Source organism: Sorex araneus, chromosome 2 (genome assembly GCF_027595985.1).
Source record: "Sorex araneus isolate mSorAra2 chromosome 2, mSorAra2.pri, whole genome shotgun sequence".
NCBI lineage: Eukaryota > Metazoa > Chordata > Mammalia > Eulipotyphla > Soricidae > Sorex > Sorex araneus.
Genome location: NC_073303.1, coordinates 68,709,792 through 68,781,880, shown reverse-complemented (window position 1 = coordinate 68,781,880; position 72,089 = coordinate 68,709,792). Strand labels below are relative to the sequence as shown.

The 72,089-nt window shown below is 42.3% G+C and overlaps 1 protein-coding gene across 1 annotated transcript; it reads left to right on the top strand.

Annotated features, from left to right (window-relative positions):
- Positions 1-28,480: 28,480 nt before the first annotated feature.
- On the top strand, positions 28,481-67,782 carry ZBTB10 (zinc finger and BTB domain containing 10). The gene is made up of 6 exons (XM_055129114.1): positions 28,481-29,442; positions 39,703-40,591; positions 53,985-54,083; positions 58,410-58,586; positions 59,161-59,333; positions 59,582-67,782. Exons 1-6 carry the CDS (start codon positions 28,492-28,494, stop codon positions 59,885-59,887), a joined length of 2,595 nt encoding a protein of 864 aa, XP_054985089.1. The 5' UTR covers positions 28,481-28,491; the 3' UTR covers positions 59,888-67,782.
- Positions 67,783-72,089: the final 4,307 nt, after the last annotated feature.

The window sequence follows — 72,089 nt, the reverse complement described above, 5'->3', positions numbered from 1 at the left end:
AAAATCAGCTTGAATGCAGAAAAGACTGCTTAGGAGAAGTAATTACAGAAGTATAGGAGAGACTTGATTGATAATGGAGTTTGACAGCGTCCACGTGGTACCAATAATCACACTCAATCTGACCGTCCCATTTAAGCTCTCTCCCCATCATTTCTCTTTTTCATGCTTCCAATGATTTGTTGAAGAAACTGGTTCTGGTTGCATATACCACATGCATTTTTGTTGATTTTAGCTCTGTGATCCTCAATTTTCTCTATTTCCTGTTAGAGCAGAAATCTACCCTAGAGGATTGATCTTGTTCAGATTTGGTCCTTGGAAATGATTTGTAGCTGGTATGATCTACTGCCACCAAAAAGGTTAAATGTGTGACAACACTGGCAGTTAGTGCTGACTATTGTCTAGATGACCATGCTCTGCGGTTTGAACACCTGGGTTGGATCCCTAGTTCCACATGGCCCCCCAAGCTCTGCTGGGAGCAATCCTCAAGCACAGAGCCAGGAGGAGGCCTCAGTTCCACGAGGCATAGCCCCAAAGGAAATGAATTAGTGATGAGATATTTTCTACTCTTATTTTTAAAACTTGGACCCCGCGCCAGGCAGTCTTCACTTGGGGCGCCCCAGAGGGGGGTGGGTGAGAGCCCTCCCTGCCCCAAGGAACCCAGCCCCAGCAGCCAACCTCCAATACCCAACAGCCGCCATGCTCCAGGCCACTTTCCTGACCGAGTGGCCATGATATAAGACACTTCTTACCCATTTTCCATAATTACCACACCATATTTGATGGAGTTCAGACAGTAGGCAACAAATCATAGAGAGTAATATACCTCTCGGAGAGCCCGGCAAGCTACCAAGAGTATCCCACCCTCACGGGCAGGGCCTGTCAAGCCACCTGTGGTGTATTTGATATGCCAAAAACAATAACAATAGGTCTCATTCCCCTGAGCCTGGAAGAGCCTCTAATCGCTGGGAAAGACGAGTAAGGAGAGGCTGCTAAAATCTCAGGGCTGGGAGGAATAGAGACATTACTGGTGCCTTCTCAATTAAATCGACGAACAAATGGATGACAGTGACAGTGATTTTTAAACCAAGTCCTCAAAATCCTGTGTATATTTTTTTTCATTTGTGGTTAGTTGGTAAGGGAGTTATCTTGCTCTGGATCGTAAGAACTATCCCAGCTATAAATTCATGACATTGAATTGTTAGCTCAAAAATTGGCTATGGTGTTGGTGTTTACACCACAGCAAACACCACAAATCAGGGTATTTTTTTTTTCTATCTCAGAGAGCCAGTTACTAAACTTTCATTGCACTGATTATAACATGGCTCAGTTCAGACCAGTCACATTACAAGTGCTCAATAACTGTGCGTAGTTCATAGATATTGTACAGACCAGGGTGAGAAGTTATTGTTCTGTTCCATTTACTAGAATTTCAGCAATCAGCTCTTTCTGTGGGATCTGGAAGATAATTGGGGTGGGGGTGCGGGGAGGGAATAAAATATTTATAATCTATATTGAAAGGCTTTTTTGGATTTTGTTTCTATTTTTATCAGGGCAATATCTGCTGATGCTCAGACTAGTCTTGGCTTATACTTGGTGAGGGTCTCTCCTGGCAGTGTGCAAAGGACCATGAGGTGTTAGGGATCAAATCCAGGCCTCCTGTATACAAGGCACACATTCCAGCATATTGAGTTATCAATATCAATAGCCTATTACTTACAGGTTTTTTTTTAAATTAAAAATGGAAATGGTGGGGCTGGAGAGATAGCACAGTGGGTAGGGCGTTTGCCTTGCATGTGGCCGATCCGGGTTCAAATCCCAGCATCCCATATGGTCCCCTGGGCACGGCCAGGGGTGATTCCTGAGTGCAGAGCCAGGAGTGGCCCCTGTGCATCGCCAGGTGTGACCCAAAAAGCAAAAGGAAAAAAATGGAAATGGTTAGAGCACTATAGGAAGAAAAATGTAAACTTTTAGAACTCAGATGATTTGCTACTCTGAAGACTGCAAGGAAGGGAATAAAGGAACACTGCTGTCAGTCTTTCGATTCTTGTAATGCTGAGATTCTAATAGTCCTGTGCTTTGGAGAACAGTAGAACATTTTAAAGAATTTTCCTTTTTAAGAGGGCTTGTACTTATTCAGGGAAATACCTTTTTATCACTTTTTCATTTAGAAATATGTCACCTGGGGCTGGAGCGATAGCACAGTGGGTAGGGCTTTTGCCTTGCATGCGGCTGACCGGAGCTCGATTCCCAGCATCCCTATGGTCCCCCGAGCACCGCCAGAGGTAATTCCTGAGTGCACGAGCCAGGAGTAACCCCTGTGCATCGCCAGGTGTGACCCAAAAAGCGAAAAATAAAAAAAAAGAAAAGAAAAGAAATATGTCACTTAATATTCCTGATTTGGTTAGCAACCTTTAAAAGTACATTATAATATAGTATTACTGTATAATACAGTGTTACTTATAAATTTGGTGCTACAATAAGTAATTGGATTAGAGTGATTGATAGCACAGCAGGTAGCATGTTTGCCTTGCACTTGGCTGACCTGGTTCTATTCCTCTGTCCTTTTCAAAGAGTCCAGCAAGCTACCCAGAGTATTCCTCCCTCACAGTAGAGCCTGGCAAGCTACCTGTGTCGTATTTGATATGCCAAAAACAGTAACAACAAGTCTCATAATGGAGACATTACTGGTGCCCGCTCGAGCAAATCGATGAACAATTTGCTTGAGATTGTTCAAAGTGGGAGATTGAGAGGCGGGATACTCTCAGTAGCTTGCCGGGCTCTCCGAGAGGGGATGATAAGTACAGATTAAAATAGTTAGATGGGCTAGATTACTCCTGAACCCAGCAAGTGCTCGAAACCATGTCCCCAGACCGTGAACTAAGCTTTTGCTTTATGCTGCCCCAGGAAGGGAAATGATGAAATTTCCCACTTAAATCTCCATGTACTTAATTACTAAAACACAGAAATCCTAAACCTCGAGGCCGAGGTACTTTTACCTCCTTATTCTCGTTCGTGGAGAACTAATTATCAAATGTTTCCTTGTCAATAGGGCCGTATTTTAGGGGGATAAACTCCAAGAAGAATAGTGAGTTCAGTGTTGAAACCCCAACAACAATAGTGAGTTGGGGGTTGAAATATGGAATGTAATCAAGGTAAAGAGAAAATGAAGTGAATTTTATCAGTTCTGCGGGGGGGGAGGGGGTTGGGGGGTGGGAGGTGTACTGTTTTTTTTTTGGTGGTGGAATATGGGCACTGGTGAAGGGATGGGTGTTTGAACATTGTATAACTGAGACATAAGCCTGAGAACTTAGTAACTTTCCACATGGTGATTCAATAAAATAAATTTAAAAAATTTAAAAATAAAAATAAAATAGTTAGATGGGAGCCAATGATAGAGTTATTGACGGGGTAAGGGGTAGGTGAGCGACACAGAGCAGTGCTCAGGGATTACGCCCGGCTCACTTCAATTTAACCTGGGATCAGCATGCAAGGCAAGAGCCTTAAAGCCTGTCCTATCTCTCTTGACTTTATGCTAAGAAGTTCGAACTTTATCTTATAACTAATGAAGAGTCATAACAGGGAGACGACGTAGTAAGTTATGGATAGGGCCAGAGAAGAGACTGGAATATCTGTTAGGAGGATATTGCATCGTTCAAGATGTGAGAGGATAAAAGGCTGAAAAGAAAGGTAGAAGAGAGCTGTCAGAGGTGAAAAGTGGGAGATGGTCAAAAAACTAATTTAAAACGGAGAACTGACAAGAAGTAGCGAATGAATGTGGATAATGTAAAAAATGGAAAGCTTTACAGGAGCCACAGAGATGACTTAGCAAGAGAACATTGCCTTGCATATAGGAGACCAGGCTTTGCCTCACAATGCCAGAAACAGAGAGACAGAGAGCGAGAGACAGACAAATAGACAGACAGACAGAGACAGAGACAGAGACAGAGAGAAAAATGGTAGTTAAACCATGCCAATGAGTAAAGTAGTTCAGAATTTAGAATGAGAATTTTCTCTCCAGTCATCAAAACGCTATCTTTTTAGTGCTCATATGTATCATTAATTCTTAACTTCATAGCAACACATGAATAAATCTTTCTGGTTTATCATTAATTTACGTAACTTTAATGGTGATTTTCAAAGTCCACACAGGAAGGCCCATAGCCAAAGAAGCAGCATAGAGGGGCTGGGAGTGATAGCACAGAGGATAAGGCGTTTGCCTTGCAAGCAGCCGACTCGGGTTCAAATCCCAGCATCCCATATGGTCCCCTGAGCACCACCAGGGGTGATTTCTGAGTGCATGAGCCAGGAGTACCCCTGTGCATTGCTGGGTGTGACCCAAAAAGCAAAAAAAAGAAGCAGCATAGAAACATAAAAACTGAAACAACCAAAAGTATCTAGGGTGGACTATATTGACAGTTTTTTAGAACTTTTTTCAAGATTCTTGAGCCTTGAGAATAAGCCAACATACTAATTCTTTGGTTTCTTCCGACTCTTGGACACAGAGAGAGAGCTCGGTGGCTGAGACTATGCCTTGCAGGCAGGGGCCCAAGTTCTGGCACCTCACGGTTCCCTGAGCACCACTAAAGGGACCCCCAAACACAGAACCAGGAGTAGTCACCAACCTCTGAGTATGCCCTCTTCCCCCAAATTTCTTAACTTCTTCGTTTATCTTTTCTACCAACTTACACCAATAATTACATTTGCAATGATTTGTCTCCTAGACAATAAACAATCAAACACCGACAATAGGCAGGCAAAGCAACAATTAGCAAAAGACCCCTAAGGCCTCTTGTGGGATTTTTAAAGTGACAGCTATATTATATTTTATTTCTAAGCACAAAAAAAGCTATTATTTTGCTGTCTTTTAAGTTAAGTGCAGCTATTTTAATCATTTTGTAATACACACAAATATCAAATCATTCTGCTGTATGCCTGAAGCTAAGGCTATATGTCAAGTATATCTTAAAAAAAAAAAAAAAAGACAGAACAGCAAAAAAATGTTTTCTCAAGAGCTTCAAAGAAAGAACCACGAACAAAACTCTGGTAATGACATTTCAAAACTGTGTGTGGCAACCATGCAGATTAACACTCACACAATTTCCAAGAGCTACTAAAAATAGACCTTATGCAATTGGGCAAAATGAGTGGGTGGATAGATTTTTTTTTTTTTAAGTGGGGCTGTGACCTCTGAGATTTTCTGTTGTCACCACCACGATCTATAAACTGAGCAAAGTGCAGTTTTCTTTCTTATGGGAATCGTATATCACAGATCTGCGTCCAAGGAATAAGTGTCTGACTCCTGTTGCTCTTGCTTTTATGGGCAAATGGGCGGGGGGGGGGGGGGGAATTTGTGTTTCTTCTCTCGTGTCTCATGTTCACGGTAAATAAGTCACTATCCCAATTAGAATTCTAATCTCCAACCATTCGCCACGACCGCAGCGTTTCTGGCCGATCCCGGCCTCTGCCGCATTATCCTCCTCCTCACCCTGCTGAGGAATTACTGAAGCACTGCTCATCAGTCGGCGCTGGCGAGCAGGACGGAGCCCGAGTGCCATCGCGGGCAAGACCTTCCTTTCTCCACTTGATGTAATGCATCATCTTAACATGATTCTCCTTGAGTTGAAAAAATGAACTCAGGAAACAAAGCTAACAGGCCTGTGCTCCTGTTTCACAGAGCTCACGGAGGAAGGCAGACGACAAGGAAGCAGGACAGTGGGATAAGTAAAAGAGTGAGGGTCCCTTCCCATTTATTTATTTATTTATTTGTGCTATTTTTTTATTGAGTCACCGTGAGCAACGCTTACAAAGCTTTTTTTTTGCTTTTTTTTGGGGGACACACCTGGCGATGCACAGGGGTTACTCCTGGCTCTGCACTCAGGAGTTACTCCTGGCGGTGCTCAGGAGACCATATGGGATGCTGGGATTCGAACCCGGGTCGGCTGCGTGCAAGGCAAACGCCCTACCCGCTGTGCTATCGCTCCAGTCCCAACGCTTACAAAGCTTTCATGTTTGAGTTTCAGTCATACAATGATCAAAGACTCATCCCTCCACCAGTGCACATTCTCCACCACCACTGTCCCCAGTATCCACCCCCCCACCCCCCGCCCCGAGTCCCACCCTTCCCCCTGCCTCTATAGCAGACAATTTCCCCCCATACTTTCTCTCTACGTACGTGGTCCCTTCCCATTTAAAGTTTAATCAAACACAGTTTATTCAGGAAATGGGAATATTTTTAAAAATATGCTTTTTTGTTTGTTTGTTTGTTTGGGAGCCACACTGAGCAGTGCTTAGGGACAACTCCTGCCTCTGTATTTTCAGCAGTACTCGGGGCTTGAACCCAGGCCTCCCATGTGCAAAGCATGTGCTTGCCCTTGGGGTGTACAACCCAACGTCTAAAAGAACTTCCTCTTAATCTATTTTTCTTTTTTTGTGATCTAGACAAGGACATAGAGTATAGTGGATTTTTTAACTCTTATATTTTCACTGGCATCCACAAGAGCAAGGGTAAATCAGTTTATTTAATGCACCACCTAAGGATAATGAGAATTATATATTTGAACTATCAACTCAACAGGGATTGATGTTGTTATTGTATTTTAATGAATACAAAAACATTAGATATAAATAACCAAACTAAACAGACTGATTAGAAATCTTACATATATCATCCAAGGACAGGGGATCCACAAGACTGTCATATAAAAAATTGAGGAAAATTCTTCCGTGACCCTCACTGTGAATTTCCAAAGTACAGTATCCGGCAACAGACTCCACAAGTTAAAGAGGGATGTGGAGAAAGTGGAAGGAATTCAACAAAGAGTCACAGAGATGATTAAAGGGTTGGGGAAATAGGAGCTAGAAATTATTTCGCCTAAGTTAGAGAAGACGACTAGGTTTCTTAATAACAGTATTCAAGCATCGGAAGGTTGTTATATACGAGATGATGAGCAGCTGCTTTCTTACTCGACTGGAGAGTGAACAGAAGAAATAGACTTCGATTACAACATGAAAGCTCTTAGATATAAAAACGGACTTTCGAGAATAATGATTATTGGATCAGAAACCTTCCTAGGAGTCTTTCCCTGGTCTTCTTCAAATAATTCTGGTTCACAGAAGTTGTTTCAAATTCTTTTTCACTTCTCACTTTAGATATTGTTAGTTTATCTCATTGATTCTGGCTTGAGTTACCCATTATAAGCTAATGATTTCCACCTTTCCAGATATTTCTGAATCCAGACTACTTCCCAAATGTCTCGTCACGCCAGTCTATTCTCCCGCAACGGTGTCATAACTGGTACTCTGCATTCAGCTTCATTTTCTGGTATAAGATGCTCTGAACTTTTCATCTAAAAGCAGCTGTCAGGGGCTGGAGAGATAGCACAGCGGGTAGGGCGTTTGCCTTGCACGCGGCCGACCCGGGTTCAAATCCCAGCATCCCATATGGTCCCCTGAGCACTGCCAAGGGTAATTCCTGAGTGCAGAGCCAGGAGTAACCCCTGTGCATCGCCGGGTGTGACCCAAAAACCAAAAAAATAAAAAATAAAAAATAAAAAAAAATAAAAGCAGCTGTCATAATGTCATTTCCCTGTTTCGAATCTTAAAGTGGGTCCCCCTCACTGCTTGCTTTCCGTCATTTGACCCCTCACCCCAGATTGTTTCCTGTCACACCCCAGATATTAATTCCAGGGTACTTGTACTCCTTTTACTCCTTTGCATAGCTCTGCACTCTTCAATCTCCCGAGAATACCCCTTTTCATTTATTTCTGTGGTCAACTTTCGATCTTTTATCCCAGAAATTTTCCCCTGGCCTTACCAACTTGAACTAAAGATTCTTCAATAATTGTTCATGAATTTTCACAAAAACTACCCTGAAATACTTTAATATTGTAGTTAATATTTTTGTTTGTTCCACACTGTATGGAGGGAACTCAACGGCTATTCCTGGCTCTGTGCCCAGGAGTGAGCCCTAGTGATGGTCAGGGGACCATATGTGGTGTCAGGGATCCCAACCAGAATCACAAGCATTATGGCCACAAGCAAAGCAAGCGCCTTCCTTCCAGTACAATCTCTCAGTCCAAATATTGTAGTCAGGGGACAAAGATATAGAACAGTGGGTAAGGTGCGTGCCTTGTACACATCTGACTCAGTTTCACTCCCCTGCACCTCGTATAGTCCCAAACCACTCAGGAGTAATTCCTAGGCACAGAGCCTCGAGTACCTTGAAGTGTGTCCTAAACACCAGTAAAAATGCAGTAGTTAATATTAATATTGGAGTTATCAAATCTGAAAGTCAGTAACTACTCAGAAAATAACTGAATTAAGTAGTTTACCAACAGAATCTAGAGATCAGTCTTCAAAAGTCATTTGTAAAAATTGATTCATCCTTAACACTTCACTCTTATACAATGCCCTTATTCAATCTATCAAGCATTTGCACAATCTTCTTCTTCTTCTTCTTCTTCTTCTTCTTCTTCTTCTTATTATTATTATTATTATTATTACTATTATTTGCATTGCTAGGGATTGAACTACATTCCTAGCCCCTTAAGTTTTCCCTCAACAATACTTACCATTGAGTCACATTCCTAGTCCCTTAAATTTTTCCTCACATATCTTTCAAAGATGTCTACTGATCTCTGACTATACCATTATCAATAAGGTCCAAAATTTCATCATTTCTTGTAATAACCTCTATTTTCTCTCTCGTTAGGCATGATGATCTCAAAGTCAAAATTAGATCATGGGACTACTTCACACCACCCTTCTCCTTATCTTATTCAAAAGTCCTAAGAACAAACAAAGAAGAAAACAGAAATCCTTCTGCAGCTTCTATCGTATTTTCTTTTCCTTTTTGTTTTTGAGTCACACCTGCTGGTGCTAGGGGCTACTCCAACTCTGACCCTGTGCTTGGGGTTTGCTCTGGGGTCATACTTTGAATGCAAGACCTGTGTTTATTATTTTTGTTTTGGGGCTATCCCTGGCATTGCTCAGTGCTTACTCCTGGCTCTGTGCTCTGGGTTCACTCCTAATGGTGCTTTGGGGTTATTATGTGTTGCCAGTGTTTGAACTGGAATTTGCTGTGTGCAAGACAAATGCCTTAACCCATATACTGTCTCTACAGGCCCTGTTCAGCCCTTTCATGCCATTTCTACTGCCCCTTCAATGTTCTTTTTAAAAGGACAAAACTACTATACAGCCTACACCAGAGATACTAAGTGCTTCGTCTCAGATCTGCTCCATTTTGCATACTGATTTCTCAGCTTCTCCAGTGATTTGGGTTTGTTTTTCCACCCTGTGACAATCACAGGTTGGAGAGCCATCCTTCTATTCCAGTTTGCTGAATTAACTCTTTTTCTTTTTTTCTTTTTCTTTTTGGGGCCACACTTGGCAATGCTCAGGGGTTCCTCCTGGCTCTGCACTCAGAAATTACTCCTGGCAGTGCTCGGGGGACCATGTGGATTTTGGGGATCAAACCCAGGTCGATGTCTTATTTGCTGTACTGTCCTCCTGGCCCCCAACTTTTAATCTTTCTTCAGATACCAGCTCAAGTCACTTTTTCCAGAAAATCTTCTCTCATCACTCTTGAAACCCTCATAACATATCTGAAGACTCTAAGTTCTTTCTTCTTTCCCTTCTTTATATCTGTTTTATAGTTATTTCATTGCTAATCTCCTCATTTGATTATAAGCTTCCTGAGAACAAGAACAGATATCTTTCATTTCTTTCCTTTTGTTTTATTTGGGGGACACATCTAGCAGTACTCAAGGCTACTCCCAGCTTTTTGTTGGGGTTCACTCCAACTGTGCTGAAGGGCCATGTACTGCTCAAATCTGGGCCTCCTTCATACAAAAGCAGGCACTTAGCTCTTTGAGCTGTCCATTCTTCCTCATGTTTTTATATCCAGTATGTATTACAGGACCTAACATAGCAAGTATTTGAAAAATCGAATACAAGAGACTGTTGGCTCATATTTGCTACAAAATGACATAAGTACTTTACATATATCATCTCATTACATTTTCACAACAGGCTTATTAGGCTTTTATACATGAGAAGTCCAGATTCTAGAGATAATTAGATAATATTCCAAGTTTCACAATATGAATACTATTATCTATAGTAGAACTGGAGGTATGACTGGTGCCCACCATTTCTTGATATCTTTGTATTAACTAAAGTCCAATTGAACAAAGGAAAAGAAATTTTTCATCAAAAATTGATCATTTGTCTCTTGAGCAAACCTGAAAATCCTGAAATATTTGAGAGTTAGCAACAGAATCCCACAGTTGTCAGGTCAAGCTACTTAAACAGAAGAAACAAGTCGGTTGTACCTGAATTGTACTTGTTCACTGAGGCCAATTGTTCCACTGACCAGTGAGGCATAATAACTCGGCACAGTACAACACTGACTGTGACTGGCCTGAGGAAATACATCTCAGTGCAGTCAAAAAACTTACCAAGCTAAAATAATGACTCAATTCAAATTTTGCCAGCAGGAAAACAACTACCTCACTTATGTTGACTGTCTCTATGCACGCAGATGAAACTACTGACCCACTGTAAGTGGTACAACTACTTTGAGCCGTTTATCCAAAGGTACTTACGAATGTTTTCTTCTCCACCCACACTGTCTGGCCTACTCCTTTTGAGAATAGATGCAGAATGACACAGTCAGTCTGTAGGGCACTCGTTGCAAGAGTGATACCTCAAATTTTCAGGCAAATTTTCTTTTGGATGATCGAAAATGTTTGGAATGACTTTATCTTTATTTCTAATAGTTGTGCTATAGATTTTTTTTTGAGTAAGATATATTTATTGATTTGAATACATCCACAATATTAGTAAATATTGATCATAAGGTCACTCTTGCAAAGTGGATCCCACATAGACCTATGTGCACTTAGAAAACTTATTAGATGCTACTTAGATTTTTAAGAGTACCATTTGCCATCTTTAATGCAATTATTATCTTTCATGACTGGGGGATTCTTAAGTGTATCTGACTGCTGAGAGACTGATGGCTGTGTAACTTCAGAACGCTGTCAAGAAAACTGTTAGGTCTGTCAGCTTCTCAGGCAGGACTTCAAAAGGTAGAAATAACTAGTTGCATTTTAGTAATAAGCTCTGCAACTGGGGTATAGGCATCCCAAACTGGACGTGACAGGTATATTTAAAATATATTGGATTTATGGGCACTGCCTTAAACTACTCAAATTGAAAAAGCTTTGAAAATTCATTATTCATCAATGGAACTTTAACTTACCTTGTTTACTGGGAGAATTTCTTCCTACTGCGTACATCTGTATAGAAGGCCAAATTAAAGATCAGATCTTTGGATGACTGTGTACTTAGAAATCAAATGTAATTAAAAGTATCTGATATGGTTGTTTTTCCCTTGCTTAAAAATTTTCTCAGTTCTGAGTCAGAGAAATAATTCAATGGACTGAGTGCATGCTTTTTTCCTTTTATTTTGTCAAAACATGTATTTGTACCTTAAAACTTTGTTCAAAGACCTATCTTCTCTAGCAATTTGATTTTTTCAAACAAGCAAGACTCATTCTATTTTCCATGTTCCTATACAAAATTGGGAACAAATCATATTTCCATGAATAATGGCACAATTATTCATGTATATCTTTATCTCTCACTAAAATATGGGCTTTAGGGATGTTTGGAACCATCTTATTTAATCTATTAAACCCTAGATTTGACATACAGTATCATCGTATCACTGTCATTCCATTGCTCATCGATTTGCTTGAGCTGGCACCAGTAATGTCTCCATTATGAGGCTTGTTGTTACTGTTTTTGACACACAGTAGAAAATTTAAAAATGTCTTTAAACTGTTTACTGGCTGTGCCCATAAACTAGGCAGTAGCGTGACTTTCTTCACTCCTCAGGAATTTCAGAATACTCTATTTTATAACATATTTCCCCTTATTTACCTCAGTGTTTTTAACTTTGTGAGTTAATGAAAAAATATATTAAGAAGCAATATTAAAAAAAAAATTAAATGCTACTACAGGGCCAGTCTGCTAGCTTACAGGACTGGAATGCATGCTTTTTATGCAGGAAATTGGGTATGATCCCTGGCACTCCATGGTCACCCTAAGCACTCCCAAGAGTTATTCCCAAACTGCTTACTGGAAGTGGTACTCAAATGTGTATTTACTAAACGGCAGTGGCGCTCTATCTCTCTCGATGCCCATATTCGGTGGTCTCCACTTCCCCCACCCTGGGGAGGCGATGGTGATGGTGATGCGATGGGTAGGTGAAGGAAGGAACGAGGGCCAGGCTGCTTGGTATCAACTGTAGTTTATTCCAATCTCCTCTCCATTCTCCTCTGATTCTCCTTCTGCTTCTTTTGCTCTGGATTTCCCACCCAACCCCCCCAGCCCACTCTTACAGCCTAGTTTATATAGAAATTATGTAGGGTGGGGATACAAAGGTGGGGTTGAACATTAACAAATCAGCAAAGAGAAGTAAGGCCACTCCTCCAGGAGATTAACTCAAGGACAAAATCTCATCTAAGGAGATTACTCCAGATTACTAGGAGATCCTCTCAAGGGCAGGATTCCATTCAGGGTGTGTTGCTTTCTTCTTTCCCCAGTTTGTAATCCACTGAAATAGTTGTGGTAAATTTACCTCTAATATTTCTAGCAATGCCATTCTGTGTGGGCACAGTAAGAGATATATCAAGTTTAAAAAGTTTGGTTATTCCTGAGGACATCTCACTCGACATTCCAGACCACAGTCTTCAGGCCAGGTTAGTCTCCCTAACCCCAGCAGGGTCCTTATTCAATTACCTCTTTTGGGTCATGACCGAGTTTGTTCGTGACCATGCTCTTGACTATTGTGGTGCTTTGGCCTGGCCCATTTCGATGCGAGGGTAGCTCACAGCTTGCCCTGGGTCCATTTCAGTCCCTCTCGGGACCCTGCTGTTGGGGTGCTAGGCAATTAAGGGCAACTGAAGCTTAAGTCGAGAAAGTAGATGTCTAGAATGAATATTACTTGGAGTAAGTTAACTCCCAAGTTACAAAAGCATAACATTAACTGCATTCCTGTGTCCATACAAAAAGAACATTGCTTTAAGTAAACTATGCAAAAGATGAGTAAAAGCAATATTTAACTTACAATATAAGTTCAATGTCCTTAGAAGAATCTGATCTTACAACTTAACAGAATCTGATTCGGGGGGGAAAAAGGTGATTAACTGGTTGGGGAGGAGATCACAGAGAAGAGGTTACAGATAAACACAGAGGAATGGGAGTAACTCGGGAGCACTGTAATGGGTGTAACCCAATAAACCTAAGCTCCCTGTGACAAGGAAGAAAGGACAAACCAACGTTATCCTACTCAAACACTGGAGTTCTGACTAATAATAATAATAATAATAATAATAATAGTAATAATAATAAACAACTAATGATCTAAGATAGGCAAAAATGACAAATCTTACCTAGATTCACCAAAACATGAATAATTTAAAAATAATTAAAGGTGTTAAAATAATATCAAGATATAAAGGAGTATAAGCATAGAAATAAATTCTCTATATTAGCAAAGTAGAATCAGCAATACATTAATGTAATCATATGCCATAACGGCTACTCCCTAGGTGCTTAAGGCTTGCTTAGGACTTACTCCTGGCTCTGCATTCAGGATTACTTGTGGTGGTGCTCAGGGGACTAATTGTGGTGTTGGAGATTTAATCAGGTCCACTGTTTGCAAGACAAGCACCTTACCTTGTCTTGAAACTTGAGAGACAGTACTAAATCACCAGTCTCTTGATGGAAAAAAAAAGTGGAAATATAGTCCATTCTCAACTAGTGGAATAATTTCTATTATTAAAATGGTCAGTTAAAACAGTTTTTCATTAAAAGTAAATAAAACATAATGTCTAAAAGACTCAAAGCTATCTACAAAAATAGACAATGCAATCTATTTTTTCCCCTGAGGCAATGCAATCTTTACCAAAATTTCAAAGGCACTTTTCACAGAAATTAAACAAAATTTTTTATGAAATCACAAGTGACCTTGAGTAGTCAAAGTAATCTTGAAATAGAAGGATAAACTGATGGTATTATGCACCCCAATTTCAAACTATGTTACTCAGCTATAATAATTTTAAAGGTATTGTTTTACATAAATATGCACCAATGAAAGAAAACAGAAATCCAAAAAATAGACCATAGATATATGGTTAATTAATTTACCACAAAGAAGCCAAGAATTCACAATAAGAAATGAATAGTCTCTTTAGTAAAACATACTGGGAAAACTAAACAACTACATCCAAAAAATGAACATGATTAGCACCATATACTGTACACAAAAATGAACTCAAATAGATTAAAGACTTGAATAACAACTCAGTACCATAAAACTTAGAATAAAATCCTGGGGCTGGAGCGATAGTACAGCAGGTAGGGCAGTTCGAATCCCAGCATCCCATACGGTCCTCTGAGTACCACCAGGAGTAATTCCTGAGTGCAGAGCCAGGAGTGACCCCAAAGGAAAAAAAAAAAGACAGAGCCAGGAGTAGTTCCATAGCACTGCTGGATGTGACCCCCAAAACTGTGTGTGTGTGATGGAAGAGAGGGTGAAGGAAGGCATTAACATTAACAGTATTATAAATCACAGTACTTCAATAAAACGTGAAAAGGTTTAATTTTTTCAAAGGCAATATCTTGGAAAGATAAATGCCCTCTCCCATGCTTAGTACAATTACATGCAACTAATATACAGATGTAATAATTTATTTACATTTATTTGCCATGGATATAATGTAAGCTTTCATCAATGCTTAGATGTAAAAAGACTGTGATATATTCACACAGAATGAGATATTGTTCAGCTATAAGAAAGAAAGAGCCTGGCAAGCTATCTGTGACATATTCATATGCCAAATACAGTAACAATGATGGGTCTCATTCCCCTGACCCTGAAGAGCCTCTAATTCGGCACCGTTAGGAAGGACAAGTAAAAAGAGACTGCTAAAATCTCAGGACTAGGAGGCATTACTGGGCCCCCAGGAGCAAATGTTGATCAATGGGATGACAGTGATACAGTGATACAGTGAAGAAAGAAAGATCAAGTATGACAACATTGATTGACCTTGAGGGCATTATACTAAGAGATTAAATAGATTAGAGAAAGACAAACGCCCTATGATCCCAGGTATGTCTGGACTCTAAAACAATCAAACTGAGCCAAGAGCTATATAAAAGAGTTGAAGCTATCCTAATTTTGATCAGAATACACTAATTGTTATTAGGAACAGCTTGCTCATCTTTGAAATTTCTTCCAATACATGTAGAGAAAAAAAAATTAGTGATCTCTCACTGAAAATTACTCCAAATGATCAAGTGACACTTGACAAGTCGTTTCATTTTGTTGAAAGCCAAAGCTAGGAATCAGTGGAATTGTAAAATTCACTACCAGTGAGTGGGGACTTTTATCTTCTGTCTTGGGTACCCTCCTCCCCATCCCAGGTCTATGTCAGTTAAAACTGGGGAGTGGGGGGCCTGGAGTGATAGCACAGCAGGTGGGCTTTTGCCTTGCCCGTGGCCAAGCCAGGCTTGATCTCCAGGATCCCCAGCTTCCCATATGGTCCCCTGAGCACCGCCAGGAGTAATTCCTGAGTGCAGAGCCCAGAGTAAACCCTGTGCATCGCCGGGTGTGACCCAAAAAGCCCCCCAAACAATCCCAAAACAAAAACAAAACTAGGGGTGGTTTTGTTTTTGTTTTGGGAAAAAAAAAGATCTGCCCATTTTTTCTGTGAGGTGAAAGGGGTGGCAGCAGAAAAGGAAAGCCAGTTTGAAAGGAGCATCGACTCAGCAAATAGGAATAAGGAAGTTGAGAGTTTGGCAACAACTTCTCTTAATATCAATTTTTACATATTCTTTGTAAATTCTTTGTGTGCCTCCTGGCTAAGCACACCACTGCGAGAAGAGCATCCGACTAGAAAGTATTCAAACTTTCTTGGAAGCTGGTTTACATGCCAAGCCCCCTGGTCATGCCCTTGCTCTTGAACACCTGGGCCAATCTCACTCTCTTTGGGATGATGGGTTTCTTTTTGTATAAAACAATCCCATAATTAATGTTCACTCCTTTAGCTTTAGTTTCAACATGTGGTGTTTTTTTTTGGGGGGGTCACACACGACGATGCTCAGGGGTTACTCCTGTACTCCTGGCTCTGCACTCAGGAATTACTCCTAGCAGTGCTCGGGAGACTATAATGAGATGCTGGGAATCTATCCCGGGTCAACCACGTGCAAGGCAAATGCCCTACCCGCTGTGCTATTGCTCCAGCCCCATGTGGTATTTTCTTATTTTTAACAATTCTTTACTTTCATTTCTTTCTTTAATATTTATTTATTTTTCTTTCTTTAATGTTTAGGCGTTAGAAGACACCATGCTTTAGTACGGGGTTTCTTGCCCCCTGCTTTGGTTTCTGGGCCACTCCCAGCAGTGCTGGGCAGGGCTATGCTAGGTGGGTCATGCAGTGCTGAGTCTCAGGCCCCAGGATCCCATGTGCAAAGCATGTATTCAGCCCGTTGAACTATCTTTCCAGTCTAGCACTGTTTTCTTAAACATTTCCCACGCTTTCACCTGAAATTTTGTTTGGGGGCCACACCTGGTGGTACTCAGGTGCTATTCCTGCTCCGTACTCGGGAAATCACTCCTGGTGGGTTTGGGGAACCATATGGGGGTGCCAGGCCAGTTGTGTGCAAGGCAGATGCCCTACCCTCTGTACTATCATTCCAGCCCCTACCTGAGATTTATTTGTTTGTTGTCACACCTGATATGCTCAGTGGCTATTCCCAGCTTAGTACTGGGGCTAGCACCTGGTAGTGGATGGGGACTATGCTGAGGAGCTAACCCTGGTCTGCTGCATGCAAGGCTTGTGCTCCAGTCCACAGAGCACTTGCTCTCTCTCTCTCGCTCTCTCTCTCTCTCTCTCTCTCTCCCCGTCTCTCTCCTCTCCTCTCTTCCTTTCTCTCTCTCTGTCTCTGTCTCTCTGTCTCTGTCTCACCCTGCCCAGATAATTTTGCGTGTCCCCTGGGTATATAGGTATATAAAATAAGTAAGCAAAACATATACTCAGAGTAAATCATAAATAAATTTATTTTAAAACAATAAACCCCATATGTCTTTAAGAAGGTTGCGATCCTGCCACAGAGGCGGGGTGGGGGGAATGGGATTGGGCGGTGGGAGGGATACTGGGTTCATTGGTGGTGGAAAATGGACACTGGTGGAGGGATGGGCTCTCGAACATTGTATGAGGGAAACACAAGCACGAAAATATGTAAATCTGTAACTATACCCTCACGGTGACTCACTAATTAAAAAACAAATTAAGGGGCTGGAGTGATAGCACAGCGGGTGGGGCGTTTGCCTTGCACATGGCTGACCCGGGTTCAAATCCCAGCATCCCATATGGTCCCCTGAGCACCGCCAGGGGTGATTCCTGAGTGCATGAGCCAGGAGTGACCCCTGTGCATCGCCGGGTTTGACCCAAAAAACAAACAAATAAATAAATAAATAAATAAAAAGAAAAAAGAAAAGAAAAATATTGCTGCTCATCTTCATTAAATAAAACTAAATTAATAAACCATTTCTTTATAATACTAAAAAAAAACCCAGAACAACAAGTCTCACAATGGAGACGTTGCTGGTGCCCGCTCGAGCAAACCGATGAGCAACGGGATGACAATGCTACAGTGATCCTTGGGAAACACTCTCACACACTCAGACACGTCATACACACTCAGAAATAATGTTTAACTAGATACTAGGGCACCTCAAGGCCAATTTTCTTGACACATAAAATTAACCATTACACATTTAAAAAAAAAAAAGAAGAAGGTTGCGATCCACTGTCGAAGCAGCTGAGCTTCAGTGGTGCCGTCTAACACGCCTTCTGCTGTCCGTTACCACCAGAGGCGGCCCCAGTATCATCACCCCACCGCAGGCCCCGGGACCCTCTCTACCTTTGACACCCTCTCCCTGCCCTTTGGTATTTTTAGTTCCGTAGTCAGAATTCAGGGTTTTCACTTGATTGTGTCAGGGTGTTTTTTTTTTTTTTTTTTGCTTTGATTCTTCTTTGGTTGGTTGCTGGGCGGGGGCATATCCTGTGATGCTCAGCACTTATTCCTGACTCCGTGACCAGGTGTTCCTCTTGGCAGCACCTGGGGGACCATAGGTGGTGCTGGGGATCCAAAACAGGCAGCCCTGTGCAAAGTGAGCCCCTTAACTCCCATGCTATATCTCTCTCGACCCTGCTTTCATTCTTTATAGATGCTAGCCCACGTTAGTGAAATTATTGCTTGTCTTTCTCCTTCTGACTTATTTTGCTAAGCATCACTTCCTACAGTTCACTGCACATGGCAAGAGTTCATCATTTCTTCTTACAGCTGAGCAGGATCCCATGCGTTTCTGTGCCACACCTTTTTAACACACTCATCTGTTGCTACACCTTTTTAACACACTCATCTGTTGTCACACCTTCTTAATACGCTCATCTGTTACCTGGGGCTTGGGTTCTTCCTGCATCTTGTCTATTCTAAGTGGATCTGCAATAAACACAGGAATACAATTTATTCAAATACATTTATGACACAAGGACATTATCAATACTGACAACCTACCGGAGCACATTTGTGTTCTACCTTTTCAATAAAATTCTCACCTGTTTTGACCCTTTGTATTAACGTCCAAGCTAGTGGCCAGAGAGATGTCCAACAGACAGTGGCTGCTTTGCACGCAGGAGGCAGGAGGCCGAGCTTGGCCGCTGGCACCACGTGCTGAGGACCACCCAGCGCAGTCCCCGAGTACCAGCCCAGCCTCTGAGCACTGCTGTGTGGTGCCCAAGACAAACAAAGAAAAGAGTTGCTTTAAAGTTAAAAGTTATGTGGACTTAGTGTTTTTAAATTTGCGCATTCACTCAATAACTCCTTACTGGTTGTCTGCTAGAAGCTGAAATACAATATTCAGCAAGACCTGAAGTGGTTCCTGGCCTCCTAAATCTATCAGTTTAGTGAACCTATTTTTTATTTATTTGGGGGGCCACTCCAGTGGTGTTAGGGGGCTAGTGTCAGCTCAGCGCTCAGGGGATTCCAAATGGGTTGGCTGGATACAGGACAAATGCCTTCACTCCTGTGCTATTTCTCTGGCCTCCGTGGAGTATTTGGTAATAATAAAATCATAGATTAAAAAACTTCAACTAGGGGCTGGAGTGATAGCATAGCGGGTGGGGCGTTTGCCTTGCACACGGCCGACCCGGGTTCAAATCCCAGCATCCCATATGGTCCCCTGAGCACCACCAGGAGTAATTCCTGAGTGCATGAGCCACGAGTAACCCCTGTGCATAGCCAGGTGTGACCCAAAAAGCAAAAAACAAAAACAAAACAAAACAAAAAAGAATAAATGTGGCTAACGAGAAGAAGGTAAGGAAGAGCTTTACAACGAAGAATTTGTGCAAAGACCAGACAGGGAAAACCCAACCAACCAAACAAGAAGCTCATTTCTTTCTTTTTCTTTCTCTTTCTTTCTTGCTTTCTTGCTTTTTTGCGTTACACCTGGCAATGCACAGGGGTTACTCCTGGCTTTGCACCCAGGAATTACCCCTGGTAGTGCTCAGGGGACCATATGGGATGCTGGGAACCGAACCCGGGTCAGCCACATGCAAGGCAAACACCCTACCCGCTGTGCTATTGCTCCAGCCCCAAGAAGCTCATTTCTGTAATGAGCAAGAGGAAAAGAGAAGAAACCTGGGCTGGGATGAGGCTGAAGTGGCGGAGGGCAGCCAGACCTTGACAGCCACTCAGGTACGCACAGAAATCCAGGAGTAGGAATGTTGATGCAAGTCAGAGGAATACTTATTTGTCAATCTTTTTCTTCTTTTGTCTTTGGGGTACCCTAAGCAGTGCTCAGTGCTTATTCCTGGCAACAACATAGGAGTATCAGGGAATGAACTAGGTGGGCCGCATGCAAGGCAAGTGCCTTACCTCATGTATTCTCTTTGGCTACTTCAGGCCACTTATTGTTTATTGTGGAGGGGGATGGGGAGGATCACACCTTGCAATGCTCGGGTTATCCTGGCTCTGCACTCAGGAGTTATTATTCCTGGTGTGCTCAGGGGATGATATATATTGCTGGAGACTGAACCAGGTCAGGCTTGTGCGAGGCAAGTGCCCTACCCATTGCACTAGCTCTCTGACCCTACTTCAAGGTTTGTTTATTTCTTTTTGGGTCACACCCAGCGATGCTCAGAGGTTACTCCTGGCTCTGCACTCAGGAATTACTCCTGGCAGTGCTTGGGGGACCATATGGGATGCTGGGGATTGAACCCAGGTCAGCCGCGTGCAAGGCAAACGCCCTACCTGCTGTGCTATCGCTCTGGCCCCTACTTAAAGTTTTTAAACGTTTTAAAAACGTATTTGTATTTTTATAGAACTAAGTTTACAAAGATGGAAGTTTTAAAGGCTAGAGCCAGGCTTTGCGTGCAGGAGGCTCAGGGCTGATCTCTAATGCCGCATGGTCCCCTGAGCGCTATCAGGAACAACCCCTGAAGCAACGCTCTAAGAGAAGCCCCAGGGCACTGCAGGTGGGATCCTCCCCCCAGAAAAACCAAAGAAAAACAAGTGTTTTGGCATAAAGAAAGCTTTGTGAGATGTGGGTGGGTTTTGAAAAGATTACCAGCTTTACAGTAAATGGATTACAGGGCAGAGTCAGCCTGTATGGTTTAATGAGATAGAAGATTCCCTGAACCTATGCATGTACTTAATCTTTTTTCAAAGTGTTGCTTTTTTAGGGGAGGGTTCACGAGGTGGGAGACATTCTAGTGTACCGGTGTGGTGCTGAAGTTATGTGCAGGGAACCCTATCATTAACAGTAATAGAAATCATGGTACGTAAGACTAAAAAAAAAAAAGTTTTAAATGTTTTATCATATTAAGGTTTTAAAAAGACATTGCTTTAAAAGGACTGGTACTTTTTGATTTGGGGATGGGGAGACACATCAGAGATGCTCAGGGGTTATTCCTGGATCTGCACTCAGAAATTACTCCTGGCAGGCTCTTGGGACCATATGGGACGCCAGGGATCAAAGCCGGGTCCCCAAATGCAAGGCAAGCACCCTACCCACTGTACTAGCTCTCTGGCTCTTAAACAGACTGGTGCTTTCTCTGAATTTGTTTGTTTTTGTGCCACACCCAGTGATGCTCAGGGATTATCCCTGGCTCTGAGCTCAGGCATTATTCCTGGTGGTGCTGGGAGACCACAAGGGATGATGATGATGGGGACCAGATGGGGTTGGCCCATGCAAGACAAGCACCCTATCCACCCTACTAGCCAGCCCTAGCTCTGGGTTTTGTTGACTTTTTTTAACTTTTATATATATATATGGAGGGGCAGGACAAAATTGGTTGACATTAAGGAAAAGAATGAACATAGATCTCTTTGCCCAAAGTCCTGTGGGAAAACATTCCTGATTATCAAAGTTTCATTTTCTTCCTAAAACATAGCCTTTTTGTGTGTGTGTGTGTGTGTGTGTGTGTGTGTGTGTGTTTGTTTCTGACATATCAGCAAGTGTGCAGGCCTTACTCCTGGGTTTGCTTTCAGGGATCACTCCTGATGAGGCTCAGGGGACCCTGTGGGTTGCTGGGGATTGAAGCCAGTCATCTTCTTGAAAGGCAAGCATCTAACCGGCTGTACTATCTTTCTGGCCCAAATTAAGGTACCTTTCATTGATCCATTTATTCAGTATAAATCATAAGAGACAATGAAGTATATTAACAAAGCTTTCTAAAAATGAAAATCCTACTACTATGGCATCTTCCCTGTTCTGGTGTACATTCTTTCATTTTGGTTTTGGGGCGATATTCGGTAATAATGGGGAACATGACGGGCCACGTTTGGTGGTACTTGGAGTGATTCTTCCCAACACCGCCAAACGTGGCCCAGACTGAGCGACTTCTCTGGAGCTCCTGCATGCAAAGCATGTGCCCCAGACCTGAGCCGTCCCCACCCTCAGCTCTCAGCCTTACTAAACTCCCTTCTGATTAACTTTCCATTTTAAACTTACATTCTGTTAGATCAAAAGGGAGTACCACAGAGGCAGGGTGGGGTGAAGGGGAGATGGGATTTGGGGGGGGGAGGGATACTGGGTTTATTGGTGATGGAGAACGGGCACTGGTGGAGGGATGTGTTTGTGAACATTGTATGAGGGAAAAACAAGTTCTAACACGTGTGAATCTGTATCTGTACCCTCATGGTGATTCACTAATTAAAGAATAAAATAAATTAAAAAAATAATTTTATGAAAAAAAAAAAACTTACATTCTGTTGCCCGTGGCTCATTAAAGAGAAGGAGGGACGCAGAGTTAAGGAAAGAGTGATTCACCTTTCAGCTCAACCCTCTTCAGCCACAGCGCTGGGGGCAATGCCTGGCCTAGGTCAGGACCGCCCCATCCCCAGCACAGGTGCTCCAGGATGAGGTGAAAATAGAGAAGGTCACTTTAAAATGGAAACTGACGGGAGGAAAAAAAGGAGAAATGTGTTCAAGAGGGAACACAGGCACTGAGACAGCAACTGAGATGCACACGCGAGGGAGATCTCCGGCTGCAAGAGCAAGTCCCCAGCGGCTCTGGGGTGTTGTTTTTGTCTTTTTTGTTGTTTTTTGTTGTTTTTGACGTTTTACAGTCTTTAATAAAGCACAAAAAACTTTTTATTCCAACGCAATGTATCATAGACAACTGTTTTGTCTTCTGATCAGCCGAGCCCCTTCCACAGTTCTTGGAGACACCTTCCTACCTTCTTCTAACTTTGAAGTTGGTGTGAGGCTGGGAGGGGCCGGTCAGACTGAGAAGGTTGCTGCGGGAATATTTTCCATACAAATTACTCCTTTTTCGGTTTTTTAACGTGGTCCTCCCTGAACTATTTTTGAATTCTAACTTTCTTACCCTCTTCCAGTTCTGCATTAAGTACCATCATCATCACTCTCTTCAAAATCTTCCTCATCCGTGAGAGGGTCTTTTGCACCGAGGTTGGAAGCGGGGAAACGGACCTAACGAGGCTGCCGTGACACTGAGAGGTTGGACGTTCCTGGGCTGTTGGGTGATCTCTGTTTTCCCTCTGGCAGTGGCATTTTCTCTCTCCTGAAGACAGTTCTGAACCACTTCAGGGGCATCCTGAGAGTCTGTATTTTATCTTCGGGTGAGAAGGTAAGTCCCTGCTTGAACCCCGCTTGGGAGTTGGCCCCAATACTTCCCCTTCCCCTCCCTTTTTTCTCAGGTTCTACCGTTGGCCTAGCCATCTCGGAGGCTCTGCCTACTGCTCCAGCAGTGCTTCTGACTAACCCAGCTGCCTTCCTAGCCCTACAGATTGATCTCGTGAGGCTCAATGCATCGACCAAGATGCAAAGCAGCAACCTCCCCACCTCTAACTGACAGACACCATTCCTGCTCCAGACGGGGTTGGAGTTTTTATGCAATGCTCCCCAGGTGTTTTTGTGGGGCAGGGGGCACACCCGGCTGTGCTCAGGGATCACTCCTGGTGGGCATGGGGGCCAGCTGGGGATCAAACTCAAGATTGGCTCCATGCAGGGCAAGCGCCCTACCTGCACTACTCTCTCTCTAGCCCCTCTTCCAAATGTTTTCCCCCTAGAGTTTTGCACACACAGAAGTTTATCTGAACATGTCATAGGAAAGCCCGACACAACTGATGGCCTTTTAATAATGTCATCTCTTGCCCTGCTGATAGTCTTCTCACAATCTCCTAAACTTTTCTGTAGCTTCCCCTTTTGTGAGGGACCGACCCTTCTCTGGGTGTGGCCTTGGATTTCTGCACCTGGATGGCGCCTCAGTTTCTCTTCTCCAAAGAGCTTAGGGTTTTTATGTGTCAAAGGGATGTGGTCTTCATGCCTTTTGGCTACTTCGGGGCTGGGTAATCTCTTCTTAAATTTTTATTATTTTCCTCACAGTGCATTACCAGCGTCCCCACGCCTATCTCCCTACAATTCCAACGTGCTCTGGGCATCATGGCTGCTAGCATTAAGTCCAGAACTTAACAAAGTATGTATTCAATAAATATTAATTGAATGAATTCTTCCTAGTATGAAATGTTTAAATGCTCTTTTTGTTATTTTTGGACCGTACCAGCGTTGTGTGGGGCTTCCTCCTGGCTCTGTGCTCAGATATCATTCCTGGCAGGTGTTGAGGTGGCATATGGGGTACTGGGAATTAAACCCAGGCCGAATACATTCAAGGCAAACACCTTACCTGCTGTACTCTCTTTCCTGCCCACTTCTTTTGGCTTCATCAAAGAAATTCAAGCAGGTCTGTTAAAACTTTTTTGCCCTTAGGTTTTCCCATTGGCTAAGTAAGATGATCACATCCACATTGATCTGACTTATGAGAAGGTTGTATGAAGGAACTATAATTCATTATAAACTAACAGTGCTTGTGATATATTATGGCCATTCAAAAAGTTGTCCATATTTATACCTACGACTTGATGAAATTAGAGTATTTAGTGAGAGACGTTACTGGTGCCCGCTCGAACAAATCGATGAGCAACGGGATGATAGTGACATGACAGTGACAGCCATTAAGATATCACTACAATCTATGTCATCAACATTACTAGCAACTCCAATAGTCTCTATTCTCAGGGAGTTCATTCTGGCCAATGACGTGTCAACCCGACAGAAACACCAGAATCAATGGCCACTGTCCGTAGAACCAAGTAGGCGAAGTACCTCTGCCATGGTAGTAGGACAGTGAGGTTCCAACCCAAGATTCAGTGAACCAGACAGAGCAGCCTGCAACATCAGTGTTACACCAGCACGATACCAGGGTGAACCAGTTTATACAGCCTCAAGGGAAATTAGCAGACACACGGATTGGGGAGGTCCCATTCTTGAGGGGTTCCCCTGCAACCATAAGGGGGAATACCCTTAAAGATGGTAGAACCCCAACAGTGAAAAATAGGGGGTAGCGAGGAGATCAGATCCCCACTCGCTGCTAGTGGGAGATTGGGAGGGGTGGGGGAATTCTTAAAAACTCCACTTACAGACTAGGAGATCCCCTCCTGGTACCCAAAGTTCCCCCGTGGAGGGTATTCTGAGACCTTTGTGATCGAAACCTCCAGTGCTGTACTTTTGATTTGATAACTGATCATCTACCTGCACATGTAAAATGAGTTAAAGAATACTCATACATATAAACCATAAGCCCACACTGTTTGCGTATTAGGAGTTCAGTGATCCTGAATATCTGTACCACTTTTCCAAGTTTAAAATCTAGTACTTGTTTAAACAAAATTTCAGGTAGAAGTTAACGTGGATATTATAAAATATAAGGTGTGACTAAGAAAACAGACAGTCCTGATATAATTAACACCATTTTTATTGATTCTGATGGTTCAAAGCAAACACCAAAAGCATTATTTCCACACGATGATAGCATAAGAGCATTTATTACTTATCTGAAAATTAAAATATTAAATGGCTTAAAGAAAATATTAAAATGGAAATTAAAATACTTTTTGGTTACTTAGTTCAATAGTACCAACATAAAATAAAAATTCTTTGGGGGGGGCCGCAGGGCTATGGGCCACATCAGGCAGTGCCAGAGATAAAATGAGCTTAACCACATCTGAGACAAGCACCAAAACCTTTGTACTGTCTCCCTGGCCCATAAAATTACAGTGAATTATATGGAAAAATGCAGTCCATTTCAAAATATTAAAACAAATGGCACCTTTTTTTAAAAAAAATTTTATTTATTTATTTTTGCTTTTTGGGTCACACACTCAGGGATAACTCCTGGCAGTGCTCAGGGGACCACATGGGATGCTGGGAATCGAACCCGGGTCAGCCACATGCAAGGCAAACACCCTCCCTGCTGTACTATTGCTCCAGCCCCATAAATGGCACTTTTATTATTGAAAAATTCTACCCACCACCCTAAAATACACAATTTTATTATTTCCTGATTTTTTTTGGGGGGGCAACACACCTGGTGATGCTCCCTTGAACTAAAAAACTCTAGCATGCAAACACACACTTCATCCCTTTCAGATAGCTCCTGGCTCCCACAATGGCATTTAAATATGTCAGTAAAAGGTTTGCTTTTATAGCTAATCTTGAAAGACACACCACATCTACACTGTCTATTAAAATGTTCAAATAGTTATTTCTGAAGAGAACAAAGATCATAAAACTAGAGGGTGTAAAAATTCTAACACATACTCTTTAGAAAACATGTAATTTTCCATTAATACATGATGCTGCTTCTTTTTTTTTTCCCCCTTGAGCTTACTTCTGGCTCTGCACTCAGGGATCACTCCTGGCAGTGTTGGGAGGACCTATATAATATAAAGTTTAGAAAACAACCATCTATAAGTATAAAAAGCCATGTGCATTTCTTTACATATCCTAATATACATTCATGTGAAAAATGTACCTTATCATATAAATCCTTTTCCTTCCACTATTTATCCTGAATACACCGTAAGTTGGTGATTAAACTTTTAACGTATTTTCCTTTTTTTTTTTGGTTGGTGATGGGGCCCCACACCAGGCTGTGCTCAGGGCTTCCACCTGGCTGTGCTCTCAAGGAATCACTCCTGCCAGAGCACGGGGGACCCTAAGGGGGTGCTGGCGATCAAACCCAGGGCAGCCACGTGCAAGGCAGAAGCACCACCGACCGCTCTACTAGCTCTCCGGCCCTTAGAGTATTCCTAATAAAGAGCAAGGCATCGTTACACATCCTTTCCTTCACCTGAAATAGCTTCACATTAAAAAAAAAAAAATTCAAATTTGCTTCCCATTTAAAAATAGTTCAATGCATCCCTAAGCACCTTAGAAACGGCCAACTTTCGGGTCCTTCGGTGCGTTTCAAAAGGAAGGGCCACCAGGGCTCTGCGCTGGCAAGTCCTGCAAACCTCCCCAGGCGAGCATCTCCTTCGCAGCCCCCGCCCGCCCGGGTTCTGCTTCTAAGTTCCACCGGCAGCCGCCAGCGCCCGGGAGCAGCCGGAGAAACCCTCCCGCAGCCGCCCTCGCCGGAGCCGCGCGCCGCGCCGCCGCCTCCCCGGGCCCGGGGAAAACCCTCCCTAATATTTATAACGTTATGACATACTGTAATACTCACAAGGTGGTTGTAGAAGTATAAACACGGCCGCGCTTATCTGATTGGCTGCCGGTGATGTAACACCCATGTCAATACTTCCCCGTGAACGCACGTGTTCGACCTTTTATTTAAATTTCCATTTCGGCACGGCGAGGAGACACCCGGGGCGGTGCATTCTCGCCCGGGCGACGGTCGCCCGCGGCTCGCCTCGCGCGCACAATGCGGCCGTGCAGGAGGCGTCCGCGGCGTGGACGCTCCTCGCGTGGAAAAAAAAAAGAGAGAAAAAAAATACCCGGGGACGGGGTGCGGGGGTTGGTGGGGGGTGTGGGGGGAGAAGGCCGCCCCCCACCCCCCACCCCCGATCCTGGCTTTGTGAAGAAGGCACAGAATGAAGTTCCCTTCCCGGGGCGCCCACCCCGGCCCCCCGGGCAAGTGACAAGGCCGGCGGCCCGGCGTCCCAGGTGAACTCGCGGCGCGCGGGCCGGGGCGTGCGGGCGGCGGGGAGGCGGCCGGAGCCTGACACTCGCCAGCTGTCGGCCCGGCGCCCCGCCCGCCCCCTCCCCGAGACCCCCGGCCGGCCGCCCGGCCTTTTGTCCCCCCGCCCCTCGGCCGACTTCCTTCCCCGCGGCCGCACCCCCGCCCCCAGGCCGGAGGCGCGGCCCGGCCCCTTTCCCGGTCCCCTGGCGCCCCCACCCCAGCCCGGCCCAGCCCCAAGCCCAGCCCCCCTCCCCCCGCCCGGCCCCCACCCTCTCCCCCTCCAGCGGTTACTGCTACCCCGGTGCATTGTGGGCGCACGGTCCGTTGTTCATTTGCCATTCGACCTCCGCCAGGGCCTGGTCGGACGGAAACGCTCGGCCGGCTTTATTGTCGCTGGGCGATGTGGCGGCGCGCCGCGCTCTAGCGTGCCCGGGGCCCGCAGCGGCTGGGCGGCGGCGGGAGCCCTCGGCGCGCCCGGGGCGGCAGGGGCAGGGGCAGGGGCAGGGGCTGGGCGGCCGCGGCGGCGCGGGGGACGCGGGGGACGCGGGGCCGCGGCGGGGCCCCCCGCACGCCGCCGCTTCAACTTCCCAGGCCCCACGCGCTCCCGGGCTCGCGCCTCGCCGCGCCGCCGCCCGCCCCCCGCTCCGCGCGGGACGCCCGTGGGGCGCAGGACCGGGAGGCGGCCGGCGGCGGCGGCGGCGGCGGCTTCGGCGGACGCGTGAGCAGAGCGGCGGCGGCGGCGGCGGCGGCGGCGGCGGGAGGGCGAGGCCGAGCCCCGCGAGAGCCGAGCGCCGCGGGCGGGGGCGGGGGAGCGCGCGGGACGCGGCCGGGCACGAGCCGGGGGCACCGGGCGGCGGCGGCGGCGCGCGCGCGCGCCATGTCGTTCAGTGAAATGAACCGCAGGACGCTGGCGTTCCGAGGAGGCGGGTTGGTCCCCGCCGGCGGCGGCGGCGGCGGCTCCACGAACAATAACGCGGGCGGCGAGGCCGCGGCTTGGCCGCAGCCGCGACCGCCGGCGCCCCCGCAGCTCAATGGGCGGGGGGCCGACGAGGAAGCGGAACCCGAGGGCCTGGAGCCCCACGACCCGGAGGCCGCCGCCGCCGCCGCCGCCGAGCGCCCCGAGTCGCCGCTGCCCCCGGACGCGGCCGGCCCCACCTCGCTGGGCGGCGGCGGCGTGGGCGGCGCGGGGGGCCCCCCGCTAGCCGAGAGGAACCGTCGGACTCTGGCCTTCCGCGGCGGCGGGGGGCTCGGCCACCACGGCGGCGGCGCCGGGCGCCCCGAGAGCGCGGCGTGGCCCCCGCGGCACTTCAATGGGCGCGGGCCGGCCGCCGAGCTGGAGCTGGACGCGCTGGAGGCCAAGGAGCTGCTGCCGGACGGCGCGTCCCTGAGCGACAGCACCGAGGACGACGAGGAGGGGGCGAGCCTGGGCGACGGCAGCGGGGCGGAAGGCGGCAGCTGCGGCAGCGGCCGGCGCTCGGGCGCCGATGGCGGGGACGACGCGGAGGGCAGCGGCGCGGGCGACGGCGACGGCGTCCCGCACCTCCCGCTCGCGCGGCCCAAGTCGCTGCTGCAGAAGCTCCAGTGCTCCTTCCAGAGCGCCTGGCTCAAGGACTTCCCCTGGCTGCGCTACTCCCCCGACACGGGCCTGATGTTCTGCGGCTGGTGCCACCGGCCCCCCGAGGACGGCGGCGGCGGGGGCGGCGGCGGGGACCTCCCTCCGGGCGGCGGCCACGACGAGCTGTCGCGCGGCACCCGCAACTTCAAGAAGACCCTGCTGCTGAGGCACCACGTCTCCACCGAACACAAACTCCACGAAGCCAACGCCCAGGTACCGCCGACTCCCGGACCCCCCCAACCCCCCCCCAGGCCCGAGCCCCTCGCGGGGCGCGTGGGCGCGGGCGCGCCGCCGGGGGGCTGCGGGGCGGGGGGCGGGGGCCGCTTGGTCTCGGGAAGGTCCCGGGGCCAGTTAGTGGGGGAGCGGGGGGCGGGGCGGAGTGCCGGGGTGGGGGGGAGTCGGAGCCTGGGAACAAGTTTCCCCGAAGTTAGAGCTTGGGTGGGGGGGAAAGGTGGGGGGCAGGGGGGAGGATGGGGCGACCGTTTTGCGGTCGTGACGCCCCTTCCGTGTGTGTATGTGTGTGTTTCCCGTAACGTCGCGGGCTTCTGGCCTCCTGCTACCACCAGAAGAAAGTTTAATGAAGCCGGGATTGAAGGGTTTAATCCGAAAAGGTTGACTTTGTGGTCAGAAATTTATTAGCTGTGAGTTTAGGCGAAGGCGGCCGCCGGCTGCTCCCAGGGTTTTCAGCGTGCTTGGTGCAAAGTAGAAATCTGGCAACTCTTTGAAGCACGAGTGCAACAATTGCCCGGACCTTTGATGCCACCCCCCATTTAGGGAAACGGCCAACCGAAAAATGCTTTTATATGTGATGAGATTTAGGATCCTGCGAAGTTGGGTTGCTATGTGTTAGTGTAGGGGAAGCTGTTCGGTGAAGCACTTTTTCTTGTCGTGTCACTACATCTTTGTTGAACTTTTTTTTCAGAACTTGCTTTACTAGAGAGACACGCGCTTGGTAAATTATTGCAAGTTTTTTTTTTTTTAACTTCCTCCCACCCAGATTTCTCTGCTGAGATTTAAAGAAAAAAATGATTCTCCCTTTCCAAAAGGCTTCTTCGTGGAGTTTCCTGTAAATTTTGCATATTGGAAGTGTTTTCCAAACTCTTGGAAATTCATGAGTCCTTAGAAAACCAGCAGTGCTCTATGTGCTTCTTGTTTTAATTTCTTATTCTCAAGAGGCTTAACTGTTTTCATCAAACAGATCTTGATGAGACCTTTTAAAACGTTCAGACAGCCTGTGAGGGTGGGTGGAATTTACTATTTTTAATTGGTAGCTAATATTGATTTTCGGAAATCAGAGACTTATTTTTGCAATTAAGATTACAAATACCAGTTAATTAGGTGTACTGTTCGGTAATTTCTCATAAGTTAAGGCTTTAACTTTAAAGGAAGGGTTGTTTCTGGACAGTGGCAATAGTTTTTGCACAGATTTTGGTTGCCTGTGCTCTAGGAGGAAGGTCACTCACTTAAAGATAGAAAGTCCAGGAAGGGTAAGTAAATTGTCCTACATCTTAAAGAGTCCTTGCTGAGCACTGAGACGAGGGCCTATAATGAATGTTGTAATGGGAAAAGAAAGGGTTTGGAGTAAATCTTAAATCTGGGTTCCCATCTCAGTTTTCTGCAGATACTAGCCTTGTGGGTGTGGGCAGTGAAGTTTTAGGACTGACATTTCCTAGTCTTCCCTGACTACAAATTATTTTGTTCCCATTTTACAGACAGTAGTCCCAGGTTTTTTGAGGGTTAGATAATGTATTCTTGAGGATAGTTATTCTCTTTAAGAAGAGGATGTGTTAAATAATAAAAAGCTAGCTAAAAATCATAAGAGAAAAACTTGGGAGTTTTTTTTTTTTTTTCTGTAGTGTGGGGCTGTTTTACTCAACATAATCTCAGTAGGCAATTCTGGGGATGCGAATTATAACTAGCTGCTTAGTGAACCTGAAATCTGAGGAAGTTAATTGGATAACCATGTAAATCTACATAAGGTTATCCAATTAACTTCCTCAGGCACCTAGCTGGATGAGGGAATTTATTTCTAGGTAGAACCATTCAAACTTTGATCTCTAAATTAACCCTCCTTTTGCCCTTGACTCCTTGAAAACACCCACCCCCCTCCCCTTTTTAAGGTAAACTGCACCCTGAACCCTTTCTCTGGACTTTTTCTGAGCACGAAACAGTTTAGTAAGTCTTTGTCTAAGGCTGTGTATTAGTTCTCTTGATTAGCTTTCGATGTTTTGTTTGAGTTGTTCCTAATCATTTTTCTATTTTCATTCTAACTAACCTGGGTTAGGGATCGCTTGCTGTGGACCACAGGTACCCTCAGTTATCTCTTTGTCTTGTTAATGAAACCGTGGGTTCAAGAACTGGCTTCCTACTGGCTCAGGTCACTTCCCCCTCCCCCCCCACTGCCCTGTAGCGGTGGGTTTCCGGTAGGAGGCAGTATAATACAGCCTGAGAGCAGTCAGACTTGAGGGCAGTACGAATCCTCTGCTTTCTTGGCAAGTAAACGAGCCTACTTTTAGTTTCTAAATATATGCGAAGCATATTTGCCAGCTTGTAATCTCTCATTAAATGATAACCATTATCAATCATTACTTATTTTAATCACATAGCTGTAACGACGTGGAGTTGGGTAGGGGGTGTGCCTGCGTGTTATGTCTCAGTGATTCTAGTCTGTCATTTTAGAAGGACTTTACTGAGGGAACCAGAGCCTGTCGATTCTAGAGACGAAGTGGTTCTTCTTTACTTACCTCCAGGTTTTCTTTAAACACTGAGATTCGTCATGCTGGTTTTCTCAGTTTCATGGATTATTTCACATTAAGTTTCTCCTGTGTTGAATATAGAGTTCTGGGACTTCTTCATCATTATCTTTCAATGTTTGTCATTTTTCTTCGGTTGGTTGCTCATGCGAAAGACTGCAAGTGAGCTTCTAAATCTCCGAACCTTTTATTTTACAACTCAGTATTTGTAAAGATGTAGAGGACAGCACAGATCTTTAGTAACAGTTGTCTTTGTCCAGTCAGTTCAGATTTCAAGTTCGTTTAGGATTTGTCCATTTGACCCAAAAACTTCAAAATTACTCTGTAATCATTACCACTTTATTTTGATTCAGATCACTGTTCTATTATTAATTGTGAAATTTGCATAGCCTAAAATAATTCTGCCTTCTTTTCTAGAAAGTAAATACCAAAAACAAAACAGTGATGTAACTAAAATTACTGATTGTAATATATGAGTTGAACAGCTAAAGCGAAGGTCAAATAGATTTAGTAGCATTTGCCAAAAGACTCAAAGGTTAATGCATTTGTTCTTAACAATTTGGGAAGAAAGTCTGAAAAAAGTTTTTACTGAGGAGAAATAGATATTAAATGTGAGTCTATGAATGAGGATTGGATTCTTTTTCTTTCTCAGAACACTTCAATTAGGTTGATGTAGGGCACTGGAAATAAGCCCAAAACATTTTTCTGCCCTCCAGGAACTTAGAGTCTAAGGCGAGACTAATACAGAATGATAAGTAAATTAGAAGTATTCTGAGATTACAGTGAAAACTAGTAACCTTTTTGGGGGCGTACACCCATTGCTCAAGGGCTACTCCCAGCTTAGATTTTTTTGGGGAGGGTGTTCTGCCCCCGTGCTAAGGAAATCTTGCCGTATGGGGGAGCAAACCCCGGCCTCTCGCATGCAAAAAGCTTGCACCCAGTCTGCTGAGCTTGCTCTCCAGCCCTCAGGAAGCACTTCTTAAGGGGGAGAAACTGTAGAATTGGCTGTTGAACTTATTTTTGTCAAAAGAATAGGTGTAAAACTCTGAAAAAGGGGGCATTCCAGGCATACTGCAGTAATATGAACAAAATCAAAACTAGTATGTTGTGTGTCTGCTAAGTGGAGATAGCCTCAGGCATCCTGCTGAGGCGAATGTAAAATCAGGCTTCACTAGGGAACTCCGAGGCAATGGTTGTGTTAATGTGACACACAAATCTTGTGTTAAAATGGTTGATTTTTTTTCTGTTAATAACAGGCAGGCTATTTAGCATTTTTTAGCAAAGAAAAATTATTATGAAGATAAGTTTAATGTTCCCTTTTCATGCTACTTTTAAATTTTAGGAACTGACTTAGAAGACTGTTAATGGGGTTTAATGCATATATTCCAGCACACACCCTTCACTAGCATGTCACACACATGCACACACACACGTTGCTTGCTTTTTCAAGGTATCCCTGTAGTCTGTACTGTGTATGGGGCTTGAGAACTGAAAAGAGTAAGACATCAGTAGTGTTAGTGTTGCCCAGGTGTCATAATCAAGGAAATCACTCCCCTCCCTTCCCAGCCCCAAATTAGAACACCTGTGAACAGTACTTACACTGCAGAAGAAAGATGTCATCATTCAAGGAGATCAGAAATTATCAGAAAACATACAGGAGACCTTCCTGGCTTTCTCTCTCTCTCTGCCCACTGTCAGAATCTGTCAATAGAATCAGCGGTCATCTGTCTACCATAACATTGGCCATGGCCCTGTGGTGGCCATTCTAGAAATTAAGATTTTTTTCCCCCAAAACTGGATTTGGAAGTAGAAATTGATGTGGTTCTGCTCTCAACTGGGCTGGAGCGATAGCACAGTGGTAGGGTGTTTGCCTTTCACGCTGCCAACCAGTGTTCGATTCCTCCTCCCCTCTCAGAGAGCCCAGCAAGCTACCGAGAGTATTGTGCACGCACGGCAGAGCCTGGCAAGCTACCCATGGTGTATTCGATATGCCAAAAACCAGTAACAATAAGTCTCACAATGAGAGACGTTACTGGTGCCCGATCAAACAAATCGATGACAGTGACAGTGCTCTCAACTCCAAGGACTTGAGAGATAGTGCACAGCTGGCTACGCTCTGTCTGACTCTGCCACACCTGCCCCCATACTGTTCCAGCGGATCATTTTAACAAACATCGTAGAGATTTTTGTTTATTGCTTTCCATTTACACTTTTGATGTTTTTGTTAGATAAACGGCTTCTGCTAATCCAATATCAAAAGAAGAGTAAAAACTGAGGAAGGGGGGGAGTATATTTAGCTCACAGCATTTATTTATTCTTGGTAATTTACAAATTGGCCACAGATGGCTTCTGTTTGTTGCAACTGAAGTGTCCTCTGGCACTCCTCATCGGAATAGTAGGGAGACGAAGTGGCAGTCTTGGGAGCACTAATTAGTTCATGGCATTATCTAACTCTCTCAGCTAGAAAACACCGTTTCAGACACTATTGTCTTTTTTTTTTTTTCTTTTTGGGTCACACCCAGCGATGCTCAGAGGTCACTCCTGGCTCTTTACTCAGAAATTACCACTGGCGGTGCTCAGGGGACCATATGGGATGCTGGGAGTCGAACCCGGGTCGGCGGTGTGCAAGGCAAACGCCCTACCCACTGTCCTATCGCTCCAGCCCCAACTCTTTTCTTAACCCAGGTTCCCATTAAGATGACCACTCATTCTTTTCATTTTCCTTTCTAAATATTTTTTCATGGTCTGTCTTGCCAGGCCTCTCCCCAATAATGCCCATTCCCCACTAAGGTCCTTGTGTTTTGCAAGTGTGTTGCATTATTCACAGTTGCTTCCTAACTGGTCACAGTATCTGCAGTCATTGTCCTGATACTGAATCCTGCTAGGAACTGCCCCAGCCATCTCCTGTGTCTGCTAATCCTTTCAGATCACTCTTCTAAAGCTGCAAGGCACCGTAGAGGAGTGATTCTTAATCTTGTGGGGATTCAGATTTCTTGATAATTTGGTGAAATATAGATACTCAACTTCAGAAATGTTCACGTGGGTGCATGTGCATTTAAGATTCCTGGAAGCTGTCTTCCTTCTTGATTCTTTACCCCCTCTTGCTATGCTGTTGGGTTAAATTGCTTAATCTTACCCACCTTATCAACCTCACCAACTTTGTAGCTTTAAGATTCTGCTCAGTCTTCGACAAACATTTTATGCCTCTGCCTCCAAAGAACTGGATTAGATCCATACATCCTTTCTGCTCTCTTTTTAAACACTCTGTGGGCACACTCCTTCATCCTTTAGTACTTAGGTCTCCCCCATTAATAACAGCAAGTTGAGAACAGAATTTATTTTATGTCCCAAATGTAGAACCTGGTTAGAGATTCATCTAATGCTTATTACATAAATAAAGGCAGGATTTTTCAAGCTTTTAGGAACCCTTTCAAACTCTGTAAATAAAATAAATAGGGATTTTTAAACTTTCCCTGGAAATAAATTAGAAGATAATAATAGGGGCATTTGAATTGAATGAATAACCTTTATATAATCTCAATTTTGATCTAACTCCTGGATGTCTTCCTAATGTAAAATTATTTGCTTACTGGCATCTTCTCAAATACGTGAAAACACTTTGTGTGTGTGTGTGTATACATACTTGCATATTATATATGTACACATAGATACTTTAGTCTCTTGTCTTTTTGTTTTTATTGTTTTAAGATACATCTCAAGATCTTGGTTAGCCAATTTGGAGTAATCTGTGTTAAGTCACTTCTTCCTTTTTAGGAAAGGGAATAGGAAAAAATTTTTCCAGGACCAGTTATAGAAATGTGTAAGCCTTCTCATTAAAAGTTTTACTTACCAGTGATACCTTACCAATATACAGATAGACAAGAAATGTTAAAAGAACCAGAGATAGAGCACTAGTACTTAAGGACCTACTCAGATTTGTCTTCAGTACTGATAATTTCACCATTTTGTTAGCTCAGCAAATAATGAGAACTTTATTTTTTAAGGTTTTATTATTGAATCACTGTGGAATAGACCCTTACAAAGCTGTGTGATTAGTTTCAAACAGTGTTCCAACACCCATCCCTCCACTAGTGCACATTTCCCAGCTCCATGGCCCCTAGTTTTCCTCCTGTTACTGCCCCCTCTCACCTCTGTGGCAGCCACTTCTCTCTCTCTCTCTCTCTCTCTCTCTCTCTCTCTCTCTCTCTCTCTCTCTCTCCCCCCTCCCTCTCTCTCTCTTTTCCCCCATTATGAGTTTTAGTGCTGTGTCCTTATTTACCTGTTTTACTCAAATCCTCAATTGATGCTCTACTTGAAGAGTGCGTTCTTACATACTTAGAAACTCTTCATTGTGAAGGGCATATTTTAATAGCTGGCAACAATGTGTAATACTCCAATCAGTAGTGAAAAAGAAATTGTTGGTGTTGCTTCTGAGAGCAGAACATAAATGGTCTTATATAATAGCAATTAGAGAACTGACTGGTTGGATAGTTCATATAGTTTTGTGTCAATAAAGGAAGGGCAAATATTTTATTGAATGTTTCTGCCTTTTATTTTTTATTGATTTATTTATTTATTTTTGGTTTTTTTGGGTCACACCCGACGATGCACAGGGGTTATTCCTGGCTCTTCACTCAGGAATTACCCCTGGCGGTGCTCAGGGACCATATGGGGTGCTGGGATTAGAACCCGGGTCGGCCGTGTGCAAGGCAAACGCCCTACCCGCTGTGCTATTGCTCCAGCCCCTGTTTCTGCCTTTTAAAACTTAGAACATTTGGTCTGATAACTGCAGAGAATTTTCAGAAAGTCCCTCCCCCCCAGAAAATTCAGATTGTAGCCTGAAATGATTACATTACAATAGCTATCTTTTCAAAATGTGTTTTGAACTACTTGCCATGGTTGTTGATTTGTCAATACTAATTCCATGCTTCCATGAGGTGTATAACCTCAGGAGGAGTTGCCAGATTCTGGTTTGTATTTAAGCTTCTTCCAAGTATTCATACTGTTATCCATTGGAACTTTTCAACCAGATAAACAATTTTGAAAACAAATAGGACATACTCGGTGAATTCTGTTAAATTTCATGCCTACACCAAAGACAGATTGTAATTTCTTGTAGAGAGGAGAGCATAGCTTAATAAATTCAAAAACTTTCTCATAAAAGGATGATGAAGTAAATCATGTGATGCTTTTATAGAAAATGAACTGTAGCTATATGTGGTTTAATAGAGGCATTTTAGTATTGACTTAGTACATTATTTACACAAATCCTAAGCATTTCTGTCCTCTTTGCTGTAGATGGCTCAAAATTTTACAACATCCTGGTTTATTTATGTTAATATCTTACATTAAATAAATTATTTTTTCCAATCTCGGTTACTTTCCCTGACAAATACGAAAATGTTGAGACTTTTGAATGCACTTTAGTCTTAACTATTGACATTTTTTTCTCTGAGAATTCGTTGTTTTTCTTAAGAGGAAAAACAGTTAATTAGATCGGGGCCCTTTGGTATGATAGAATGTGAGGGAGGGGGATGTTACAAGGCCGCTGTGCTCTTGAGGCACTGGGGTGATAAGGGAGGCTGCTGAGGGGGCAGTTAAAAATTAAAAGAAATTTTTCTAATTCCTGTGCTTCATTCTATGGTCATCATATATTCCAGGTTTGTAGCTAGGGTATCTATATTCATTTTCTTTGGAAAATAATAAAGTGCCCTGGAATTTTAATACTTCTATTTTTTCAGGTGACTTCTGGAAAGTGTTACAAAAGCTCTTAAGTCTTGGTTTCAGTTAATTGAGGTTAATTTCTTCTTGCCTTTCCAAGACCAGTACTCAACTATAGCCAGTAATTTAAAATTTTTGTAGCAAGCCATACCCGTTAAGTGGTTAAATGAAGTTTTAACGTTGTTAGCAATCCTATCAGTATTTGGGATATTGTTCCTTGAGGATTCTCTTGTAGTTCTAACAGCTGTGTTGTCTACTTTACATTTTTTTTTCTATCCCTCTTCAAGAATATCAGTTTTCTGTTTACAGTCATTTGTATCTTCCTGTATTTCTTCTACTCATATAATCAGATCTATTGTGTATATAAGAAAGTATAAACTAATTAACAACTGCAGTCAATATTTTCAGTCTTTTTTTTATATATATACTGGAAAGGACTGTCTTTTTTTCTGTTGAGGAAAAATACTGATGCAGATATTGAGAAATTAATTATTTTCCAGGCACTATTCAGAATATTGAGGATGTATTTTTATTGTTATTGGGAAGCTTACTGACCAAGTCACTATATGAGGAAATCAAGTTACAAGCATTTTTTAGTTTTATTATTTAGTAAGTCTTGGAGATTTGTGACTTCCCCACGACAGTTAAAAGGAACATAGCTCTCCAAAATCTCAATAATACTCCTTTATTCTTGCTGTTATATCACTCAATTTTTATATACTTCTTTATTCTTGCTATTATATCAGTTTTTATATAAAGTTTTAATTGATGGAAAATAGCTGTAATGAATATAAGGTAAAAGGAAAAATTATAATTGTTAATGATTTGAGCAGGGGAATTCTAAACTGTACAGCTACTCGTTACAGAGATAGAGTATTGGCTTTGGGCGGGGCAGGGCTGGGCCACGCCCGACTGTGCTGGTCTTCCTTAGGCTCCGTGCTCAGGCATCACTCCTGGCAGGGGCTGGCAGACCTCATGTGGTGCCAGGGATCAGTCTTTACCTGAACTTTACCTCTGGCCTTGAGAATAGGGTATTTTGAAGGCTGAAACGTTAAATAATTAGATAAAGCTGAAGCTCTTTTTCCTATTAGGGGTTTTTTTTTGGGGGGGGGTGCAGGTGGGAGTTATTTGTGAGCGGGTGTGTGGACCCCAGTGGTGGTGCTCAGGGATGACCGGTTGGCCGCACTGTGTTGAGGACTGAGCCCGGCCTGCGCATGCGGAGGGTGTACTCCACCCACTTTGCTTTCTCTCTGGCCCCTACCTCAGGGGGTGCCTTAAGTTCATCTCTAGTTTGATTGAATTCCATTGACCTTAAGCTATTTTGATTAAGTGTTCCACGACCTTACCTTTTTAAAAAATGGTGTTTAGCTTGAATATTTTTAAAGATCAAAAAGGGCACTGCTGCTTTTTCATAGTAGTAACACAAACAGATCAGTGTAAGTGAAAGTACTTTTCATAAGAAAATGGCCTTTTATTCTAAGTGATACATTAATCCATGGGCTTAACTGATGGTCTTTAAAAAATCCTGCTGTTCCTTTTCAGATGTGTGTGATTTTTTGATTTTTTGATTTTTTTTTTTTTTTTTTTTTTTTTTGCTTTTTGGGTCGCACCCAGCAATGCTAAGGGGTTACTCCTGGCTCTGTACTCGGGAATTCCTCCTGGCGGTGCTTGGGGGACCATATGGGATTCCGGGGATTGAACCCGGATCAGCTGTGTGCAAGGTAAATGCCCTACCCACTGTACTGTCGCTCCGGCCCTGTATGATTTTTCTTAAAGCAGTGGTTTGCACCAAGCTGTAAAGTTAGTCATAGATTTCCATCTTAAAGTCTGTGTTAGTGAATACTTAGTGGCAAAATACATACTGATTGCTAACATATTAGTCTATTTGGCCAGTGCTTTTGAAAGGTTGTGTTGGTGTTGTGTTGATGCTTGTTTCCTTGGCTTGGGGGCTTTAAAAAGTAAATGAAATTTAATATTAATGTTTTCTATCCAATTACAGGAGTCAGAAATACCATCAGAAGAAGGGTACTGTGACTTTAATAGTAGGCCAAATGAGAACTCTTATTGCTATCAACTTCTTCGACAACTAAATGAACAGAGAAAGAAAGGTATTCTTTGTGATGTCAGCATTGTGGTGAGCGGAAAAGTCTTTAAAGCTCATAAGAACATCCTGGTTGCAGGCAGCCGTTTCTTTAAGACTTTATATTGCTTTTCAAACAAAGAAAGCCCTAACCAAAACAATACTACCCATTTAGACATTGCTGCAGTGCAAGGTTTCTCAGTCATCTTGGACTTCTTATATTCTGGTAACCTGGTGCTCACAAGCCAAAATGCCATTGAAGTGATGACAGTGGCCAGCTACCTTCAAATGAGTGAAGTTGTTCAAACTTGCCGAAATTTCATTAAAGATGCCTTAAATATAAGCATTAAATCGGAAGCTCCGGAGTCTGTAGTTGTGGACTATAATAATAGAAAGCCAGTTAATAGAGATGGTCTGTCTTCGTCACGGGATCAAAAAATTGCCACTTTTTGGGCGACAAGAAATCTTACCAATTTGGCAAGTAATATAAAAATTGAAAATGATGGTTGTAATGTCGACGAGGGCCAAATAGAAAACTACCAAATGAATGACAGTAATTGGGTCCAGGATGGTTCTTCTGAATTGGCTGAAAATGAACCTGAAAGTCAAACGAAAGTTTTTGTTTGGAATAATATGGGCTCCCAGGGAATTCAAGAAACTGGCAAAACGAGGAGGAAAAACCAAACCGCGAAGAGATTTGTTTATAATATACCACCTAATAATGAAACAAATTTAGAAGATTGCTCAATGATGCAGCCACCTGTTGCCTATCCAGAAGAAGATTTATCATTCATCAAGGAAGAACCAGGTAAATCTATATCTATATATATGTAAAGATTTCTGGGTTTCCAGTCTATTTCTAATGGAACATCGACGTGAAGTATATTAGAGTATTTCATTATAAAATTAAGCGTATTAAATTTTGAGTAATTAATAGAGGGAAGCAATTTGAATAAGCAGATTTTGGCATATCTTTGTTCATTCACTAGACTGTGTAGGTGGGTCTCTGGAGGATGGTGTTCATCAGGCCTTCCCGAGGTTCTTCCTTGGCGGGTGGATTCCCTGTCGGGTTACTGGACTGACCTGATCATTTCTGTCTGCTTACGTGGTATTAGAATATGCTGTAACACAGAATCCATTCCTCCCTTTACAACTTTTGAGATGCAGTTAATTTTACACTCAAGGTTTTGTTTTTTATAATTTAAACATTTAACGGTGTGGGTGGGGTGGGCCTGGAGCATGCGCTAGTGCCAGGAGCTAACCCAGCCTCCTGCGCGGGAAGCGTGAGCCCTAGCTTCACTGCCGCTCGAGCACTAAGCATGTTGTGCCTTATGGAATTTGCATGTGATAATGGGATATTCTAATTTGTCCAGTTACTCCTGCCGTAAATCTAATAGAAGCTAGGCTATTTCCGTGTTTATACACGAACCCCGCAGCTGATTTGTGTCTCGCCTCTCTCTCAGGATGTATACCGGAATCATAGTATATCGCATTTGGTTTTATTGGGTTTTTTTTTTTTTTTTTTTTGCTTTTTGGGACACACCTGGCGATGCACAGGGGTTACTCCTCGCTCTGCACTCAGGAATTACTCCTGGCATTGCTCAGGGATGTGGGATATGGGATGCTGGGAATCGAAACCAGATCGCCCACTTGCAATGCAAACGCCTAACCCGCTGTGCTATCGCTCCAGCCCCAGTATATCGCATTTGGAATGTCGGTTTTTTAAAACGAGGTAGAACTATATAAAGAGTTTGAGTGTATTTGAAACTTTGCTTATATTTTAGCTTTTGCCTGATTAAATTTTTTGAAGAAGCACCCTCTGCTAAGTGAGATTTTCCTTGAGGATTCCAGAGCAGTGTTTACTACTATTGGGGGAAGTGTTCGGGGGGTGGTGCACACAACAGCTATTGTTCTCCTGTTCCTGCCTTGTGCTCAGGGTCACTTCTGATAGGGAAGCAGGCCCTACGGTGTAGGGAATCAGATCCCAGCCTTCAGTATGCCAAACGTGTGCTCCAGCCCTTTGACCTGTCTCTGCAATGCCAGGCATGATTGTGCCCATCTTGGGCTGGGGGTGGAACCAGACTTAACACACTAGGCAAGTGCTGTCCACTGAGCAACGTCCTCTCCCCCATGTTTTATTTTTAATTCATTGGTTGTGGCACCAGGCGTGCTCAGGGCTTACTCCTGGCTCTGTGCTCGGGCATCACTGCTGACCATGCTTAGTGTTCTATACTTGGTGCCCGGGAGTGAATATGGGTCAGTCACTTGAAAGGCAAGCACCCTATCTGCTGTACTATCTTGCTGGCCCCCATAAACGAATTTTATTTGTTTTGCATCAGAACATGGTCATGGATTTGGGGGTTTGAGATACATGATGGTGTTAGGGATATTAAATAGGATTTGTTGAATAGGATCCATTTGGGTTCCCAGAGGGCAAAACGACGCCATAATTCTGTCAGATGTGTTTATTTGAATTGAGTTTCATTGGTGGGATTTAAGTTTAGTTTCATTTCTAGGAATTTTACTTAAGGACCAGGAGAGAGAGTGTAGGAACTAAGACTCCCACCACATATACACTCCCCAACACAACCAAGTGTCACAAAGGGCCCCTGCCTTCAAAAAAGTGAAAATCTGCTTGCATATGCAGTGAATATTGTTTACTATTTATTTTCCTTCATGCTAAGCTTTTCAACCCCTGAAAGTAACGTTGGTAGAAGTCTTTTAGTAGCTCTGTATTTTGACTGACTTTTTGATTCAGAGGACCTGAAAGCAATTCTGACAACATAGAGCTACAATGTCTTCTGCTGCATGAATTAGTCATCTAGTAGTATGTTGGGAACCCTGTGGAGTGGTGTTTTTTCAGGTACATATACACATAGTCTAGGAAATGTTTAGATTTGGGTGTAGTAGTTGGCAAAACTAAATAGCCAACACCAGATTGTTTTGGTTTTGTTTGGGGGCCTCACCTGGCTGTGCTCAGGACTTACTCTTGGCTCTGAGCTTAGGGGTCAGAGATCACTCCTGGCAGGGAAAGGGGACTCTATGGGGTGCTGGGACTTGAACCCAGGTCAGCTGTGTGCAAGACAAGCACCCTACCCACTATACTATTGCTCTGGCCCCACTAACACCATTCTTAAAAATGACACATAATTGGGGTGATTCAAAGAAAGTGGTTAGGATCTATGATGCAGTTTTTATGATTCATTTTCAAAAATAATACTAGTGATTATAATAGGAGTGCTTATTGGTAGACTAGGTCTATCATGAACTAATCCTAGTAGCTGAAATACATTAACTGTACCACGTACATTATAAAAGAGAACTCTATCATTGGTATCTGATGAATCTTGGCTTAAGTCACAGACTCTGTGTATTGGTGATTATATCAACAGTGTGCTATGTTCCAGCCAATACGCTCTGCTCCTTTGCTCTGTATCCAACTTCAGGTTAGAAAATGCGTTTTAAAGACCATTACTAGCCAGAGAGATTGTAAGGGAGTTGGGGGGTGGTCATTGCCTCCATATGGTTCTTCCTCATCCTAGTTCTTATATTGCCCCTTTAGCACCGCCAGGAGTGACCGACCCCTTGGCACAGAGCGCTGCCCGTGTCACCCAAATCCCCCTTCCCTGCCCATAGGAAAATGAATAACTATCACCAGGACATGGCTGCTCCTTGGGGGTTTCTTCAGCTCATTGTGGTCTGGTTCTCGGACTCTGGGCTAACTCCCTCCTAAGTCTTCAGGGATTGCTTATGACAGAGATTGGTGCTCAGGGGACCACGTGGTGACAGCCAACCTAGAAATTGCCCCTAAAGATCGTCCTCCAGCCCTTCAAGCTATCTCCCCATTCCCTGGCAAATTTTCTTTGTAGAGAGCCAGCAGTATTTTTTATTTTGCTGGCCTCAGAAGACCAATTACTTTTTGCTTCCATGCTGCTCCTGGCTTAGTCTGAGAGGGGGGCACTTTGGCTTCTGGCTTGGTGCTCTTGTGACTGTGCAGTGCCAGAAATGAACCAGGACCTCCAGTATGCAACACTGCACCCAGCCCTGCAGGCTAACACACCTTCCTGGCCTAAGGTCAATGAACTAAGTGCCCTTTATTTCATGAAAACTGTTCATTTATATGTTACATATAAATGAACATAGATGTGTCCCAGTAAGCTGTATTGTCAACGCTTGTGGATCTTGTTACTACTTTAAAATTTTATTTTTCTCTCAACCGGTGCTCTACACTAAGGTAGTCATCCCACACCTGGGGCAGTTCTCTTCCCTCTGTGTATGTGCCCCACCCCACCCCCCAAACTCACAGCACTGTCTTTGCAGCCACGTGGACCAAATTCTTGGCCACCAAGTGGGTCTTGATTATGGCTGCATGTTTGCATCACCTGGTAACTTCAAAACTCGAGGGCATGGGGCTCTCCTTCAGAGTCAGACTTAATTGATTTGGAATGTAACCTGAATTTTAGAATTTATACACACTAAATGATTGTACTGTAAATCAAGGTTGAAATTCCAGTGTTGCAACAATAGTGAGCAATAGTAGTACTCAAATTAGGTCAGGATTAAATAGAGTTCTACTCTCCTTTTTCTGGTCTTCATGGTTTTTATAAGAATAGTTGAAAATTAAGTGATAGGTATAAAAGCACAGCTATCACAATTATCTTAGTCCCCCCCACCCCTTGTGTTGGGAAAACACTGAAGTTACTTTGTCATTAAATAACCATTGCATTGTATTTTCTCCTAAATACTACCCATATGGTTTGATGACCTTGGCTTTGACTTTTTGTTTGAATGCTAAGACTATTTAAGCTGTCCCAGTGGGGGATAAGCAATATTTGAATAAAGTTTATTATATTCAGCCAAAATTTGATTGCCCTAAGCCTCATAATTATGCCACTCCTTGTCTAATTTGACATCCATTCAAATATTCAAAAATTTCCCCTTTTCTAAGTGGTATAGTTTCAAATCCTTCTGTCATCTTTTGAAAAACCTCACATAGTTTCATCCAAAAATTTGGTACACAATGTGAGAACTACTCTTTACGCAAGTTCTGATAGATACAGAATAGAGTAGATTATGTTTATCAAGGTCAAGGCCACTTCCAAGGTCATTAAGCTAGTAAAAATACAGACTGGTTTCATATTTAAGCCTCTCATGTTAAAACCTTCGAGTTAGTAAATTAGTAACTTTATTTTGAAAAATGAGTTTCTTTTATCAAAAAATGTTGATATGAGCCCCTTTCTAGGATTGTACTTTATTCTGCTTTTTATTGATAAATAATTTGTATTTTAAATAGAATAATCTTTTGTTTTTGATCTTTTGCTGGGTTAGAGATTGAACTCAGGACCTTACACATGCAAGGCAAGTACTTTACTGCTAGCTACTTCCTATTCCAAATGTTTTCAGCTACAAAATGTTTCGTACTTAAATATCTGAAAAGTAACACTGTAGCACTGTGGTCCTGTTGTTCATCAGTTTGCTTGAGCGGGCACCAGTAATGTCTCCATTGTGAAACGTTACTAATTTTGGCATAATGAGTACGCTGAGGGTAACTTGCCAGGCTCTGCCATCGGGGTGGGATACTCGGTAGCTTGCTGGGCTTTCCGAGAGGGACGGAGGAATCGAACCCCGGTCGGCTGCATGATACCCACTGTGCTATCGCTCCGTCCATCTAAAAAGTGGTCATGAATTATTTTAGTCTACAAAACAATGCTTGACATGTTTGTAGAAACTGACTTGCTTTAATGTATTAGCATTTTTATATTTACACATCAACATGTTAATGTTGAAACTAGTGTGTAGATGCCCTCTTAAAATACAAGATACTGCGGTAAGAAAGAAGGTAAACGTACTAACACCAGGATTTTATTTACATAGTAAAATGTTTTATGTTAACATCTGCTATTTGTTTGACTAATGGGATATTTTAAAATATTTTTGATATTACTTGAAAATGGAGGTAAGCCTAGAAGCATCTTTGCTAATTATTGGAGATCGTGGGATAATTAAAACTTGTTAATGAGGGCCAGTGAGATAGTACAGTGGGTAAGGTGCTTGCCATGTATGTAACTGGCTCGGGTTCAATCTCTGACACTCCATCTGAGCCCTGTGCACAGAGCCAGGCATAAACCCTGAATGGCTTGGGTGTGGCCAAAAAAAAAGCCAAAAACACTCAAGAAGACAAAATTCTAGGAAAAAAAATATAAGGGACAATGCATAAGTAATACAGCTGATTCATAGCCAAAACAATGGATTTTAAAACAAAGATAAAACTCTTAAGGTTAGAATTGAATTCTCCGCATAAAATAAGAACTGATACTTAATTGTTGGATCCAGGGAGAATAGGTCAAGTCCTTGAGCACCAGCCTGTTGTGTTCCGAGACTTGAGTTTGGTCCCCAGCATTCCATGGTGGTCCAGGCATTCGGTGTGCTTCTGTTGGGGAAAAGAGGAAAAAAGCCTTTTACAAAACCAGGACTAACACCCGCCTGCCAAATGCCTAGTTACTTACACTGCATTCACATTTTGCTTTTCTGTCAGAAGCTAGAGATGGATCCCAGTTTTTATCTGTGGCCTCCTGGAACGTGGCTTGTATGTCACGGGGCACTCTGCTCTCAGCTGGCTCTCCTGAAGGCGAGTGGACCTGCTGGGGGCTGGGCCTGGGCTGGATGTGTGCGGGGCAGGCACCCTACCGCTGCACACCGCTCCAGTCCAAGCTGACGACAAGTCTGTAGAGAATGTGGCATACAGATACTCATGCGAGCGTGTGACTTTCCTGGTTGGGGGAGTGGGGTCACACTGGGCCGTGCCGAGGGGCTGCTCCCTGCTTGATGCAGAGGAGATGGCTCCCAGCTCTTCTCTGGGTCCGTTGCTGGGCCTGAGCCCCAGGGTAGTTACTCCTTTTAGTTAGTTCATTTTTGTTTTTGACCACACCTGGTTCTGTTTGGGTCTCTGTCTCTGCACTCAGGGATCACTCCTGGCAGTGCTCAGGTGGCCATAGAGCAGCACGCTGGGTATTGTTGAACCCAGGTTGGCCATGTGCAAGGCACATGCCCTGCCCACTCTGCTGTCTATAGACCCATGAACCCCAGGGTATTTGCTTGATTAAGGATAGAAATTGTTTAAACCCAGTCTCATTTCTCTCATCTGTTCTGATGGGTAAACAGTCCCTTAACATTGATAAATGCATTGATCCTTATTGGAGAGTTGAAATCCTATTTAAATACTGTATTTTCAATTTGGGTATAATTGCATTTTGGTTAAAGGGCATATAATTTGAGTGTTTTGGATTTTATTTTTAGTATGCTTAAACTCAATAGCATTGATATAGGTGAAGTGAGTTACAAGCCAGCACTTCTGCCTAATTTTTTGGTGATAAGGTAACGCTTGGCATTACTTCAAATATCACAAACTCTGACGTGCTCTCTAGGTGATACAAATTTTAAACATTTTCAGTTTTTAAAATGACCCATTCTAATTCACGATTTTATTTTGATCATCCCATATAAATTTACTGTATAATTTATTTAAAATGAATTTCGATATTCATAGAACTTTGTCTTTTGAAAAAAAGACTTGGGCTTTTTTTGGTTTTATTTTTTGTTTTTTAAGCTCATTTCTGCCACTTAAAAAATTTTTTTATAAAGTAGTTCACAATATTTGATTACATTTAATACTCAAACATCAGTCCCACCACCATTACACCTTCCCACCACCATATTTCAGATGTTTCCATCTTGAACTCCAACCATTTCTGCCACTTTAACTTGGCTTGAGTGCATTCTTTTTTTTTCTTTTTGGGTCACACCCAGAGATGCACAGGGGTTACTCCTGACTCGTGCACTCAAGAATTCCTCCTGGCGGTGCTGGGGGACCATATGGGAGGCTGGGAATCGAACCCAGGTCAGCCGATACAAGGTGTGCAAGCCCTACCGGCTGTGCTATCACTCCAGCCTTTGAGTGTATTCTTTTTTGGGGAGGAGGGCCCACACCCGGTGATGCACAGGGGTTACTCCTGGCTCTGCAGTCAGGAATTACTCCTGATGGTGCTCAGGGGACCATATGGGATGCTGGGATTCGAACCCAGGTCAGCCGAGTGCAAGGCAAACGCCCTACCCGCTGTGCTATCGCTCCAGCCCCTGAGTGTACTCGTGATCATTTTTGGCAGTGAAACCTAGAACTTAGCAAAACTATGATTTTTAAACATTGACTTCAAAGCTTTTTTACAGAGATTAGAGATACTGGAGTGTGGATGCTGATAGAAACTGAGGTATGGAATGCCCTAAACTTTGCCATAGATTATTGCAGTTACTACCTCTAAAAACTTTGGAGTGTTCACTTTTATACCCAGAGTGTGGCAGTTAAAGCAGAATTATGGACTCTGGATTGGTTTTCATTCTCAGATTCCAGTTATTTTGTTGGGGTGGGGGGTGTTGAGCCTTACCTGCCATTACTCAGGGCTTACTCCTGGCGAGGCGCTCGGGGGGCCATATGGGCTGTTTGGAATTAAACCTGTAGCAACGGCATGCAAAGGCAAGCACCTTAGCCACTATACTACCTCTCTGGCACAATAAATGTTACTTTTCTTTAAGAGCAAATAGTTTAAAGCTTGACAATTGGTTTTTTTTTTTTAAGCTACTGTTAGTCATAAGTTGTATGATAGTCTCCTGCATTAGAATCTTAGATTTCAGAAGAATCATAGTAGGCAGTTACATGGTGGTAGAAATACTCTGCATTTTTTTTTCTCTTTGACCATCTCTAACTACTATGTCTTTCCTTCCTTGTCCTACCTGAGAGATAACTGTGCTAGTTAATTACTAGTTACAAATTAGAAAATCTAAGGAAATAGAATCTGTGGAGCAGACAAAAGTTATATGGACTTACCGAGCAGTCATTTTTACGTCTTAAGCTTTCTAAGGGTAGTAAGTTGTCGTTACCAACCCTGGTTTCTTAAACTGCGGTTACAACTCCTTACTGAAAAATGGGAGTTTTGCAGAGATGTGGGGTGTGCACCCAAGTGGTGCATTGGCTCTGCTACCAGTTTAATGGCTGCTCAGGTACCGCAGTGCCACCCTGGTGGTACACGGCGGCTCCTAGGGCCACTCCCCACATACCTCGGGCCATCCTGGGCTGCTCTCCGTGATGTCTGGGGGCACCGTTTGCCAGCATCAGTCCTCAGTCTGAGAACCTGCAGAGCATGGACACTTAACCACTGACATTTATTTGTGACACAGTCTTGGTGAACAGAGTAGGCATACATTCTTACTTAGAGCTTTGCTCTTCAGAAAAGTTGTTACATCATTTCTAGAACACGGAGAGGAACTCTAATGATGGTTGTATATTCATATGAAAAGGAAGGTTGACTACATCTCAGTGAGTTTTAACTGAGTTTTTGTTGTGTAAAAGTTTTTTATATAAGTTTTTGTACAAGTGGATTTCTAAGACCTAAATTTCTGATGTCCTTTATAATATTTCAATCAAGAATATCTGTTTTATCTGAACTAAATTAACCTGCAAGAAAGTCTGGATTAATCTGCACCTGCCTCATTTGGAATTTGGGTGCCAAAAGCAAATGGTCAGGCAGTCACCACCAACATGTTCTTCTGTGGCCTTAACAAGACGGAGCTACAACATAAGATGATTTGCTAGTTCATTGTTTCCCAAGAGAAATCTGTAGTCATAAGCATGAAGATTAGCCTCACTTTAGAACACCATGATATAGATTGCACTTTATAATTTACTCTTATCTTCATTTACTATTGTCACATCAAAGCAACTTTGTGAAGTGGGTAAATATTGCCACTATTTTCCATGTGAAGAAAATCAAGTTATTACACAATGTTTTGGTAGAGGATGATCTTTTCTGTTTGTTTTGGTTTGGGGACCACACCTGGCAGTGCTTCAGGGACCAGGCAGTGCTGGGCTTGAACCCAGTCCTCCAGCATGCAAAAGTTGAGTGAGCTATCTTTGTAAAGAATGAGCTCTTTCAAAACATTGCTCCTTACTCAGAATTTTTAAATTCATGATCAGGGTTCCACTTGAAATGCTAATATAAAAAATCAATTCCTTAAGATGAGGTTTCTTTTAAGGTAAAGGTGTTAGTGTAGGAGCTGGGGGTGTGGCTCTGTAGAGCACTTGCCCCGTGTGTATGCCCCAGGATTCCTTCCCAGAGCAGCCCCTGAGCATACCTGGGTGTGGTGAGCCCTGTGCACCCTTCCCAAGTGAGGAAAGAATCATGTTAGTGAATGTTTTGGATATACTTCAGATTAAAACTACTTTCCTAATAATGAAGTGTAGTAGGTAAGAATTTTTCTATTCAAAGGCTCAGCAGCAGCAATTGGCAGGGTGTGACTTTAGGCCAAACAGCAATTCCTCAGAAGCTGTGCAGACTCCAGCCCCTGGAGTATGTTCCACTGTCCCGGACAGGAGCTGAGCTTCTGGTTAACTGTCTGAGATTGTCGGTGTCTCACTTAGAGCCCTTCTCTCTGAAGGGCTTTGTCAAGACCTTGAGCGAGTCAAGTTGTTGATGTTCTGACGCCTGCCTCTCGGCTGTATTTGCCAATAGGAAGCCTTTCCTGCTTTCCGAGAGAAAGCTGTGCCCAGGAGCCCCTCCCCGGAGTCCATTGCCTTTATTCTGGGTACTACAGAACAGTATTCTGGGCTGGAGCGATAGCAGTGGGTAGGGCCTTTGCCTTGCACGCAGCCAACCTGAGTTTGATTCCTCTGCCCCTCTCGGAGAGCCCGGCAAGCTGCAAGAATATCCTGCCCGCATGGCAGAGCCTGGCAGGCTACCCATGGAGTATTCGATATGCCAAAAACAGTAACAACAAGTCTCACAATGGAGACCTTGCTGGGCTCTCCGAGAGGGACAAAGAAAGCAAACCTGGGTCTACACATGCAAGGCAAACGCCCTACCCACTGTGCTATGAAAATATACCTACTGTCACCATAAAAGTATTTTAATAGTTCTCTACAAGTTCATTTGGTGTTTGCAAAGAGATCTTACAAGTCCCTTTTTGCTGAGTTCAAATAGAAGTGGAAGATTTCCATAGGGAGGAGGTCATAATGTCACAAAACCATGTTAGCTTGATTTGATTTTTTTAATTTGATTTTTATACAATAATTTTAGAGAAAAAAAGATGACAGAGTTAATGCTTTCTAGTGAATCAAAATTTTTGCATCAAGGGGCTGGAGCGATTGCACAGCGGGTAGGGCATTTGCCTTGCATTCGGCCGACCCGGGTTCGAGTCCCAGCATCCCATATGGTTCCCTGAGCACCGCCAGGAGTAATTCCTGAGTGTAGAACCAGGAGTAACCCCTGTGCATTGCCGGGTGTGACCCAAAAAGCAAAAAAAAAAAAAATTTTGCATCACATTGAATTGTTACCCAGCTTCTATCCCATTCACATCAGCATATTGAAAATGAGTCACTTTATTCAACTCTTTCAAATAAGGTATAGCAGTAATGATATGGTTATTCCTAAATTTAGCTTGGTCCTTACAAAATTTTATTGTTAACTGAAAAGTTCACCTATTTTGAAATTTGCTATCAAATACCAGGTAGTTCGTAATCAGTGACTTTCAAAAATGGTTATCTGTAGCATGGATATATATAATTTCGTACTTTGGGATGCAGGACTTAGGACCACACCACTAGATCACAAGTTCCGATACTTCAGAGGTGGGATGGGCGAAGGGGTAGTATTTTTGTAGAACTCGTTGGATATAAGCTTAGACTAATGACTATAAAGTTACCTAAGTAGAAGACCCTATGTTAGCATACTTTGTAGATTTTCTTTCTTAGTCTATTTTGGGGCCACACCCAGCAGTGCTCTGAGTATGACCCCTGGCTCTATACTCAGGAGTCACTCCTGGTGGTGCTCACAAGGTAGGGACAAGTAGGATGCCGGGATTGACCCCAGGTTGGCCGTGTGTAAAGAAGTGCTCTACCAAGTGAATTACCACTCTGCCCCACTTAGTTGAATTTTAAGTGCCTTCTGAACAGAATATATACTATAGAGAAATGGCTTTTTAAAAATACGGAGAAACTTAATCATCATTGGGTAACATCATTATTTTTAAGTTTGGGGACATACTTGAGTGGTGCCCTGGGGCAACTCTAAGTGAGGTACTTGACGTTGCTCCTAGCTGTGCTTGGGGACCACACACAGCTGTGGATCAAAGCCGGGCCAGTTAAGCTCTCTGTACTCTTGCTCGTTGGACAGAATTCCAAGCCATTTACAGTAGGTCAGTAGTTCTCAACTATTGGACCAGTGTGGGGTCCTCAAGTATGAAAACAGTGGGAACAATGGCTCAAGGCAGCAACATTATTCTCTGCTTTTCTGTTCCACCAAGAGAAAAGATAATAATTGACTAAAATAGTGTCAGCCTCCAGATTTCTGTATGTAGATTCTTTCCTCTGTTTCTTTTAGGTACCCCAAACAAGGTTCTGGATTCCAGACTACCTCAGAATTTTATAAAATTGATTATTTTTTTTCTCTTTCAGTATTTAGTTATTTCTCCATATTTCAGTGACTTCCCCTCAGTGTTATCCTATTTATTACTTTGACCTTTAGAATAACTCTTAACTTCTCTCTGTTTGCAGTCAGATTAATGGGGATGTATGGCAGAGTATGACTTACCGCTATCGTCCATTTATAGCACAGATAACTTAGCCTTTCTGCTTGCCTTGCAGATCCAACCATTGTGTTGTCACTGTGATCATCAGTGACTTCCTGCATGGGCAACATTCAATGAATTGAAAGTGTGTAACACGTATTTCAGTTCTCATGTTGAGTTCCTGGCAGCATTGTTGCAGTGCCTGTCAAAGTACTCTTTCCTTCAAAGTCTTTGTGTCCTTTTTACTTTAAAGTGATGGAGTACCGCAGTATTGTTGAATTTTGTTTTTTCTCTTGGTCTCATCTATTTACTTTTATGGCTTTATTTGCCATGGGTACACTGACAGCTTAAACATTTATCTCTAGCTCAAGCTTCAAATCTCAGTAACCTTTGATAGTAAATCTCATTTTGGGTACTTGTGTGTTCTTCTAGGTTCCCCCCTCCCCGTTTTTTGAGCATTATACTAGCGGTGCTCAGGGATCACTCCTAGTGGTGCAGGGCCTTGAATCCGGGGTTTGGATGCAGGAAACCCATTGGAGCTCTCTCTCCAGTCCTACCTAGAACTCAGTGGAAAAAGTTAAAATTTTGTGTTTGCTATCTCAGGCAGAGAGCCAAAAATATTTGGTCCTTAAAGTCTTAGCTATTTTTGTAATAGAACAATTTTCAATCTTTATTAAGCATCTGAATCATCTGGAAAGCTTGTTAGTAGATTTCTGGGACCCACCTCCTAAGTATCTTATTCATTAGGGATATGAGAATTTATATTTCTAGCAAGTTACTGAACAACACTGATAGTGCTGATCTAAGGATGACACTTTGGAACCACCACTGTATATTAGAAGCAGAATAACTTCCTAAATGGCCAGGCAGCGGGGATTGGCAACACTTGGAGTTCTTCCATTTCTCTCAAACTTAACCTTCTAACCGACTATATTCATCTCAGGCATCTCCGCTTTCTCTCACTTAGGTATATTGCTCAGCATGTCCATAATTAAACTTCCCACAGCCATCTTATTCCCTTGAAATTGGCCATACTGCATTTCTTTCCAACACCCATCATAATCCCCACCCCCTGGATTCAGTCTGTTACTAAGCCTTTAGGTTGTGGCTCTGTGCTAGAAATAGTCTTTATTTACTTGCTATAAATATTTTGAATAAGTGAAGCTTACTTTGGTTTTAAATTTGTTTTACTTGTTTTACCCTGAGTGTTGCAGGCAAGAGAAGTTCAGGACAGCGATGTTACAGATGAGTCTTACTGGAGAGTAGAGAAGATTTCGGTTGTGCATAAAAAGTGGCATTTAAGAACTGTCGTTTAGAGACCTTTCGTATATTTGGAGGAGTGTAGCCAGTGAATCGCTCTGCATAAGAAAACTGAACTGTGTGTTCCGGTAGCCTGTGACAGGGGGAGGAGGTGGGGCACCTAACGGACCCTGGTTCTAGTTCCCATTCCTATCCACAACCTGCACCTACTGGAATACTCTCTCTAGTCAAAGATACTTTATGTTCATTCTGCGTGAGAAACGAGAGTGGTATTTTGTGTGGTAGGTAACTTAAGATACTAAAGGACAGATTCTACATCTCCTTTTCAGATCTGGATGGTGCTCTACTCTCAGGACCAGATTGTGAGAGGAATGTGAATACAAATCTATTAGCTGAAGCCAGCTCTGGTCAGGATGGAAGTGATGCTGGTAGGTACTTATTATTATACTTATTATCTTGTATAAAGCATACATTATTGTGTTATGTTGGTGTTGATATATTAATATTATAATAATATAAATCTGTTAATGATATTGATATATTATTATATGCATTATATGAGTATAGTGCGAGTATTGGAGGATTGGGCACTGCATAAGGACCTACGGAGATTGTGCGAATACTTCAACCTGGTAGCTATGTTTAATAGACAGTGGAAGCTTGCTAAAAATGAAATGGGTTTCTTGTTTGTTTTAAGGGACCCATTTAGAGGGGTTTTTGTTGTTGTTGTTCCCGCCCCCTCCCAAGTATCAAGTAAATAATGTGGTTTCCTGCCTACTATAGATGGAATGCGGAAGTAATTATCAGAATGGTTGACTAACATATTATTTAGCTTTGATGTAAAATAATAGCATGACTATGCCTATAGAAATGGGGTTTGTTTTTGTTTTTTGGATTACTGTGATTGAACCCAGAGGCTGATAACATTCAAAGCATGTGCTCTGTCACAGAGCTACATGCTTGCTCCAGAAAGCGTTGGTTTTAAATGAAGACATTTTTACAATAAATTTGATTCTGCTGAACATTGCCATAACATAGTGATTAAGTATTGTGCCTGTGATGGAGGGAACTGGAGCAGTGTGCCTCTTGACATGATGCATGAGCTGCCTCGGAGTGGAACATCTGTTGGAGTTTTCTCATAGAAACCGACCAGGCCAGGCTCTAAAATGTTAGAGGCTTACAGAAGGAAGCAGTGGATTTGAGGAGCCAAACTAAGTGCAGCGTAGCAATCTCGGTTAAGTCATGGCTTCAAGAAAATTAATGAAGGAGTGTTTTGAGAACAGTTGGTAATTTGAATTTGTGGCATGGGTTAAATCATCATTTCCAGGGGGCTGGAGCGATAGCACAGCGGGTAGGGCGTTTGCCTTGCACGCCGCCGACCCGGGTTCAATTCCCAGCATCCCATATGGTCCCTTGAGCACCACCAGGAGTGATTCCTAAGTGCAAGGCCAGGAGTACCCCCGTGCATCACCAGGTTTGACTCAAGGGAAAAAAAAAAATTTAAATCAGTATTTCCAGAATTCGGTGATAACTAGGTAGGAAGGGGCGAGGAGGGGGTGTGGCACCGGACTGGGATCAGCACTATGTAAGGGTGGGGGAGTAGCCTTGGTGTGACTGAGGGGAACGTTCTGTCTTCTCTTAAACAAGGCAAATTTCCAGGAAGGCTCTGGCTAATTTGTATGCTAAGTAATTTTGGGAAATTGGGCTACATAACAATTTTTAATATTTTGAGAGATAAACACTTGCAAAGTTCCAGAAAACATATGCCGTATTTAAGGTTGAAGTAAATAAAGTGTTTCTTTATGAAATAGAAAGCACATTTGGCAAAACTAGCTTTTGGTGGGGAGGTGGGCCCCATCCTGGTAGTCTCGGTGCTTACTCCTGGCTCTGCACTCAGGGATCGCTTCCGGTGGGTTCCTGGGATTATGTGGGGTGCCGGGGATTGGACTCCGGTTGGCCACATGCAAGGCAAGCACCCTACCTGCTCTACTATCACTCTGGCCCCTGCAAAGTTAATGTTTGTTAAAGACTCACAGAGGACTTTGGGTGATCTTGGATTCAAATTTGAAATTCTGTGACACAAAGCCCCAGCCAGCACCCTTGACAGCGAGGAAGCCCAGCTTCTCTCTCAAAGTTGCATAGCTTTGAGAGCCGAGTTAAATTGTTTAAGTTGCTTGGAGTCACGTAGGGGCAGTGTTGCTTATATGGCTTTTTGCCTTTTGAATACAGTACACATGGACTAGACTAGACTGAGCTGGAATTCTGGAAGAATTGCTGGGAGGTTATGTAGAAAAACATGGAGTACCAGAATCTAATGGAATTTCTGGTGGTAGTTTCCCAGAGCATTTTAGAGAGTCTGAAAAACATGCCTGTCAAAAATGTGAATTAGTGATACGCACATGTGTTATATCTGTGAAGTCCTGGTACCATAGGAAAATGTTCCCCTGTTAATAGTTGTCAGATAAATGTATTCAACAAATAATCAAAGGCTTGTTTCGCTGGGATACAAAGGGAAGTAACATAGTGTCTGCTCCTTTGAAGTGAACTTTGTTTTACACACATTTGGACAAGAACTATGAATTTAAAACTGTCTTTAAAAGAAATGGAAAAAGGGGCTCGAGCGATAGCACAGCGGGTAGGGCGTCTGCCTTGCACACAGCTAACCCGGGTTCGATTCCCAGCATCCCATATGGTTCCCTGAGCACCGCCAGGGGTAATTCCTGAGTGCAGAGCCAGGAGTAACCCCTGTGCATCGCTGGGTGTGACCCAAAAAGCAAAAAAAAATGGAAATAAATTTTGAGGACTTTCCTTATATTTGAAAGGTCTAGATATTTCAAACACAAACCGTTCTGTATGAGCAGTGCAGTGCATTTCTGACAGGGTGTAGGGGCTGCTCCTCGTTCAGTCCCCAGGGAGCTTCTGGAGCCCAGTGGCTGCTGTGCAGTGCTAGGCACCAGCCCTTGGCCCTGTGTTTCACCTCAGCAAGCGATATTTCTGGCCCAATGCAATTTTTTAAATAGTATTGCTGGATGTTGACACTTTAACCAAAGATGAAATTGTTTGCTTCCGCTCCCCTCCCCGCCAAAGATGGAGTTTTAAGTTGTTTTAATATTTAGAGGTAGTATATCTGAAAAATATCTTTAAAAAAATTGTTTGGCAAGACTTTTAAAATATAATCTGTCTTTGGGAGCAAAAATTAAAAATTGCTGTAGATGTGAGCTGAGCACACAGCCTGAGGGGGAAAGTCTGCAGAGAGCAGAATGAGGGCCAAGGCTTTCAAGGGAGAGCAGTCTGACGGTGGAGTCTGATGGGAGGGAGGGCTCAGTGGCGTATTGGAAGCGTGTGCTAGATAGGGAGGGCCGCGTTGTTGAAAGATTCATATTACTTGCCATGCTGTGACACTTTTCAGGCCAGTGCTGCTAGGATCAGACTGAGTTTTACAAAACTGGGACCTGGGAACTAGCTCAACAAGCTGGAGTACAGGCTGACATGGACAGGCTGTGACAAAGCTCACTGCCTGGCATCTGTGGCCCTCCAGATGTGTCCCTGGACACCCTGCACATACTGCTTTCCATGACAGTGGCCACCGGGCATAGCTTGGGCTGAGCAGTACCATATGCTCACCCTTGGGGGCTCTTGACACACCCCCAAAACACATGAGCAAACTCCAAGAAAGTGACATTGAGAGCCGTGCAACAACACGCTGGTGACCAGTTGAATCAGGGTTACAATAGCTATGGAGAATTCAGATTTTTTTTTTTTTTTTTCGCGAAGGGGGGAGAGGGGAATCACACCCAGTGATGCTCAAGGATACTCCTGGCTCTGCACTCAGGAATTACTCCTGGCGGTGCTTGTTGGACCATATGGGATGCTGGGGATTGCACCCTGGTCGGCCACTTACAAAGCAAATGCCCTACCTGCTGTGCTATCCTCCAGCCCGCTATGGAGAATTCTGGATATATATGTTTGTGTTACCAAAGGGTTTCTGGATGTAAGAGATTACATAGTTAATAAAATAAAATCTAAAGGAAATAACTCTTAGGATATTTAGACAAGGACTAGAGCGATTAGTACAGCAGATAAGGCACTTGCCTTGGCACGTGGCCAACTTGGGTTCAATCTCCATCACCTAACTCGGTTCCCCAGGGCCCACCAGGAATGACTTTTGAGCACAGCTGGTTGCTTATCTTCAAGGAGGTGGAGGGGACCGAGAATATCTTGATCAAGAATCGCTTAATTCCAATTCTTGCTTTTTGCGTCATACCCGACGATGCACAGAGGTTATTCCTGGCTTATGCACTCAGGAATTACCCCTGGCGGTGCTTGAGGACCATATGGAATCGAACCCCGGTGGCCATATGCAAAGCAAATGCCCTATCCACTGTGCTATCGCTCCAGCCCCATATACTTATATACTTATATTCTTTATTGTTTAATCCATTCTTGTATGCTGTCTTGTGTGCCAATTAGTCTTATGTGATTTTCCTCAAAACAGAAAAGCTATGTTTTTCCACAGCTGGGCTTTAAGGATTATAGAGTCAAGTAATAGAGTACTTAGTAATAGCAACCTTTTTGAAAGAATTCTATCATGATTATGCTTGAAATTCAAGAAATAGAAAAAGGTGGTTTTATTTGGCCCATGCACAAGTAAATGTAATGCACTTAGATTTATTTTGCTGTTTTTGCCTTATGAGTGAATTGTAATAGATTTTTATTACCACTATTAATTCAGAGTCATTTTTCAATTGTATTAGGTACTTCACATGATTTCAAGTTTAGCCTTATGCCTGGCCCTTCAAGCGATTTTAAATTTGGATTACTAGCAGGTACTTCAAATGATTTCAAGTTTGGATTGATGACAGGTGCTTCAAACGATTTCAAGTATGGATTATTGCCTGACTCTTGGCCAAAACAGGAAACTTGGGAAAATGGCAAGTTTTACTTAACTAAACATTTACAAAATTTATGTGTGTGTGTGTGTGTCTGTGTCTGTTTTGCCTGAATTCAGGTTCAGGATTTGTAAAATGTGGCTCCCACCATAAATCTGCATCCCTGCTTGCTGAGTTGGGTGGCTCCCCAGCACTGTTCAAGGGCCACCAGGGCCTCAGCCGGTGATACTTTGTGCCTAGTTCACACTCCGGAATGTGTGCATGTGCATGCAGGATGAGTTCTTTGCTTATATCAGTTTCTGGGCCCTACAGAACTGTTGTTTGTTGGGGTAGCGGGGGTACAACCAGCTGTGCTCTGTCTCACACGGAAATCCCTTCCGGAGTTGCCCGGCCAACCTTATGTTATACTGGGAATCTAACCCATCTCTATTTGCAAGGCACGCACTCTACCCACTACTGTCTCTCCGGCCATGCATTACAGAATTGTTAAGGGGTTGGAACAATTAGGGTATTCTGTAGGTTTTTGATTTGTCTTTTTTTTTTTTAAGTGTAAAAAAACTTTTGATATAGATAATTTTGCTTAATGTAAAATTGTATTTGTGTGTTTTTTTCAAAGGTGACTCATCTCTAATCATGAACAAGTTGAAATGCCCTCATTGTAGCTATGTAGCCAAATACAGACGAACACTAAAAAGGCATTTGCTCATTCATACGGGAGTTAGATCATTTAGCTGTGATATTTGTGGAAAGCTGTTTACTCGAAGAGAACATGTAAAAAGACATTCCTTGGTAAGTAACATTAAATTCAAACTGTTTTGAGAAACTATTTTGATCGTTGAAGGCTAAGGTATTTTTTTAATGCTGCATAAAAATGTCAAGAAGGTTGATACATAAATTACTTTAAATAGAAATGTAACTGAACAGACAACCAATACGGTTTGTTTTTAAGTTTCAGTGTTAAGTGATTTGATTTGAGTGATTCATGTACATTATATTTTTTCTAGTATCCTTATATTCGATTTTTCCCCTTCAACCAGGTGCATAAAAAGGATAAAAAGTACAAATGTATGGTGTGTAAGAAGATCTTCATGTTAGCAGCCAGTGTTGGAATAAGACATGGATCTCGACGCTATGGTGTTTGTGTAGACTGTGCAGATAAATCACAGCCAGGCGGGCAAGAAGGTGTAGATCAGGGACAGGATACAGATTTCCCTCGGGATGAAGAATATGAGGAGAATGAAGTCGGAGAAGCTGATGAAGAGCTGGTTGATGATGGAGAAGATCAGAATGATCCATCTCGATGGGATGAATCAGGAGATGTCTGTATGTCTCTAGATGATTAATTTGACCTCCTATACTCCTCAAGGATGCTGCATTTGGACTTAATATGAATCAACAATTTGAATTGTTGAACTTGAAGGCTTGCAAAATATGGTACATGCTGGATGGTAGTAATGTTGCTGTGAAAACTGTAGGGTCAAAGCCTTATAGCAAAAAAAAAAAAAATTTTTTTTTATATTTGCACAGGACTGTACAGCAAACAACCTTGTGGTTGGATTACATGGAGTCCCCACATCTTCAGTCAGTTATCAAAGTAAAGTATTTTTTATTTATAGGTTATACAGTAACTGTTTGGGTCTTATAAAACAGTACCCATTCTTAAAGAACTTAAATTCATGTGCCACTTTTAACATGAATGAAGAAAAATTCACTTATGGAGTACAGTGACCCAATCACTCTGTCCATCAAACCACTCAGGCTAGTTTGTACTAGTAGAGTTTTGTTTCTATTTTTATTTTTATTAATTTTATTTTTTTTTAATACAGATTTTCAGTGAGGGGCTTTTTCAACCCCATTGGTTCTACTTTTCTGGTTTTTTTTTTTTTTCAATTTTAATTTGCTACGTAACTTAAACCAAGTCTCTTCTAGTCTTAGGTAGTATTTCTCATTTTTGTGCTGACGGGCATGTTAATAAGAACTGGAGAGGTAATTTATTGGAATGAACTGACTTTCCTCCATTCCCCCTTTCCTTGTTGACATGAATTTTACTACTACACAAATGAAGAATGATGTTGCAAAGTTACCATGGAAGTTGACAAATACCACTAAAATGATTATGATTTAGAAGTAACTTTCTCCTGCTGCTCTAATCTGATAAATGGTTACAGTATGACCTTTTCTGACATGGTATTCAGTTTTGGGTATCTGTTACTTTGGCACTATTCTTGTTTGCCTCTTTATTTTTGCCAGTGTACTATACCTCAGTCCTATTTGAAAAAGCAGAAATCTAATTGAGAAAAAGTCATAGAAACAATAGTCAAGATATTTGTTTTATAATTTATCCTCCATGTCCAGTTTGATTAGCTTGTTATGCAATATAAGTGAAATAACAGGTTTTTACTCCTGTGCCCTTTTTTTTTTTATCATTAAAATCAACACAAAAAGTACATTCTCTTTTGTTTCATACTTAATGGGATATTGAGTGTTTTGAAATTATGATCAGTTATTTTTTAATTTCTTAAAGTCGCTGCACCTTGATAGGCAGTTATCCTGGTAGGCCCCATCATTCAACAATATGCAGAAATCTTTAAAATACTGAGAAGCTTTACCATTTATTATTGTAACTAAATTCTTCAGGGCTTAAAAGGGGTGATTTATTAAGTTAAAATTGTCAGGTTTATGTAACCTGATGACATGAGTTAACTGATTGTTGAACAACATTTCAAAATAACATGCACAGCATTTGTGTATTATAACACATTGTATTATATACAATTGAGGAACATTTTCAGCTTTCTTTTAAATAAATTTGAGTATAACTTCCTATTTGAAATCAAATAACTAAATTCTGCTAGTCATGCAAAGGGGAAATTGCAAAGTACTTCGATGGACACAATCCTCTTGGTGCTCCATAGGATCAGACTTGAAAGGTTTTTTAAGAGATGAGCTTTCTCAGTAGAGTACTGGTTAAACAGTAGACGTTTCTGCTTGGATAAATTAAGGATAAAAATGACAGTTACATTTTTAGACCCTTCTTTTGTCATCTAAACTTTATTGTAGTTTCTCCATAACTGTAAGACAGACATGAAGTTTTGGGTTGGTTTTGTTTAAGACTGAAGAGTACATCTTATTCTGAATGTTCTAGACAAATGAATAAAATGTAATTCTGGTGGGGTCCAAAGTAGAAATTAGTTGGACAAAGATACTATGAATGAAAGTATTTTAAACGTAAAAAGTTCTGCTTTGTGAATATGTAAGTATAGTATAAAAGATTTCTTTCATCCCATTTATCCCCCTCCTTTAAAATAAACCATAGTTTACAATTGGTAGATCTGTCTATATATAAATATATATTAAAGAGAGAAGATATATATCTGAAAATCACCTAAATCTGCTTTATTAGACTACAGTTCACTTATTGCATAGAAACTGGACTTGACTTTACGTTCTTATGTACTTTTGCTTTTCCTCAAGATAAGAACTTAATTCTTAAGCTGATATTTCCTTTATTGCTTAAATCATTTATGTATATCTGGTAAATTATGACCAAATTTTTGTTAGATTGCATACAGTAAATTGAAATACACACTTGGTACACTACGGGATTGTTGTGCTTTTGTTTGGTTTTAGTTGGAAACAAGGTTCGATGTAGATGACTTGTTAATGTTAATTTAAAATATTCTATTGTCCGTTACCTTTTTATGTTGTGTTGTGACAGATTTGGCTATATTTTTAGTCAACTGAAATACGATACTTTGTTTGCTTTTAGAAAAGGTAATCCAAAGGAAAAAATGTTTATACTCTTGAAATATATTAGCCTCAGCCTATATAAAATTTTCTTCTTTAAAGTAAACATTTTACCAGAAACAGAATGGACAGATTTTCTACTTGCTGACTGCCTAACTTATTTTGTTTCATGATCTCAAGGGACTGCCTTTTCCCTTTAGATCTTTTTTTTAAAAAGTTTTAGTACTAAGGTATACTACTGGATGTTTCTATTTTTTTAAGTATATTCTTTTTCTGACTTAAAGTACAATTTCAGGAAGTTGGTAGATGCTAAAAATGGTTGGTTGGTCCCAGAGGTGACTATGGTCATAATTTTGTCTGTGAAGCCCTGGCAGAACTATGTGTTAAACATTTGCTGAAGTTTTCTCTCTTAACTTATATTTTAAATCAGAGAATTTTTAGAGCTTTTCATTTTAAAGAAGGGGAATAGTAAAAAGTGTTTCTTTCCTGTTCACTGTCCAGCAGTGCTGGCTCTTAAATCCAGAAAATGTATTCTTAAGGTTCTCAGACACAGTTACTTCTGTAGTGGTCCCACTTGGATTTGGGGCCGCGTTCTTCATATTCACTAAAGGTTTTGCTAAATTTAAAAACCCTAGCAAATCAGAGCTAAAGAGATGTAAGGGGGGGGAGAAATAGTGGAAGGGAATCTGAACAATAAGTAATTTCGGAGCTTGGGGGAAATACTGGTTTAGGTAGAGCTACCATCCTGATGGAATAGAGTGAGGCGGGGATGAGTTAATATCTGTAAAGTGCTTAGAACAGTACCTGGTACATGCTAGGGTTTAATACATCTTATTTAATGTTAGATTGGACCAGGAGGAAAGAAAGGAATGAGAAAGAGGGGCAAAGAAGAGAATAGAAAATGAAAGGCCAGGGTTTATACATTACATTAACACAGTGTAAAAAACCTGAAGGTAACTGGAATGGTATATGGGAGAAAGTGTGATTGGAAGATTAGATTTTTAAAAGGCTTATTTATATTTTTAGGATTTTGTCAGCATAGCATCCAGAGTTTAGATTTATTTTTGTGTATGATACCCAAAACTTCTTTCGGTGGGGTGGGAGGGATGGCTACGTGTGCCACTGAGCTTTATTTTATCTGATCTCTTAATAAGGTTTAGGTGCTATTGTCTCCGCCTCATAATGAGGAAAGGCTCCAAGGAATTCTCCTAATTTTACTTGACTAATGTGATACAGTGAACTGGGTTTTGACTAGACCTGATTCTGAAGCCCACGTTTTATACAACGGGCCTTATTGCTGCCTCATGAAACAACCTTTGTATTTTTTTGCTTTTTAAAGGAGTCTATCTATGGAGACTTTTCTCCCTAAAACTGCTATGTTAGGAAATTGAGAGTCTCTTCCTCCCTCAAATAATATCCTCACTACTCCTGCCTTCTAATACAGCAGCTGTTTTGTCATTTGACTATAATAAGATATTCAACCTTAGTGTAGCACATGCTATTTATTGGCTGTGGCATTTTCATTTTTTAAAGGATGGTTTTTAATGAAACTAGATGTGAACCTGTTTTTTGTGCCGTTCAGTCACCCAGATCCTTAAAACTTAACTATGGTACCTAATACATGTGCTTAAAACTAACAACAGGTTTTTTTTCTTAGTCACTTTAGTATTTAAAATGGAACTTCTTCCCCCTGCTGTATCCCTGCTTTTCAAGTGAAGTTCAAGAGTTCTAGATAGTTGGAAATGTGTTAGGGATAAGCACACTTTAAAAGATGTTTTCTAGTCCTGAATTTTGTGACATTGGGTACTTAAATTTTCAGTACACTGGCTATTGGAACATAATTTTGGGTTGAGGACAAGAGGGTGGGATGGTCACGGCTATTATGAAATGGGAGAATCAGCATTTTAAACACTGTAAACATAAAAGAACATTTTCTTCTGCCTGCTGTTTGTAAAAGCTCTTTGGAAAGATCTTTTACGAAGACCAATTTTTTTAATGTAATTTTACCTGCCTAGTATAAGTGTCCTAAGACATGTATGTAACTTCCAAAATTGTTTGTGTATTTAGCAAATACACAAGAATCTTTATCAAATCTAAAAATATAAACTTGTGAGCACTAAACTGCCTCTGGCTTTGTGAATTTTGTTCAGTGATTTCAGAGTTCTTTAAAATGTAAAACATGCTAATTTAATTTAGACCAGTTGGGGCAATGGGTATCTTTGTAAACTTTGGATTAAGTATATCTTTGTATTTAAGATTTGCAATTTTGAATTATGAAACAATGGTTTTTGGTTTGTCTTTTTATGTGAAGTAAAAGCCTCACTACTACCTCCTTAGAGAACTGCTTTAATAATACGTAATTGCTTTATTAACTTTAATGCTTTCAGGATTCTTTTACAGAGTTTATAAAATATTTCAAAATTTCCCCTTCTCCCCATTTCATGGTAAATATATTTGATAATGAGGCTATCAGGATTTGTTAATCTTGAGGTTAAAGTTAAAATTGTTTTCTATTCCAGTTATTGCCTATAAATTAACTAGTGACTCAAGTGAATGCATAATGTGAATTTTCCAAGTCTCTAAAATTTCATAATTATAAAGAAAGGATGATTTTGTGATTTTTTTTTTAATCAGTCAAACTAAGGGACTTGATATAGTTTGGAGTTGGGAAACTTAGGATGTTGCTCACATACGAGGTAATGCTTAGGGTGTTTAAACTTGTAGCAAATTGTAATTGAAGAAGTGTATGATTTCTTAAAGTTCCAAGAGATGAAGATTTTTTGCCTCAGTACTAAAAGAAAGTTTTTAATAACTATCCAGATGAAATGGTATTGGTTCAGACAAGAGTCTTGCAACCACTGGGGATACTCTAGATAGAAGAAATTACCTGACTAGACTTGTTTTTATTTATTTTAAATTTTAATTTATTTTAATTTTTGCTTATCAGTATTAACTATTCTGACTGGGCATAGCAAGCTTAGACTTGAAAGTCTGGTGTTCTGCCAGGAACATTGACCATTGACACCCCTGACCCCCGACAAGCATTTTGACTTAAAGCAGTATTAATTGGCCACATGTTATATTTTAGAAAATATTCCTGTTGACTTTCTTTTTGGCCTAATAATGTTGATTAAAAATTATGTACACAGGGGCTGGAGCGATAGCACAGCGGGTAGGGCATTTGCCTTGCACGCAGCCAACCCAGGTTCTATTCCCAGCATCCCATATGGTCCCCTGAGCACCGCCAGGAGTAATTCCTGAGTGCAGAGGAGTAACCCCTGTGCATCGCCAGGTGTGACCCCAAAAAAAAAAGCCAAAAAAAAAATTATGTACACAGAAATTGCTCCTCGCGGAATATTTTGACATCAAGAACAGTTGAAATTTAGAGATGTTTTCATGTTACGAAAATTGCTTGTTGAATTTTTCCCCTTTATTTACAAATCATAGGCATGTGGAAGTTTATATAGGGTATTCGCTTATTGATCAAATAAGATAAAGGCGTTTCAAATTTTAGTCTCTATCAACTCTTTCCAAATTTAGAACAAAAAGAAATAAGATACAGGAAACAGGTCTATGGTTTGTGTTTTTTTGTTTTGTTTTTGGTTTTGTTTTTGTTTTTTAATTTATTTCAGTGAATAAGCAGGGTCAGGGAGATGTTACAGAGGGCCAGAGTTCATGCTTTGCACCATGCATACCGAAGTGTGGTCTTGGTACCACAACGTCTGCCTAGGCTGCTTAGTTGTATATCCTAGTAATAGCACCTTTTCACTGTCAGACAGATAATTTTGTCCCCCCCCCCCCGGAAAAAAAAAAACAACCAACGATTGGCAGTTAGCATATATATATAATTAAAGATGTTTTTAATCTTTAAGGTACGCAAAAGACAATCTACTTAGCATATTTCATACTAGTTGGTAAGAGAACAGTATGTATAATAGTTTCAAGGTAATAACAAAAATTTTAGAGTATCTAAAAGAATTGATTCCCAGAGAATTTGAATTTTAGGGACAATAGTATATTCAAATGTAATTCCTGGCACACAACTCAAAGGAAATGACTGCCAATGGGCCAGAGTCATAATGGGTTAAAGTGCTTAACCATCTCAGGGCTGGAGCACAGCGGGTAGGGCGTTTGCCTTGCATGCAGCCGACCTGGGTTTGATTTCCAGCATCCCATATGGTTCCCAAGTACCGCCAGGAGTAATTCCTGAGTGCAGAGCCAAGAGTTACCCCTGAGCATCACCAGGTGTCACTCAAAAGAAAAAGTGCTTGCCTTCTCTGTAGCCAGCCCTCGTTCGACCTTTAAACCACATGGTCCACCATGTATCTCTGGGGATGACCCAACATGTTCCCTCCCCCAAATAATTACCACTAACATTTAAATGTCTAACATTCAAAAAAGAAAATTTAAGGAAATTATGGTAGCCTAATATTCATGAGGCAATATATAGTGCAACACTGACTTGATGTTTTAGTCACCCTATCTTTCTGTTTTAGTGAAGAGGTATAATGAATTTTTGGCATTCCTAGAACCTGTGTTTTACAAGAGAGAAATACAGGTTCCTGTGAAAGAGAAATGGAACTTTAGTACATCTTGAGGTTCTTGAGATTTTGCTAGCATTTGACTTCTGAAACTAGAGTAGTGCCATTATATAGAAATGGTGACTTCTGCTAAGTATATTTTCTGTGCTGGATTTTCAAGTAATTGTCACCTCATTAAAGAATTCATTGCAGATAATGGCAGTTTTGTGAATTGGATCGGCCTCCAAAAGTCATTCATGGAGCTTATGTGTCTCATTTATAATAAGAATTTTAAATGTTACTTAAGGCTACACACATAGTTGAATATATGTACATTTTTTTTTGATGGTCTAAATTTGCCTTTGTTTCTAAGATTCAACTCAAAAGTTTATTAGAATCCTAATTAGGCATCAGAGTCAGGAGTAAGCCCTGGTGTGACCCAAACACGGCGTGGGGGTGGAGTGATGCAGAATAAAATATACACAGCACTGTGCAGTGCCCCTCTTTAACATCATGAAAAGTGAAATACTTCCATACTGAAGTCTTCCAGTTTAAAAAAAAATTGGTTGTCTGGACCTTCGTATGTTTGTAAAACTGGAAACCATGTTTGCATTCATCATTTGTAGTTTTCTGGGCTAGGAATGTTTTTCTCTAGTAGCTTCAGGTTTTCTGTTCTATTAGATAAATCTGTGGAATTAGACACTATGACTTTGTTCCGACCTACCCAGGTACTCAGGGAACCAGCAACTCGCTAACATGTTGCCGCTACTTGGCAGCTGTGAGGCTACATGGAGCTTCCCCCTGGCCCCTACAGTTCAGGAGAGGTGCAGGCACTTCACATTATTGGGGCTGGGAAGGGAAAAAGAACGCCTTGCAAAGAATTAAATTGCAAACTTCTGTGGTTTGCCCTCAAAAGTTGGGGGTCATCCAGTGGTGCTTAGAGGCTATTCCCAAATTGGTGTTCAGGTTGTTTCCCCAGTGATGTTGGGCGTGAGGGTGGGTGGGTGACCACGGAGTCCTGGGGCTCAAACTCAAGCCTCCTGCATGCAAAATACGTGCTCTTTCCCCACTGCCCACTCGTCCAAGGTGCCTTTTTAAGTTGTCTTGGATTTATTTCCATTTACACGTTTCCTAGAAGATAGTACACATGCCAAGGTTACAAATAAGGAATGCAGTTACTACACACTGCACTAGTTAATCTAGGAGGTAATGAATTAGTGCCCCGACTTGGGCACGGTGGCTGCAGTCTGGTACCCCTTTGAAGACAGCTCTGCAAGGTCTAGTGTAGGAGCAGACACCCTCGGTGCTGTGGGAGTACTTGGGGTCCATTTTTGAGTGGTGCACTTGACTTCATCGGACCGTGTGGACCAGTTACTCTTGTGAAAGCGGGAGAGTTGGATTATGGAAAATGGTGAAATCCATTTGGATGTTTATAGCATAGCATATTTACACCTGATGCTAATCCCTATCAGATTTTAAGCCCGTTCAGGTTTTCGGTCATCACATGTGTATATATTTGCACTTTGCTTACAGTCAGGATTCTGTAGTAGTAGCAGTCAGCAAACATTCTGTATGGAGCCAGAAAGTAGGTATTTTGTACTCAGCACCATATGTTAGGAGATTTTGATGCTGTGCCACAAAAGCACCCATATGCCATAGGTGGTAGTGTTACCTGATGTAATGTTATGTAATGTTGTTTCAAAAATAGGCTACATTCTGATAGGATTTTGTTTACAAACTTAGTGGCCTGCAGCTTTCTGATACTTAGCAGTGGGTGCTCATTCTCCCCATTCCATTTTGTCCTTTCCAGTGTATACATTGAGGAGGGACTGGAGCAATAGCTCAGCGGTTAGGGCGTTCGCCTTGCACGTGGCCAACCCAGGTTCTGATTCCTCTGTCCCTCTCAGAGAGCCCAGCAAGCTACTGAGAGTATCCTGCCTGCATGGCAGAGCCTGGCAAGCTCCCTGAAGCATATTCGAGATGCCAAAAACAGTAACAACAAGTCTCACAATGGTGACGTTACTAGTGCCAGCTCAAGCAAATTGATGAACGCGACAGTGTAACATTGAGGAGGATATGTAGAAATGAGTTGTTGCCCCAAGATTTACAAATCTATAGTAAATAAGGTTTAACATTTAGCTGGCATCATTTTAAGCAAGAAATGAATATTTCTTGACATAAGACAGAAAGACTTGTTTTGCTTGAGTGCACGCCTGCTCAGGAATTACTCCTGGCCCTGTTTGGGTGACCCTAAAGGAAGGTGGAGAGCAAAGCCAGGGCCGTCATTTGCAAGGCAAGCACCTTCCCAGCTGGGCTGTCTCTCCAGCCCCCAAACAGAGCTTAATAGGGGTACAAGATTTGTTTGCCAATCCCATGCCCAGATTGCTCCAAAAATGAATCCATTCATTTTAGTGTTTCTTGCTGGAGACTCACTGATAAAAATACAGCTTTTATATCTAGACGCTCGGATTACTACTTCATTATTTTTTTTTTCCTTAGGGTACTGTCCCCAGTGATGATCAGGGGTTAATCCCAGCTCTCCCAGAGCTACTTAGGCCAGCTGTGCTGGAGCTAAGAACCTGGGCTTTTCCATGCCAAGTGTGCACTCACATAGAGGTAGCCTTCGAGCTCTCTCTTTTAACCTTCTAAATGTTTTTTACATCGATCTGACTTTAATTGAGTCATCTGACATTGTCTTTTCAGCAGTGCTCAGAATTGAGCGTAGGTCCTCATGTACACGGGAAGCATACATCCCTAAGTGACACTGACGTTTCTGTAGCCTTTACATTGTAAATTTTGTGGGCGTCTCAGTATCTGCTGTCAGAGGTGTCAGGCTTGTTGCCATAGAGATTGAGTCGGAAACATGGCTTGAAAAGCATGTTCCTTCAGGCTCCCAAAGAAATAGATTACCAAGACTGAAGACTGTCATGTTTCAGATTTATTCCCCCTGTAATACAGACCTGTTGAGGATTAATCCTGTGTTGCTAAGTCTCTGGCATAGGCTCTTATAGATGACAAAATGAACTAGGAGCTAAATTCTTCAGTCAAAATTTCTATAGGAAACAATTTCAGTGATAATCTAAGAGTCAGGAGCATATCTGCAGTGCTGCCGAAGGAATGTCCTGCAAGGGTTGTCATCGAGGCGTCCCTTTCACTCCTTGGCCAGCTGCAGCCTAAATTGCAAGGTCAATGTTGAAATGAAACTGCCTTCATAAAGTCCACCAGATAGCATGCCTGTTTCCTGTGTTTGTAAGCCCTTAGTTCGTCCCTGGGCATTTCCTTCACCAGTAGGTCCCTTCCCTTTGTTCTACTTTCCCAGCAATTGCAGTGACTCAAATCTTGGTGTCTTTCATCTCTGACCTCTCTTCAGAGCTTGCAAATATTTGTTTAAATGACACCATGCATTTTTTAATTCACAAAAGATTTTCTGTCAATCCTTATTTGGGTTACAGTTCTTTACTTTCTCTAGAATGAATTGCAAGGTCTTTTTTTTTTTTTTAGAATTTCAAGGTCTTTAAATGCAAAGTCATCCATAGAAAAAAGTTAACATTGAATTTTTTAAAGATATTTAATATTGATGTACTATCTGGCTTCATTAGATCGTATCAACATATATATGTGTGTGTGTGTATACACACACACACACACACACATACCTGTTAACTATAAGGAGCAGAGACAATTACTCCACAAGTTTACCCAGCTTCTGCTTGAAATTATCATAAATGCTCATCTCTTAAACTTTTACCTTAAAAAAAAAAAACTTTTACCTTGTAGAACAAGTCATGATAGCTTGAGATATTTGTATTCTCTAAGTTAAGTTAAATCCTGCCTCTTTATCACTTTTTTATGCCATGATCTTTATTCCAGCTCTTGAATTTAACTGAGTACTGCAAATGGGGTTTGGGGCATATTACATCTGAGCTGTGCTTAGGCGCTTAATTTTTCCCATTTCTAGGCAACTGTACTCTAAAAGAAACATTGTTACTCTTTTCCAACTTAATATTTTAAGGCATCCAAATTTTGAGATGGAAAATCAGTGCCCAAAAATAGATTGTAAGGAAAATCATCCAGAAATGTGTGATGTGCGCATATTTGTTTTCTTCTGGGACCACACCCGGTGCTGCTGGGTGCTGCCCTGCTAGGGTGGGGAATCAAGACTTGGCTTCCTACAGAGATTCTTTTTTATAGCCAGGTATTTTCTGGCACTGGATACATCATGTATCTTGAAGAAACTAGTCAATCTTATGTTACTCTTAATTTAGCAGGTTGATGGGAAAATGTCAATGCAGGGGTGTAGCGACATTGGTGGAGGGACCTCGGCACTCTAGTGGTGGATGTGGTGAGCGTGGTGTCTGCCCCAAATACTACTGCTAGCATTATTGTAGTTAGTGGCACCTTGATGAGGAGATAAAAGAGAATAAAAATTTGAATGTTAATCCTAGAGCTTCCAATATTTTCATAATCGATTTTTTTTTTTTTTTTTTTTTTGCTTTTTGGGTCACACCCAGCTATGCACAGGGGTTACTCCTGGCTCATGCACTCAGGAATCACTCCTGGCGGTGCTGGGGGACCATATGGGATGCTGGGGAATCGATCCCAGGTCAGCTGCGTGCAAGGCAAACGCCCTACCCTCTGTGCTATCGCTCCAGCCTCTATAATTGATTTTTTAAATATAAGTTTTATAAGTCTAATTTCACATAGAGTATTGCAAGGAAAAGAAGATTTTATAACTCCATTTGTGTTTTAGGTTATGTTCTAAATTCCTTTTTATATTCTTAAAAGACTAAGGTCTCAGGCACAAATCATTTCTCTCCTTAAGCAGTGGGCTGGTTTTGTGTTGTTGATTTTTAAGTAAAAAGCTTTATTATTTTTTTTTTAATTTGCTTCCAGAAATGTGAGGGAAGAGAACACTACATGTTCACCAGAGAATAGGGGCTTCTTCATAGTGAGAAAAGCCACACAGTATGCTAGATACAGAAAATTATTGCTGCTTTGTTTTCATATGTTTGAAACTCCTAGAAATTATAATCCTAGTCTGTGTGTCACTAAAATGGAAGAATAGGAATATTATTCAGCTGGTAGTTCATTTAAGTCCTAAATTTACCTTGAATACTTATAGCCTAATATTTGTTGTTAATGTTGAACTCTTAAGTGTATGTCAGGAAATTCTGTAATCATTACTTGAAATGCATGTGGTAAAACGTACTGAATAGTATTGACCTAGAAACTTCCCTCAGCACAATCCAAGACTAGGCGAGCTGAGCGGTAGGGGGTG

What these genes read in the sequence shown, in the direction of transcription:
- ZBTB10 (XM_055129114.1), top strand. Translation starts at nt 28,492, where the DNA reads ATGTCGTTCAGTGAAATGAACCGCAGGACGCTGGCGTTCCGAGGAGGC. An exon ending in ATTCATCAAGGAAGAACCAG is followed by an intron (nt 40,592 to 53,984) that starts GTAAATCTATAT and finishes TCTCCTTTTCAG; the next exon opens with ATCTGGATGGTGCTCTACTC. An exon ending in ATGTAAAAAGACATTCCTTG is followed by an intron (nt 59,334 to 59,581) that starts GTAAGTAACATT and finishes CCCTTCAACCAG; the next exon opens with GTGCATAAAAAGGATAAAAA.